Genomic DNA, 63,446 nt, shown 5'->3' with positions numbered 1-63,446 from the left:
ACCATTTTACGTTCTTCAAGGCTCTAACACCTTCGACGGGTTGCCCACAGCTGCAGGCCACAACTTCGAGCTAGTATTTTGCGTGTGTATCCTCTCTCTCTCTCTCTCTCTCTCTCTCTTTGAAACCTCTTTGATTTTCATTTTAATTGAGGGGTGAGATTGTGAGAGTGAGAGGTTTTTTAGATTATTGTTACTGGATTCTCGCTTGTTCCTTGCTAAGCAAATCTGATGCCGTTATTATGTTCTAATTTTCATTGTGTTGAGCTTTAAATTTTCCTTGGTGTGGATGAGTTTGTTGAAGACTACTTGTGACTTATTGTGGGCCAGTTGGAAATTTAGTGCATGTGAATTTGCTATCTGCTCCCTTAGGTTACTACAACTAGAACTTCACTTTACTTTCTTCCTACTTCTCATGTGGATGATTGCATCATTGGAAGTTTATTATCTTGAAGTGCTAGTTTTATTGAATGATACTCAAGTCACTCAATCAGTCAATCCCCAAACAATTTTATTGTTTTAGTTGAATTATAGTGATGTAGCCACTGAACCATATCCTTCTTCTTCTTCTTCACTGCTGAACCAGCACCAACCGAACCCCCTCCCTTTTTCCCTCTTTTTTATTTCTTTTCTTCCTTTTAATCTAAATTCAACTTAAAAAAAAAAAAAAAAAACCTTAAGCTTAGTAGCTTAGGTATTTTATTTTACTTTCAACATGGTCTAATCATATTTCTTACTATTTGTTGGAATATTTTTAATCCATATCATACTCTAATTGGCTTCCATCATATCTGGTTTAATAATTTTGCTTTAATTTATTATAGCTAAACTAAACAATTTAGGTTAACCAATTCTTTTTTTATTTATTTACCAGTTTAATTAGGTAAATCATAACCTTAGAGCAATTTAGATTTATTTCATATAATGTAGTGTATACTTAGATTTAGCATATCCGTTTTTTTTTACCTAATCTAGGATAGTTTTAGGCATCTTTCGCTTAGTTGTTCTAAAATCCATTAAACAATAAGATCAAAGTAGGACTCATATTGCATTCAACCAATCTTTTAGATTCAATCTTAAACCCTAGATAAGTGTAACTAGACTAACTAGCTTTAATTACATCCCTCTTTTGATCATCTAATATAGTTAATAAACATAGTTTTAATCTAGTTAAAAGTCATTTGCAAACTAGCATAAATAGGATTCCATACCATACTTTACTTTACCAACCATTTAGGTACTGCTTGCAAATAATCTATTATAGGACCTCATAATGTGTTAAATCTTTAATCATACCAATTAGTTCAATTTAGGATTTTATAATTTCATTAACCATCCATCTAGGCTAGGCTCAATTAAACCCATTAGTTCAATTTAGGATTTCATAAGTTCATTAATCATCCATCTAGGTTAGGCTCCATTAATTGAGTTAGTTCAATTTAGGGTTTCACAAATTGCGTAACTAATCCTAGGTCTAGGCTTATTTCATTAGCTTAATCTAAGACTCATAATACATCAATGAAATCATTTAGGGTTTTTAATTTTAATTAGCGTAATCATTTCATTATTTGCATCATAACCTAGCTAGCATAATTTAGACACTTGGTTTAGGGTTTTCACATGTCATGCTTAGATACCTAGTTTAGGATTTTCAGTGACCTAGATTTAGGACTAGTTAGTAGGGTACAAACAAACTTTGATCAAACAAAAAGAGATCGGCCTTAGGGCTGGGCAGACTGGGTGCCTAACACCTTCCCAGTCTGTCACTTGACACTTGTCTAGAATCTTGGTGCAAATCAGCCTTATCCATCAGAGTTATTAGTCTCTCTCCCTTGATTGGGGGAGATATTTATGGGTCCTAGACCCTTTCTAGGTGGCGACTCCCTTTTACCCATAACGTGTATCCCCCCTTGGCGTTTGATGACCAGGGGATACTATCTCATCTCATTAGGGTCGAACCCTAGCATGTGTACACGCGTCGTATCGCGATCTTGGCGGAGGTCCGTGATACCAACAGATGGACTAAGAAAATTTATACATTTTACAAAATATAGCAAAATGAAGTAGTGGCCAAGCACCCTTGGTTGGATAAGGTATGAGGTTGATTAGCTTCTTGTTGGAGAACCATACTTCCTGTCACGTCCCCCGTTCACATATAACTAGACCGGTGTCCCGGTTCCCTCTGGGTAATCCAAAACCACCAGGATCATCAGACACAATAACCATAGCATAACAAGCCATGAGTAATCCTGAAATTTAATATTTTAGTTTAGCGGAAGTCTTGTCATAAATAGTTACCTATAATTTCCCATATACTCTTGATACCCAAATTGTTATACATAAAGTATTTACATGTAGGTCCATAAGCATGATATTTATACAAGAAATAACAATTTAACTATCAAGAGCACAAAAGGGAAATATACTAAAGAATAAAAAAGAGTGTACAGTAAATGGAATCTATCACTGTTGCCCTGCAACACAACCCTCACACGGGCAACCGTCCCCGTGTACGAATCCTTTAGGACCCACCAATCCCCCACTGGGGTTTCGTCAGTGGGACCCAGCATGGGTTCCTCTACAGATTATCCTGTAAAATTATCTAAAAATGTGTGTACACGAGGGGTGAGCTCACTAGCTCAGTAAATGGAAAGAAAGACGCACACAAGTAAATGCAAAACAATCATGTTTTGTGGATTTTTTTATATTATATTTAAAGTTATTTTTCTTGTTTTGCATAAATGAGAGAACGAGTTGAACTATGGGTTCAATGAGAACATTGATCACGTTTTGATTATAGTGCATATTTGAACTATCATATGATGTTTTATTTTCTACTTCTCATCGTATGTTTTTAGCCTCTCTTAACAACATTCATATTATGAACCTATGTCTTATCAAGAGGCCGCCAGTCAACCTTGTTGGTAGGCAAGAAAAGTTTGTTCTTCGGCGCTTTGGGTTGTGGAGCTTACTTCCTAGCCCCAGGGGGAGTAGTGACTAACGTTATAGGTCATTGGGCGGCTAGAAGGTTGCCATGAGTAAGTAAGTTTGGGGAACCGAAGGCTTTTTTCCGTGCACCGGACACGTAGCTTACGTAACCTGAACTACATCTTTTTAGTCTTCTATATCTTAAGCAGATTAATTGGTTGATATTACAAACACATATAATAATTTATAAAAATAATATCCGAATTTTTTGCCCAACTTTTATTTTGGTAAACGAAAAATTCTTGAATTTGAATCCGAATCTGAATTTGATTTTGATTGCTTTTTTGACAGTACTTGTAAATTAAAAAAATGAATTATTCTGAATAATTATTTTTCCAAATAATTCCCATTTATGAATTAGCTAAAAAAGGATGACCCGTACAATTTAGTTGAAAAAGTCAATCAAGCCAAATGTGCTACTTTGAACATCAACAAGATTGTTAAAAACCATAAAACCAAACCTGATTTTTGGACAAGGTAGTCTCCTATAGTAGATTGATACAAATGTGGGGTCTGATACTGTACAAGTGAACTAGGGGGCCGAAACCCGAAACACCATTGTAGGGTGCTTTCACTAAAAAAAGAAGAAGAAGAAAGTGAACTGAAATTGGTTGAATGATTTAGGATTTACTTGGGAAAAAGCTTTGTTGAATGATTTAAGAATTAGTCTAGGTTTCAAAACATTTTTTGTTGATAGGTGAATTGTCGTTATATTTTCTTCGATATGAACATGATACGTGATGCCCAGGTTTCTACAGTGAATAATTAATTTTTTTATAACTTCAAAATGGTGAAAAAATATTTAATTTAGTGATTATTTCATGAAAGGTGCTTTTTTTAATCTTATGCGGATCTATTATCCGGGTGTTTTGTCTAAGAGAGGTCATAAATTTCAAAATCTTATTTATTAATTGGGACTAGATCTAACCCGGCTCAGTTTTGAACCCCTACCGACCTTGCTGGTCCAGCATGTTGTTTAGCGTCAACGTTTGGGGTTTGGAAGGAACGATGAAGGATGTCCCTGCGGTTTTTGAAAAGACCAAGTGGCTTCCTATTTGATACATGACCAAGTTTTCCAACGGCTAAAAAATGAGGACAAATTGGTAAATGTAACATTACAACGCTTTTCGCTGGCTAAAAGACCCTTGAAACCCTGCGCATTGGCTTCATTCCCACCACGACTCGTCATTTCTGAAATCGACCTAGAAATCACTGAGGAAAGAAGGTATTCTCTGTCGCTCTCTTCTCTTCCCTTCTCCCTCACGCCATGCCGCTCTGGTATCTTCCCTTCTCTATTTCACTCATCTCTCACTCTCTGTATTTCTCCCGCCCAGCGCAAGGTCTGCATAATGGAAGGGGCAAGTCGTCTTCCATAGAGCTCCTCCATCGCTGTGTCTTGAATATCCTTCTCGAACAGCACCAAACCAACGCCTGAAGCCTCTCAATTTTCAAACTTATCAAGGATCGCCTGAAGCTTCTCATCTCTTCCCTTTGACAGTGGTTTCTTCTAATCTTCAAACGCAAGGTCCTTCTACAAGATTCGCCTGCTACAAGATTCCAATCGTTGCTGTCACGGTATGAGTTATCCTTCTCTGAACTCAAATATCTAAAGTAAAGCTCTAAAATATGGGGATTTAGGGCTAGGCTTATGATTTAGGTCTTGTCCAGGGTTTTTATCCGAAGCTCTATCTCCTTTCTCTAATCTACGTTTGATTTAGGGCTTGTCTGATTTGTGGTCTTGATTTCTGTTCTCACCCTTGAACTGCCAGCTTTTCACCCTTGAATTCCATTTTTCTAAATGCATCCAAGGACTGTTGAGGAGAAAATTATTTTCATGATTTTACCACCTTTACTGAATGAAGTTCTTGAAACAGAAGGGAGTGACTGGTTCCCTGCAGAAAAAAATTGGGTGGGGGCACATTTTACTAACTTTTGCATGGAATTTCTATATGTTGATCTTCAAAGTGTTACAGAGAACATCCAGATGATGTTGTGATTTATTTTATGGTGATAACTGAACATACCTATAGATTTGACAAAGGGAAGAGTAGTATGAATTAGAAACCCTATGGCCTCATGGCTTTCTCAGTTGTAGCATCCCCTACAGCCCTCTTCCCTGCAGGTATAGTTAAGCAGCACAAATAACCACCAGGTTTGACAGCCAATGTTATAGGAAGCATGGGCTTTAGGCATCATCACAACCTTATGGAAGCAATAGAACTTAGAGAGTGTCAATGTTCATGAGGATTTTCAGACCTCAGTTATCATCAAATTCTGCAAGTTAGTTGCAGAGGTACTTTTAAGAATCTTGAACCCAGGGTAAGGGATTTGCCTCTGGTTTTTTAGTTCACCCTCTTTAACATTTTTAGTAATTATGAATCTAGCAATTTGATGGAACTTTTTTTTGATAAATCTTGTCACTTTTTTATTGTTTCTATTCTACATTTGTTTTTCTGTTTGCATGTGCTTACTGCTTGCCCATGGTTTTCTTTTATGGATTTGGTGGCTTTTTAAAAAGGAAAAAGGTACTTCCTGTGGAAATAATTTCTGGTTATGTCATTGGTGATTTGGAAGGATTGGTCTTCATCTTGCATGATTTGCACATCTTTCCTATGGTCCTTGTTGAGGTGTAAAGGCCATGACTGCCCTCATGAAGGGAGGATGCAAAGGAGGTCAAACAAGTGGAAGTTTATGGAGGAGTTTGAGGGCCAGTGCTTGAGAGACACTCAGCACCATGGGTTGCATATGATAGTGATGAGGATACGCCTGCTGATGTGTAGACAGAAGTAGAGGCAAGAGAGATACAACATGCTAAGGCGGCCAACAGAGTTGCACATTGGCAGGAGCAGGATAAAGACGGGGAGTTCAAGGAGCTGGTTCTTCAAGCATACTATGACATGGCCATCTTTGTGATGCAATCAGAGGAATGGTTCAATTGGCGGCAACAATCTTCTATTGGTTTTGAGCCTCCTTGAAAATCTATGTGGTATGGACTTTGATGTACTGTTAAATGGTTCTTCTTCTTCATTCTTAATACATATTTCAATTTCTTTTATTGAATGCATGCTGTGGTGCTAATTTATGGGTAGAAAAAGTAATATAATGGAACAGACATGGTAGGCTACGACATACACTAGCAACCTCTAAGGGTATGAATATGTGTAATCGTACTTAAATAGTCTTGCCCTGAAGTTTCAGGTAAATTTCAAATGTTTGACCGCTTAAATGGCCATTTCAATTTTTTGACTAAGGGTATGAATATGTGTAATCGTACTTAAATAGTCTTGCCCTGAAGTTTCAGGTAAAATTCAAATGTTTGACCGCTTAAATGGCCATTTCAATTTTTTGACTGAAATATACCATATCTCAACCGGAATTTTGGTAATTTTACGGTACATTTCGGTTCCGACCAAGGTAATCTCTAACCTTGATGTCACTATACATGGTCAGTAGAATCTAACTAGATATGAACCTTGCCTAATCATTGTTATAAGGATGAAAACTATTTCATATGGACTTAAAAAGATTTATTGTTTGACAATGGTTGTTAATTTTGAACTTTTAATTTTCTTAAATTTAATATGTTCATGGAATGTACATTAGTTTCCTTTTTTCTGTTATGATCTTGTTGGTCTGCAAGATTTAAGAAATTAGGTTCCATTGTGGACGTAATTTATAGCTTGTGGTTCTTCTGTAGCCTAATGCACATGTCCACAGTTCCAAAGTTTCCATGCACCATATGCTTGTAGTATCAAAGGATCACATCTAGGTGCATCTTCAGGACATGCAATTTTCTCACAATTTTTATTAGATCTCCTTGCAATGATCATTATGGTTGAATTGGTAGGGACCAAGGGAATTTTATGATGGGCCTCTTATCAAATGCATTAATTCACATGTCTTAGTTGAAAAGTTGATGCCTTGGAGAACAATTATAGGTGGCTTCATATTTAAACAAATTGTTGCTTTGTTTCTGTTAAAGAATATACCTTATATACTGTGGGGGTACAGTTTCATGTTTACCACGATATGGGGGACTGTAAGAGTATTGATTCTGCTACTTTCTTAACAGTCTCTCTCTCTTCTTTCTCTCTACTCTCCTCTCTCTTCTACTGCAGTTACTGGTTACAGATCCTGGTTTGTCACAGTTGCTCTAGCAACCATGGCTGATGGGTATGAATCTCAGTTTTGAATTTTAACATCAGGTTACACTGATGCTGTTCTATTAGGGGCTAGGATAGTAACTTCAGCTCCATCAAGTCCTAATATGGTGTCTTTTCATTTTTATCCTTATTAATCCCAGTTTAAGACGGTCTAAGTGGGTAAAGACTAAAAGCCTCAGACTGACCCGTAGAAACTAGGCAGTTCCGTTGGGTTTTGAGTTGTGTCATTGAGCTTTTGTTTGGTGGCTGCAACTTTGAAAAGCCATTCATTCAACCTTATGTCTATCCAATGCTGAAATCTGTCTTGTGGTAAAACATCACCATTCACACCCATTAAAGAGAAACAAGCAAGTTAGAAATGTTGGGGCACATTTGCCACCTTAGGCATATATATAGCTAAAATAGTGGTTTAATGGTTGTCACTAGTACTATTGGGGATTTGAAGGATATGTTCCATTATTTACAAACTAAGACATTTTCTTGGTTTCTTGGATTCCATTGTGTTTGGTTCTGATTGCCTTTTCTTATTTTCCTTCTTTTAGTTAATCTTATTTTTGGTGGCGATACGATTGTTGGTTAGTTCTTCGCAGGTAAATATAGGTTTTGAACCTAGTTCCATGTTTGAGCACCCAGAAACTTTGTTGACTTATTCTTCCCTTCAGTTCAGCCTTTGACAAGCCCAATAAGATAGTTTATTGATCTTTTATCTTCTGGGGTGTTCTTAAGTTCCGCTAGATGGGTGAATATTTTTCATGTTCTTGTTTATAGATGAACATGCACTCTTGGCTCATTATTTCTTTTTGTATTTTCTTGTATATTGTTGACTATAACATATATGTAAGTATTTCTTAGGGTTTTCCCTTTTTTTTGAACGGCCTGGCAGTGAGATTATGAGGAGTTCCCTTGTAATGTAGGAATTCATGTAAACCATTAGAGTTTTTATTAAGTTATTCTGTCCATTTATTTGGGATTATGTGCTAACTGAACTCAATTGAGCTTATCCATGGTTTAAGATCTCGCTCTCACCCCCTAGCCCGCTAATCCAAAAAAGAGAGATCTTGCTAGATCTCGCCGAGATCATGTATTTTTTCGCGGTCGACTCGGTGGTTGGTCTCAGTCGTCATATAGTCTTTGTAGTCCCTGAAACTAGGTATTTACCCTATTTTAGGACTTCTAAACAAAATGGAAACATCGGTTTTTAGAAATCAAACTTAAAATGGTATTTTGACTTCGTACCCTATGTAAGTAGTCTCCGGCTCTTTAGACCCTAGGCTAGTATGCTCTATTCCACAATCTACATTCCACAACCAACACATGACACACCATAATCTTAAGAATTTAAAAGACATCAAAATTGAAACATCAGTTTTTAGAAATCAAACTTAAAATGGTATTTTGACTTCGTACCCCTTGTACCGGCTCTTTGGACCCTAGGCTACTAGCTCTATTCCACAACCAACACATGACACACCATAATCTTAAGAATTTAAAAGACATCATAGATAATTACTAAATTGATTAACAATTAACATTGATGATTGATGAGTCACATTAACATACATTTGAAAATTTGAAATGACATAAGATAGGAATGGAGGTCCTTAAGCAAAAGCACCAAAATTCTGGCCCCTTAGTGTTTTTTCTTCAAAAAAGTAGAGAGACGCGAGATCTTGGCGAGATTTGGCGAGATCTCGGTGAGATCTTGGGAAGATATTGTTGTTTTTACACCTCGCTTGTGATCTCGTCTCGCCAATCTAAAACGAGATATCAGCGAGATCTTGAACCATGAGTTTATCTCTTCTAGATGGGGGTTGGCTGCAAAAATTCACCGTTCACCCTTGATTAGGATAATATATTCTGGTTAAGCATTATCATTTGTCTTTATCACCACTTCAATCCAAGGCATTTTGGGTGCCTAGTAACTCTTCCAATTTGTACCATGCCACCTCTTGTTGTTACACTCATTGGTCTTATTTTTGCACATGGCTGAACCATCTCTCACTTTCCCTTTTTCATCACTTAGAATGATTAAATTTCCTTGACTGCATTTATTTCTGATTCTATCACATCCTTGGACTCGGCACTAATCCATCTCAGTATTCTCATGTTAACAATGCATAATATTATATATTTACATGCTGAATTTTGTTGAATTTGGATATATTATGTGTTCATTTTCTTACTACTAATTCTGTGTTGTGTGTGCATGTGTGTATTCTTTCTTGCCACCTCTTCAAATCAGGTTGGGATGGCTACGAACTTGAGGGACTTTGTCTTAACTAGTCATAGTGGTGAAGAGGTAAAGCATAGTATTACATTAGATATTCCCTGTGTCCTTTTATGATCGCTCATACTTGGTCCCTCATAAAATAAAATTTGTATAATGATGCAGTTAAATCTTCTTTTACATGAATGAAAAGAGTGAATATAATTTTTTGGTTGATCTCAACAGATGTGACTTAATTTCATTAATGATCATTGCTTGATGCAAACTCATGGAAATGAAAACCTTTGTAATAGTGACAATGTTGATCTTGAAGTTTCATGTATTTCTTTAATGATGTTTATTTTCCTTCTGTCCTGTTGAAATTTATCAGCAATAGCGGGAGCCTCGTGCACTGGGTTGCTCTTTTTTTACTCTTTTTTTACATGTAGTCTTATAAGAAAACTGAATATAAGTTTTTCATTTGCTAAAGAAAGGCAGTTCCAGCCTTTCCTTTTCCTTAAGGTTACTCAACTGGTGAAGAAAATAAAGAGGATGTTTGAGAAATTTCTATTTTAATTTGTTTTGTGAACCAGTCATTTTTTGTTTTGGATGTAGATTTCATGGTTTCATTATGATTATTACATGCTTCCGATTCCCATGAAGCCGATTTTCCATATTTATTCTTTCTCAAGTGAAAGGATTTGAAGTTTTAATGCATGATGGTATACCTGTTGGATATGCTTCATGCCCCACAGAAACAGTGTCATTAGACTTTTAGAGTGTTGGTTCTGTTTTAGCTAACTCAAAGTTAATTCATTAAATGCTTATCCACTTTATTAGGACATTTGACTGTTCACTTAACTAAACATGCCTTCTTGAGCACGCTTGCATTTCACCTTTCTTTTCGGATTTCATCAGTTTGTTTTTTTATGTCCATTTCTCATATCCATCTTTGTGTTTATTGTTCATTTCAGATACTATGGAAACACCAACGGCCTATAATTCTACCAATATGAAGTTAGATCATTGATTTTTCCAGCCTATTACAAGTAGGACATCAGTCCTTGTAGGACTAGAAACATCAGAAGATAATAGAAAACTGACTAACTAATCAGTCCTCTCATAGTTAGACTAGGAAAACACCTAGGGAGGAGTCTGCACAATCCACAAGACTCCTCCTTCCTTCTATTCTCACGACAGCCTTCTAACACCTTTGACAACATATCTGGCTATTCTTATATCTTTGTCTTGTATGAAGTTCTAACAAACCTTATTGATTTATGCAGACGCCCATGGAGATTTATATGGACGATAGATGGCTGGATAAATCATTTGGCAACCAATATTGTAACATTTCACAGGTTTCATTTTCCTTGCATTAAGAAGTGGTGGAGTCCTACATTTATTATATATTATCAGTATACTTTAACATGACAATCTCACCATTTTTTTTTTTTGGTGAATTGTCCGATGAGCAGTACTAGGAGCAAGGTTCTAAAACTCGGATCAGTCTTGGGATCGATCAATGCCGATACCAATAAGGCTTGGCTTGGAGTATTGGACAGATTTACCCATAATTTTAAATAAATTTATTACATTTTTACTCTTGGGCAGTACCTGTGTATCAGGATCCAATTGGTCTGGACTCATGATCAGGGATCGGTCAAGGCCAAAACTGATCCGATCCAGCCAATATTGACCTATCCAATCCGAGTTTTAGAACCATACCTAGGAGTAGCTTTAAGGTCTTGTTAACCTCACTGAAACGACCTTGTAGGTCACTTACTGTGCTGTCTGAATACATTACATGGACTTGTGGCCATCAGGAAACTCATAAAATAGGGGAAATTGAAAGGAAATTTTTTTTTTTTTGTTCAGCTTGACACATAAGTTGATGCGGCATGTGGGTTGTGAAACATATTTTGGTTGTCAATTTGTTCCTGAATGTGATTCTCTGATGCTGGTTCAGGGTAATGTTTGGTCAAACTTTCAGGCTTGGGGGATTTCTCAATGGTTTGCTCATCTCTGTCAGTTGAGTGACAAGGTTCGTCTGGAGGTCTGTCATGCTTTCCAGTAATCCAATCAAGTGTCTGATGTGTTAACATATTTATGTTGTGAGTATGGTAGGGATATTGTCATTGATTCTTTTGACTCTATGCTGTGATTGTTATGCACTTGTTTTCGAAGATAGGTTAGGTTTTAAAATTCTAAGATTCAAGGGATTAGAAAGGTTTTGAGGATGGATGGTGCGTTTAATTTGTCTTGAGTTTGGGGTAAGGAGGGATGTACTCCCCCTTGCATCTCTTTGCAAATAAATTTCCTAAGGGCTGCCTATGGGCAGTGGCCATGGAGTTCCGTTGTGGAAAAAAAAAATTCTCTCTTCCTCTATTATGTTTCACATGATGGGCATAGTTGATATGTGAATGTTTAGATGGATAAGTTGTAGTCTAGAAAGGATAAATTTAAAAATAAATACACTAACAGAAACTTGGGGTTAGCACTAGTAGGTGACAGGATGAGGCAAAGTCCATTGAGATGTCTTGGTCATGTGATGCAAAGACCAATGACTTTAACGATGAGGAATGATATGGTGTAAGTTGAAGGCTCTAAAGTCAAAAGGAGTAGCGAAAGATTACTAGGATTAAGCAGTCATAATGGACAGGAGTGCTTATCATTTAAATAATGGACATGACCTAGATGGAGTAGGATCTGAGGTACAAAAGATAAATGGTTTTAAGACTGTCATTGCAAAAGAACTGACATGCTGATTATTTGAGAAACTATTCAAGCAGTACGTCCTTCTGAAGGAATATCTTCATTTGGAATTTCGAAGCAGAAATCAAGTTGCGGTTCTATATGGAAGAATGCCTCTAGATAAGATTCTCATAGTAGACCATCTTGTTCTTTTACTGATGAATTAGTTATAATTCTTGAGTAATGGTCATCCTTCCTTGCCTTATGTGGTGATTCTTGGAATTTCCAAGAAAGCTGATAGATCTTATTAGTGGTGGGACATCTCCTACTTTTAGCTCTTGTGGATGACTTTGTAAGTCTATTACTCTTGGCTATCCACATGAGACTTTGGAGAGAAGAGGGCACACATCTTCATGAATGAGTTGTTAAGTATGAATTATGGTTTTTTCAAATTGTTCTTGCTTTATTTAATTTTGGCTGCTTTCATGGAGTTTTAGGGGGGTGGGGGGCATTTCTTGTAGTTCTATTTCAATTGGAATTTCATGTAGTGGAAGCCTCTACCTGTTTGTTCAGGCTGTGGGTGCTTTTGTAGTAGTCTCCAATTTTGGTGATTGTAATTGCTAATTGTTGTTGGTCTTTGTTTTATTTTTGTTCCTTTAAAATGTTACAAATTCGTTATGTTGGGCTTCCAGCTTCTGGATTTCTACCATTACCTTATATCTTGGTTCTTTGCTGATTGTGTTGGACTAGGAATCAAAGTTTTGTAGTGTGGTTTAATTATTGAGGGAGGGGAGTGGAAGAGGATGTGTAGTGTGTTTCATTTGGATTTGTGCAAGTGTATGTAAAATCTTTTTTTTTTGTGCTTCTTGCTGGCAGGTATAAAAGCTGATATTATTGTAGACTAGGATAGGGAGTTTAACCAAGTCTCAACTGCAGGATTCTTTTTATCAAAGAACAACCAATAACCAATATAGAACAACAATACTAACAGATCAGAAATAATGAAAAAATCAGTTATGGAAATCTGGGCTGTCGATTCTAGAAGTGAAGGATTCTGTGGTCAAAATATAATCAGATATGAAGAGACATAATAGGTCCCGATATAGAGTAAGAACATGTCATAAATCATGAATAAACACCATAGGAAACCAAGAAAATCAGATTCAGTCTATCGATTTCAAATCTGGGCAGAATAGGTCACTAGAAGACAAAATTTTGGAGATTTCTAATATCTCTTGAACCCTTGGACAGAAAAGGTTCCCCTTTGGATCGAGTTCCCCCCTAGGTAAATACTACCTTCGATCCAAAATGCAGCCAAAAGTGAGAAGAAAACTGAATTTAATACCTGTAAGACCTTGAGCAGATCAGTAACACTTTGTGTAATTGAGAGAAGAAGAAGATAAGATAAGATAAGGAAGAGGACCTCTCGGGCTTCACACCGCAGAGAGTCAATTGGATCAAACCCCAAGTCCATCAGCCTTGATTACAGTATCAAACACAAAACAACTCTTTATGGAGAAGACAATTGCAGCAGTCATTAATTTTTTTTATCAAAATCATTCCGGGCTTTAGGAGCCTCCTCTTCTTTATTTATAATGTTTGACGGGGAGGGAATTACAAAATAGAAGGTTCTTCAAAAAGGAAACCAAATATTCTCCTAATACAATAGTTACTAAAAACTGAAATTAGAAACTAGTTGAAAAAGGAAACTAACTACTAATCACTTGACTCAACTAATAACTTGACTTCTAAGGAAACAAATATAACTCAAATAAAATCCAACTTAAAAAGGAAACTAATGAAAAATGAAACAAACTAGTAATCCCGTATGCAACCTTAGAGACCCTCTTTTAGGCCCATAAAAGTGTTACACTCAAAACACATGGGAACAAAGGCCCAACATGTATGGAACCAAACCCTAGGCTTATTCCTAATAAAATAAGCCTATTTTGGTGATTAATCTGCATCAGATATGGTATCATGTAATGGGATAATTAGATAGCAACAAGTTATTGGTTCTATTTTGTAGAGGAACTAATATGCTTTGATATGATATGTTTTAGTGCATAATAATGACCATTAATACAACTTCTATCTTATTTGTGTCAAGGTCCTTTAGGTGATCTTTTCAACCATGGTTGAAATAGACGTAAAGGAATACGTGAACATATAGTAGTATTTTTATTTTATTTATCTATTTTTTGCTAACGACAGGTATTAGGCCTTCAACCTAACTAGTCCAACGAGCCCATACTGACCCCAAAACTGCATGGACTGGGCCATACCGGGGTTCCCTACAGGTCTGTTTTCTTTTAATGCCTTTGTTAGATGCTCTTAATTCCACCCCTTTTTGTACTCATGTGGTATATGTTCTAAAGTTTGTTTGATGAATGCAATCTTAACAGAATGATATGGATTCTGGTGTGACCTCATGGGTCAAATAATAAAATTGCCATGGTATGTAGTTCTGTTTGACTGATCTATTTAGGCCTAAGAAGGTTTGCCTCAAAAGTTACAGTTTGAAAAATGCACTTTCCTTCTACCATTTTATCCCTTGCAGTTCCGTAAGAACCCACAAATTCAATTGGTGATTCTAGCTGCCAGAACTTATAGTGCTGATACTTTTCTTGTTTGCACTGTTAATCCTTTCTTATGCTTAGATGTTATCTTGAAAATTTAAAAATCCTCTTTCACGTTTAATTCATATAGGATGGATATATTATCATACTAGTCCTCACTCTTTCATTTCAGAATGTTATTGAAACAAATCAGGATCTGAAACTAGTACCTACAAATAGAAAAGAGAAGAGAGGAAGAGAGACAGAGGGAGCAATTTTTGAGCCATGATAGATTCACCTTGTGTTCTATCATGGACTACTACCTTTATTTATAATGTTTAGTTAGTAGGTAATGTACTCTTAAGTAAGAATCCTTTTAAGAGTAGATGTCTTAGTACAATGAATGAAATAAAATCAAAACCACTCTACGAGACTCAATTCATTGCACGATAACAAAGAAAATACAGGTGCCAGATTGAAACAAATCTAAACAAATATTCTCCAATAATAGCAGTAACAACAATCACTCTATGCAAGTACCAATCTTAAAAAATTGCAACCTCAAATTGATGTGATCTAGGGTCTAAAACTCTAAATTGGGTGCTATAGGCTGAAAATTGACCATAGGGTTGTGTCATCCGTGTCCGCAGAGTGTTTCAGATCGTTTGAAAGAATGTTGTCAGCAATCTGGGAGTAGATTTCTTCCATTTCAGGAAAATGAACGGATAGCCGCCTATGCTACGGTCACCTTTCACACCGATCACGAACTTGCTGTAGATTGAAAGTGTGAATAGAATTTCATTACCTCACGCTTATGTAGTTTGGCTTCGGGATCTGCGTGGGGAACTTACACCGGTTCTGGTGAAACTCAATTATAATGAAGGAATGGCAAAACTGCAATTAACCGCAATATTCAAGGTGGTACATGGTAAATCAAAGGAGAAATGACACAGGTAGGATTTATTGATTGGGACAGACTTGAAGGGGTTTTGAAATTGAGGACGAAGGAGTATAAAAGAAGATGGGAGGGGGCACAAATGGGAATTCAATTAATAAAATAAAGGATAAAAGGAATAAAACAAGGAAAGAAGTAGTTAAAAGAGGGTAACTTGACTGTTTACATTTTTTTTTGGATGAATAAAATATATATTAACCTAACAAGAAGAAATAACTAATACAAAGGAGAAAGGGGGGAGGCATAAGGCCGAACAAAGGGATAAGCCCAACAAAAGATTAAACTAGAGGATACATCCCTCAAGGGGAGGGGGGAGAAGAGATAGAGGGAGGTTCCATGAGTGGATGATGTGTTTGTTCCGGGGGGAGTAGGGGACCAAGCGGGGCAGGATGGAGGCATCTTTGGTGGAGACATTAAACTGTCTACTCCTTATCAGTTATGAAACCAACAAACCTAGCGGGAGGGACAGAACAGATGGTGGTAACAGACCAACAAATCATGGGTTTGTCAGAGATCACGTACTAAGAGTACTTTTGGGTATTAGGTTTTTTTTTGGATGAATAAATAATTCATTACCAAGGGAGGAAGAAAATACACAGGGGAAAAGAGAGAAGAGAAGGGGGGGAGAAAGCTTAAGCCAATAAGGAAAAGCCAACCCCACAACAAAATAGCACAAACAAAACCAAAATAAGTCAAAACCCGAAAAGGGGGGAACAACAACAGAAATCAGCCAACGACTAGGGGGGAGCCAACTCCATCAGTTGGAATGGGTGAGATCAACCTGAATATTCCAATAGGTAATGATGTGAGATTTTAGGGGAGTTAGGGACAGGGCGGGAGAGAAGGCCATGAGGGATTGGGCTTTGGAAGTAACATCAAAGTAGATAGCTTTTCAAATCTTGTCCGGAAAGCGGGATTTGGTAGTCCATCTACGAATGTTACGTTCCATCCAGAGGTGGTTTATGGTAGCACAGAAAGCCAAAATTTGCCAATGGAGTCACAAATGGAAGGGCCCGAGAAGGTCATGTCCACCCAGATCCATTCTCTGTTGAAGGGGAGATAGTTCTTTTAGTCGGCCAGCAGAAGGAGAGAACAGTCTTCCAGATTAAGGAGGAGAAGGGGCAGGAGAAGAATATGTGATTGATGTCCTCAATCTCGAAGGGTCAGAGGTAGCAGGAAGGGTTGGCGGGAATGTGGCGGTGGATGAGGAAGGATTGGGTTGGAAGGCAGTTGGATAGGCATCGCCATAAGGTGAAGGGTGGGATTGGGTATTAGCTTATTATGCTGTATGTGCCTTTACTTTTATGCCTTTTAACCACCCTTGGCTAGATCTATATGTAAGGATGGATTCAGTAGTTCTTCTCATTTCCTCCTTAGTTCAATGGAGATTTCCACCATTTGATCCGACATGAGTTTGTGTTGATTACTCATCTGCCATTTATCTTCCACCCTTTTTGTTGGATGAAAACTATATTATTTTTTTAAATTGATAAAATTCTTTTTGTTTTAGATGGTAAAGGGTGGGATTTTGGTAAAGTTGCAAAATTGGGCGTGGGGTAAGTTCATCACAATTCAATCTTCATGGGACTGGAATTGGGATGTACCGGTTTTCTGAATGTTCCTGACATCTTTTACTTATTGGCATATAATAGGAAGCCAGTCTTTAAAAGTTTGGACTCGCATCTTGAATATATTTATTTGCACTCAAACTCAACCATATTTATTTGAAGCTAATAAAAAGGAAACATATTAGAAACCTATTGCCTTACTCTTGATTATGTGAAAACATACAGATTTTCTCTTTCCAAAATAAGAATATTTCCAGAACATTGCCTATAAAGAATTGAGAGGTTGTTCTTCCCCCCCAAACAAAACATCTTCCCCCCCGCCCCCCGCCCCCCGCCCCCCGAAAAAATGTACATTGCCACTTTTGGTGCTGATTTTCCATAAAAATTTGGTTGAATTTTTTGTGTAACTTAATGTCAGCAATAGAACTAGATTGACCACTTGGTTGGCACTTCCAACCTGCTCAATGAGTTTGCTAGGGTTCAAAAAGGGGTCTCTACCAGAGCTCATGAGGTAATCTCTGAAAATCCCTCTGATAAGCCCAAACCTCCTATTGAACAACCGTCAAAGCCGAGCTTCATAACAAGCTTGGGGGGGGGGATGATATCGTTACTCTATGGATTTGGGGTAATGACGGAATGATCATAGTCCATTCTCCCACAATAGTATCATCCTCCATACTCTTTGACTGCATCATGCACCATTTTGACCTTGATTGGATCACGCGAATAGATAGAAAACCTGTCAAGACCTCTTTAAAGATTCTCCGTGCCTGGGTTCCTCGATTACTTATGTGACTGCTGATTTATTTTCATCTTTGAACCACACTGATTTTCCTTAAAAATTGGATTTCCATTCTTTTTTGATCATTCTGATTTATCAATGTTTAATCTATATTAGACTTAGTGGAATTTATCTCATTTTTCATTTTTCTTGCAAGTGGCCGGTGGTAAGATGTATTGTTGTTGTTTATGTGAAAAATTTATATACCCCTCGAAGTGATGTAGTTAGCTTCAACTTTAGTTAATTTTTTCATTATTGGCCGGTGGTAAGATGTATTGTTGTTGTTTATGTGATAAATTTATATACCCCTTGAAGTGATGTAGTTAGCTTCAACTTTAGTTAATTTTTTCATTATTTGCTTATGTATACATGTAAACCCAAAAAACAGACGAGACCGAATCTGATTATGGTCTTAATAATAATAAAAAAAAGAAAATGAAAAAAAGAAACGCAATTGAAACCAGTCGAAATCAAAAGTTCATTTTCTATTTTGTTTAAAATTAATCTAGTAATTGACCGAAACCGATTCATCAAACCGACCGATTGGCATTTGGGACTCTTAACCACATTAGGTGACATAGATTGCTGATTGGAGCTATAAAGTTCACTTGGGTAGAGCTTCCGTGTTTCAAATTTTTGTCCGTTAACTGGGAACCTCGATATTTGAGTACTGAGTGCTTTTTAGAAGGAAAAAGGATAGTAACTTCTACCAAACAGACAAAAGGGAAAAATGGAAACTTTAAAACGTGAAGCTCATACCAAATCAGATTGAATCAAATCTTCTAAAAGCAGAGACCGAAAGAAAGCGAGTACAGAGTAAGGGTGTGCTTATAGCTGTTGGCAGGATCCGTTAGGGCCTCCTTGCTATTTAATTTAACTCTGGGGTGGATATGAGCATGTCTCTGTATTCAACTTTTTCTGTTCTCCCCCTCGACTCCAACTCCACTAACCTCCAACATTGCCTTTCTCATCTTCCATCTTCCAATTCTCTCATTATGGCCTCCAATTACTCGACTGCAAGGCCTTCGATTACTACTCTGCACATAGCTCCCAAAAAACTGCAAAGTACACATCACTTGCTGCTGCTCCATGCCCTCCGAGCAGGTTTCATCGCTGCAGGTTTCTCCTATTTGTTTCTTATTCTTCTTCTTCCATTTCTGTTTTTCGGACGCCAATCGTCGTATCCTTTGGTTTCATTCCTTTCATAGTTTATCAATTGTACTTCTACAGAAGCATTTATTTTACTTTGCAATCCTTGCAGTTGCAGGGCCTTTTATCATACTTTAGAGCATACTGGGTTTCAAGATCTTTAATCGTTTGGAATGTGGACGTTGGAAACGGTTTTTGCTTCAGTTCAATTTTTTAGATGTTCTCTCCCCCCGATGCAGAAAAAAGGAGAGAGAGAGAGAGAGAGGGAGTAGAAGTATCTTGGACAATGATACAGTCCTCAACATGTGGTTCAATTCCCCTCACCACCCCCACCGAAAAAAAAAAAAAAAAAAAAACTTTGCCATGGTATTATACTTCCTGTCGTGTACTCTGAAAAGAGAAAATATCAGAGAAGTTGTAAACAATAGCTGATGTTTAACTGTGTTTCCATGCCATATTCTGCATTTCTTCGGGTACTTGAGAAGTTACCCCACATCTGTAACTATAGAGCTTTTATGGGCCCATTAACTATGGATGTGAAAAGCCTCCTCAAATGCCAGTTAGCAATTGCCTCTTTTGATGCTAGGAAGTGATGACATTTTCTTTTAGTTTTCTCTGACCATTTTTTATGAAGAAAAAGGGGACAATTATTCCCTGATTAGGAGAGGTTATGGGAAATTGTCTATCTCATATCTAATTCTCCTAGACAGACCATAATTTGATGCATGTTCACACAATCTACTTGAGAGAGAGGTTGGGTGCCTATCATGGTACATTTTTGGCCTCTCAATGCATCTGTTTAGCTGCCAAGAATATATATTTGCCTTTATGTTAACTTTCTCATTATACCTACTGATAGCTCTTAATGTTATATCTACGTGTATAAGGTATGATTTTCTTTGATTTTTTGATTTGACATCCATTTGGCTTACAATTTCAAGTTCTTGCCTCTTATAAGGTAGTTTTACAGTGACCTGGTGTTTTATCACCTGGTGCTGTTTTCACAGAAGAAGCAGTGTCACTTTACCTTTGGCCTCCCCTACTGCTCACATTTACATCTTCTAAAATTCATGTAGTCCAGTTAGCTTTTCTATTAGCTCTCCCTTGCAACCTCCCAATCCCCAACAAAGAAAAGTCACATATCTTTTATCCCTTGTTCATGAGAGGAGGTAGTACATGCTTGAAGTGTGAATGGACCAAGAGCTTGGGAAGCCTGTTACTATATCTATGAAGTCTTCGTCTATCATCCTAACACCTTGTAAATTGAAATGTGCACAACTAGAACCTCATTGAGGAAACCAATCAATTCCTTGTCAAGTTTCATGCTGATAGTGATCCTACAGACCCTTTTGAACCTGCGGAGCCTGAATTCGACCTAAATGTTATCTACACTTTTGGCCCCAAGATTTCCGATTGGGACAAGTAGTGCAAGATTTGGCTCCAAAGGAATCCCCAATTCCCCATTTACCTAATTATTTCAATGGCAAAGCTTGAATCTTGTTCGTTATTACGTCTCCTACCAACCCTTGTGACAACTCAATTGGTGATCATTACCTTCTTAAGTCAAACAAAGACAAGATCGATTACCGTAGAGATCATTTACAATCTGGCCCATCTTGATAAGGAGCTTGCTGGTTGTCGGGGTAAGCGGCCCTTTATTCGACGACTCATGTCGTGATAACCAGAAGTGGAGTGGATTTAGTGGATAGATAGCCATACCTTGTTCATGGAAATGGATTCCAGAAGGTCACGTTGCCGATTACTGAGTTCTTTAGGCACCATTTGATAACGGTTATGCCATTTCTGGTTCAAGAAACGACACTGTTTCAAAAAACGGCAGAAACAAAAATTCCCGTTTCTGGGAACAGAAGCGGATTTGAAGGTGTTTGACAAATCTTGTTTCCGGAAACGTTTTTTGTAGGAAATGGTGTTTGATAAAAGTTGTTTCTGGAACCGTTTTCCGCTTTTTATTTATTTTTTATTTATTTGATTTTTTCTCCCCATTAATCATGCTTAACCCAAGAAAGTTAATTTTAAAAGATACACCTAACCCAACTAGATATTATACAGTGCAATTAGTCGAAATATATCAAATGTCTAACTTCAAGTTTAGCAGCTTGTCATGATCATCTAATTAGCATCTTTTTTTATGTCTAAATTCTCAACTGCATCCAGGATATCAGTATATATCCTACTCTTTTCCTCAAAAACATCCATCTCATTTTTCAATACTTTATATCTCTCTTCAACTTTAATTGCTCTTTCCAAGTACCCCCGCATAAACTCAGAGGATGATGATGATGGAGAAGAGTGGCTTTCAATCGTTGAATTGCTTATTCCACATCCAGATGATCTTGCAGTTGATGAATTGTAGTCACTATAAATCCATCGAAAAAACGTGCATCCTCGATATTGGGCCTCCTGTAATTATCTTCAATTGAATTACAACAATAATTTACAGAACATATATAATAGGTTGTTTAAAATATGAAAAATAGTTATACCCTAGTAGACTTAGGACAACACCAGAATCGACGATTAAAGTTCGCCGAGGTCTTCGCGACACGTACCTTACACTGTCTTTTGCGACATTCACATAATCGAAATTCATCTACCCATATAAAAAATTCATTATGCCTTGGACATTTGAAATATGCTCTACGTCTATTAGGCCCTTGTTTTGTTGTGAATTTATTGCACAAACCATTACACTATTCACATCTAGCCAGTACAGTGTCACTTGAAGACATCTGTAGAGCACAAATTATACTTATCAAATCAAAGTATCATGTATGAGAAAGGTGGTATGAGTAAAGGCATCTCACAGTCACATTCAACAACACATATGACAGCACACTACCCATTCAATGTAAATAATACTGTGGAAAACAACATTATTAAGTATGTAACCACAATAACCTGCATATTACATTAATCGACAACTTTTACAAATGTATACTATGTCACATCCCGACTATCATCGACAAAATTTACGATCCACCTAACGGAATTGTAGCCATTCTCCTCGATCTAGCCAATTGATTAGCTATATTGAGGCGTACTAATGACATTTCTCTCGCTGAGCATCTGTGGGTCGTATCAGAAGTTGAAGCATGGTACACCACAGGATTGGGATTCATAGGGTCATCAATAGCTTGTTCACTTCCAAGTTCATTAAATAACTGATCTTGAATTGCTTGTTCCTTGATGTAATTGTGGAGCCCACAACAGGCAACTATGATCTTTGTCTGATCTTCTATATTGTAGGCCTTCATACTCCTTAAAATGTGGAATCTATTTTTCAAGACACCGAATGTTTTTTTAATAACATTTCGCAGTGACGAGTGTCTATGATTGAACAATTCCTTTGCTGTTCTAGGCCCAGGTCTACCCTCACCGTAATCCTATAAGTGATACATTTTTCCTCGAAATGGCACCAAATACCCCAGTTGATTTGTGTAACCCGAGTCAACCGCATAATACTTGCCTTGTATTAGTATAAAAACATGTACGGGATTAGATATGTACTCCATATCGTACATCTACAAAATGACAAGCATAAATTCATAATATATTTGTACCTAGTGGCGGATGAGGGAACCCTAAAGTAACATTCGTTCTTGCTTCTTCAAAAATCCGGGCGTCATGTGCACTACCTTCCCAACCCACATACACAAACGTGAATCGCATGTCGAATGAATATGCATGCATAACGTTTTGTGTGATCAGACCCTTCCGATTTCGATATCGTGTTTCCTCCGACCTAGCTACGATGGCACTGATATGGGTGCCATTAATAGCTCCAATGCAATCCTAGTTTTCAGTCCATATATGTTAATCCAATAAATCCACCTAAAGTGCATCGAAATTTCAGGAAAAACACAAGCATAAATTTGTTAAATCCAGATAGTAAGTTACTTTGAAATATGGATAGAACTTTGGATTGTGGGCAATCTCTAGAGGCACTACTTGGAAATTCGGTGGCCTAATTGTCTCATGCGACATATGAAGTATCGCTTCTAATACCATGTGAAAGACAACACTAATCGTTTGTCCCGACCTCTGAAATCTCCGTTGTGTTTATCTGTTACTCAATCCTTGGCCTACTACCATGAGAAACATTGCAAGCTGCTCATCTACTCGAATGTAACGGGCGTCTTCTAACCAACCTCTATGTACCATTCTATCTCGTAGATTGAGAAAGACATGTCTTTCAACTCTTAACTCGTAGTAGCACACATCTGTATGTCCTGTGAGAACCTCAGCTACCATTACAGCACGAGTGTGACTATTATCATTCAGAGGTTCTCTTATCCTATATGTTTTGGAATTGATATAATATAACCATGTCGTCATCATCACTAGATGACCACGTGTCGTTGGTTTCGGGGTCATTTGACTTCCCTGTAATTATGACCAAATTCAGTATGCCACAATCTTAACTAGGCTATATGTACTATGAATAGTATTACTTGAAAAAAAAAACAAATAACATCCTACAATACTAAAAGCCTAATAAGTCACATTAATGTCTATATGCATACATGCCATCATGTACTAATGAGTTAAAAGACACCATCTTCCAATACTAAAAGCCTAATAAGTCACACACATTACATTTCCCCTATATATGCAAAAATATAAATATTAACATGCGATAAGTAGTTACATGATATCATCCAACAAAGATGGAAAATGATCATAAATATGAACCATAATCATTACCTGTCCATATTCTATTATATGTCACATCCTATATTAAAAAATTAACAAAAAACATGTACCAATCCAACATAAAACCATAAAACACAAGCAACATCCACCTAAAGTATCAACATCCCGGTCAAAATTACAAACGTATGTTAGAAAGAGGAATATAAAAGTCCTAGAAATAAAACCAACTCAACCAGCTCAAATCAGTTCTGAAAAGTCCATACAATCTCCAACCCAACCAGCTCAATTTCTGAAAAGACCATGAAATAAAACCAACTGAAGCAGCTCACGGGATATCCTTCAAGTGCTGGATCATCCACAACCTCCTGTCAGGCCTAACTTCCACGAATGACAAGCGCCAACCAGCATGACTATGTATCTTATGTTGAGCCAACACATACAAATCTGATGGAAGCTCTTCTAAAGTGTCAAGGAGCTTCTGACAACTCATAATACAATGTGGCCCGTCATACATTGGATCTGGAGGCCGGACAACGGCTGAAGTGGCAGAGGAGTTTCCCTTCTCCATCCTCCATCTCACAAACTCCCTGAAGTCCTGTGCAGAGTTCGTAAGTGTGCGTGTCTGACTCTTCCTTCTACGATTTGTAGGAGTCCTGTCAATGTGCCGCCGAGGAGGAGTTGAATTGTCAGGTTTGCCACTGCAACCTTCATTTACATCCGGTTCAGTGTCCTGAAATTCATCATCATCAACAACAACATTAGTGGACATAGGAGTAATTGCTGTAGTCTGTGATAACCCTCTATCCCTACGGGCACTGGAGTCGGAGAATAGCTTTAAAAACTCCGGCCACCATGGTAGACCATCTCTCCTGTATTTCGCCCACTCTTTGTTTTCCTGTAAAAGAGGTTTGTATAAGTAATTAACACGACGAATATCAGTAGTACATTTTCATACATCTATAAACCAAATAAAATATTCATACATTAATTACAGATTCCCACAGTCTTCCGCTGTCGCAGTCCTTGCATTTGCATCCCATCCGAATCCCGTAATTTCTAGCAAACGCTTGAAGCTGTTGTACTGCCTTCGTAACTTGTTCATTTTGTTACGCAGCTGCTCCCGTGCAAACGGGATACTGAATTCCTGTTCTAACCCTTTCGTAATATTATCCCACCCCACCTTTGTGAATGTGGAATTGGTCTTTTGACCTTTCCGGACATTCTCAACCATATGGTTGATGAATGCTCTAACCTCAGCCTCATTCCATATAATAGTACTGCTTTTGGGGTTGGGGGTTCTTGGAGATCTCAGATCTCATATCGCTGAAGATGCATAAGTAATTTAGCAAACATTCCAAATATGTAAATTAGTTGCATTCACATAAATTGTGCTTATACAATAACAAACTTGATGAACATACAGGATCATACTTGCGTCAATATAACTTCTATCAATGATATAAATAAAAGTTGTGTTTGAAAAAAGAAAAAGAAAAAAGAAGGATGTGCAGATATATCCAATGCATTATGTTCACATCTAAACATGCAATCCTTAAATAATGTAGGAGGTTAAAAATTAACTTACTTTTTTTTTTTATGCAAAGGAATGATGTTAAAGATTACTTTGAGGTACAGACAGACAGAGAGCTGGAGAATGAAACCAATGCATATATATAGTACCTTACACTTCATTAACCTTTTATTTACTAGAGAATAATAGATATTGGAATTAAAACACAGCAATCACAAAAATAAGGAATAAATGGAAATTAAGAATGAAACCATGGATGTAATAGTGGCAAACAGTTTGAAGTAAGCATAAAAAAAGAACCATAATGAAGTGGGTGGATGGAAGATAAAAAACATAAATAAGAAAACAGTTTTCAATGAGCCGATGATCCATATACATGTCCACCATAAGGTAAAGATTGGGAAAAAAACAATCTCACAGCAAGCTAGCAACCCTCTTCCATCAGATAGTTATACATATCAAGATGGTATCCAAATAGGTATGAAATCTAATGAGCAATTGAGCAACCCTCTTCCATCAAATAGAAAATTTTCTGGTGGGTACTTGTGACACTTTTTTCTTGCATATAATAGGTAAAACCCAGAGGGTTAATGGTGTTAGGACATCCAAGTGGTGTCTGTTACTCTGGTAGAGTTTTTACTCTACCTGTTTCAATGAAATGGGTTTTATATAATCTTTAAAAATGTAATATGAAGAAAAAAAAGAACAAACTTGATGGACAGCAGATGGGTTACTGAATATCACAATCTAAAATCTTTATTGGTTGTACAAAAACTACTGGTCAACCAAATTCCTCCACCTTTGTTAGAGAAATAATCAGAACTTCCAAAAGAATAAAATTCTGGAATGAGAAAACCAGAATAAAGAGAGGCTTATTATGTACATTGTAATGCTACCTCAGCTACCATCTATGTGTACTGTTTTGATTTGATCTAATATACTTTGGCTGTGCACCTTTGGTTTTTGATCGTAGCTGCTACTGGTAAAGAGTGTAGGGGATTGTGGTAATGGGATTGTTATGTTTGGGGTTGATACGGGCCCTAAAAAGCCAACTTTAAAGTAAGGAATTCTTTACCGAGAATTGTTTAGCAGGGTTAAGTAAGACATTTTATAGTACTATTGGGTTTAGGGATTCACCATAGTAAGCCTTTGAATAAAGAGATTGTACAGGTAATAGAAGGGTCGATCCAACAACAACAAAGGTGGAGGAATTTGCAGTGCCAGTAATAATATCACCACGTTTACCTTCCTCCATTAATGTTCCACTTTCTTCTCACAATACTGGTATTGCATTCATAATGAAAGTCTCTAGGTGAAAACTTCCCCCACTTTCTTCCTAAGAAAAAAGATTCAGAGTAAAAGCTTCAATAGGAACATAGTCTCTTCTCACAATACTGGTATTGCATTCACAATGAAAGTGAACTGATAAAGAAATCTGTTCAAATTTCTTCATACATAGCAACTGAATATTATCCATATACTCTCTAATTTTACTGCATTTTCAGTTGAGCTTAAGCCCAATTTCTTCATTTAGGGCTCGGCCATGTCAATGGAACTAAGGCAGAAACAAATTCCTTATTGAGAGATTTGGCTTTAGTATATTACAACAGAAGGCAGAAATAGAGCATTTTAAGTGGTGAAACATACATGAATCTTTAAATCAAAGAATGGCCAAAAATCGCATAACTAGTGGTGGCTCTTTTACTCAATAAGAACCAAGTTACTTTCATATACCTTCAGAAACGTAAAGGGTATCCAACGATCTTTCCACTAATTCCAGTTGCACAACTGAGTTACCTTGAACAATCGAAGGTATAAGAGACCAACGGAATGGAATCCTCAAACTATAAATGGGTAAAGAAGTGTATTAGAGAGAGAGACTCTGATGAACTACCATCTACATCTACTGGAAGGGTAGATCATAGAAAACCTTAAATCAGGGAGGGACTTTAGAACCCCAGAAGAGAGGCCTGCTAAATAGCAATCGACGATTATCAGGGTAGGGAATCAATAGTTAAAAAAACCCAGCTATATACTTAGGGCACCAACGGCTGAAATGCTTCCCAAGAAAATCCAGTCGCACAATGCACAGATTTTGAACAATCGGAGGTAAAATAGGTCTCCCGAAGTCCTATTTTAAAGCTGCATCTCTGCCTTACCTCTTGCAGCGGTACACCTTCAGGGGAGCGTGAACGTACAACACTGTTCTGCAACTTGAGAAGATGGATTGTCCTATGCCTTCACGAGAGGGGAATCGCATGAAGATTCTCTGCAAATATGGATGGCAGCGTCGGTTTGTGGATATAGTCAGAGGTGAGAGGAGTAGAGGCCGAGTGGTCTCTTCTGTCGAAGGCAATGTCTTTCGAAAGAGAGCAATCAATTTTTAATCAGGGGTGGGTGGGTTTTTTGAGTGGAAAATGGTTCGTGAAACGACGAAACATGTTTGGGTTGTTTCGTCAAAACTGGTTTTGAACCATAAATAAAAAAAAATTTCTATTTCTATTACTAGAAATAGGTGAAACGAAACGGGTTTATCAAACGCTTTTCTTCCCGTTTCTCCTTTTTTGAAACAGAAAACCACAGAAACAGCTGAAACGAACTGTTATCAAATGGGCCCTTATTCTTTCCCTTCAAACCCTTTCAATTTCAACATCTTATCAAACAAAACACCTGTAATCGATCGTTGGGCATCCCCAATGGAGGATCTAGGGTTCCAGATTAAAGCAGAAGATGAGTTGCAGAGAGAGGAATCCCCCTTCATTTTTATTTTTATTAAAAATGTTATAATTATTATTACACATGTGTGAGGGCAGTTTTGGTATTAGGAAATATAAATTCATGACTTAACAACCATTTCTCACGGAAGGGGACGGTTGATAGAATCTTTCATATTAGGGGGGAGGGGAGGGGAGGGGAGTGATATTTTTGAAAATCTCTAGGGGAGCATGAAATTTTGTTAATGTACAGGGGAGCGAGTGATATTTCCTCATCAAACAAAGTGAATGTTGTCCTTCACTTTGTATCCCCCTTAGAACCCTCCCACCTTTTTTCTTTGGTACTTCTGTCTCCACAATAGGACTTCTAATCTAAAAACTAGTACCAAAGGAAAAAGGTGGGGGGTTGTACTAAGGGGGATACAAAGTGAAGGACAACATTCACTTTGTTTGATGAGGAAATATCACTCCCCTCCCTTGTAATTTGAAAGGATTGGTCTTCATCTTGCATGGTTTGCACATCTTTCCTATGGTCCTTGTTGAGGTGTAAAGGCCATAACTTCCCTCATGATGGGAGGATGCAGAGGAGGTCATACAAATGGAAGTTTGGGGAGGAGTTTGAGGGCGCAGTGCTTGAGAGACACTCAGCACCAGGGGTTGCATATGATAGTGATGAGGATACGTATGCTGATGTGGAGACAGAGGCAGAGGCAAGAGAGATACAACATGCTAAGGCAGCCAACAGAGTTGCACATTGGCAGGGGCAGGATAAAGGCAGGGAGTTCAAGGAGGTGGTTCTTCAAGCATACTATGACATGGCCACCTTTGTGATACAAAGAAAGGAATGGTTCCGTTGGCGGCAACAATCTTGTATAGGTTTTGAGCCTTCTCGGAAAACTATGTGGTATTGACATTGATGTATTGTTAAATGGTTCTTTTTCTTCATTTTTAATACATATTGCAATTTATTTTATTGAATGCATGCTTTAGTGCTAAATTATGGGTAGAAAAAGTAATATAAGGGAAAGGACATGGTAGGCTACGAGATACACTAGCAACCTCTAAGGGTATGAATATGTGTAATTATGCTTAAATAGTCTTGCCTTGAAGTTTTATATAAAATTCAAATGTTTGATTGCTTAAAAGGCCATTTCTATCAGGAAAAGCTCCCCCAACCTTGATTCTATCAGGAAAAAGCTCCAGCTTTAGAAATGCAAGCTTCTCTCTTACACTGGTCTCCTGGTCCTCATCAAATCAATCCTTCAATCCCTGTATCTCTTCTAGTTTGGAATATTCTCCATCCTCGCCTCCACCTCCAAAGCTATTGACTCCCTTCTGTGCTCCTTCCTTTGGAAAGGAACAAAATCTTCCAAATTCTTGCATCCCATTAGCTGGTTCAAAGTCTGCTCCCCCATATTTGAAGGGGGTCTTGGTCTTAGATCCATAAAGGATACCAACTCTGTTGGCATCCTCAAGCTCATTTGGAAAATTGCCTCCAAGCATCGTAGGATCTGGGTCTCATGGATTTATGCCTCTCCCCTTAAAAACTTTGGTCTGTGGCCCCCTCCTCGGATGCTTCCTCTATATGGAGATCCATTCTCAACTCCAGGCCTACTGCTCTCAGAGGTCTCTCCCTCTCTATCGGAAATGGCTTGTTCACCTCCCTTTGGCTTGACCCATGCCACCTGTCGACATTCTTGTCAATCTCATCTCCTTTAGATCCATCTATTCCTCCGGACTCCCCAGATTTTCTCTGGTCTCTTCCATTCTCACCCCATTTGGATGGTCCCCTCCCAGTTCTCCCCCCTCTCTAGGACATTTGGTCGGCCCTCCCTCCCATCCCCTCTGGTCATCGTGGCAGGGAGGATATGATCCTTTGGAAGCCTTCCTCTATGGGCTCCTTCACTTCGGCCTCTGCTTGGGATTCATTTGTACCGAATCTTCGATTGCTCCTTGGCATAAAACCGCATGGGTTTAAAGGCCACATCCCCGGTCATAACTTTACTATTTGGTGTGCCCTCACCAGTTGTCTCCCCACCCAATCTTTCTATATCCACAGGCTCATTCAGGTCTCCCCATCTTACTGCCTTTGCTGGAATAGCACTGAAGATGTCAACCACCTCTTCTTCTCCTGCCCCTTTTCTTCAGTGTGGAAGATGGCCCTCAGATCCATTTGGCCATCCTATAGACCCACTCTTCCTCTGTCTAGAGAGTGGATCTGGATTGATATGACTTTCGGTGGCTCTACCATTTGCGATGCTATAAGGAAACTCACTTTTGCGGCAACTATCAACCACATTTGGATGGAGCGAAACCTTTGGAGATGGACTTCTGACTCCCGTTCCTTTGAAATGATTTGGGATGCCATCTACTTTGAGGTCAGTTCTAAAATTGGCACTATCAGGCACAACCCAGTCAGGAATACCCTAAAGAACATGCTCATTGTTGTCTCCTGGGGTCTACCTTCTTCCATCATTTCCCCCTTGTTGTCCCTCTGGATATGCACCCCGTTTAGTTGGGTCTTCTGGCCTTAGGTCCACTTTTTGGGCCCCTTTGGGTTTTGTATTCTCCATTTCCCCTGCTTTTCCCCTTGTATATTCTTTCTTGTGGTAATAAATTATTTATTCATAAAAAAAAAAAAATGGCCATTTCAAAATTTTGACTGAAATGTACCATATCTCAACCGGAATTTTGGTAATTTTACTGTACATTTCGGTTTTGACCAGGGTAATCTCTAACCTTGTTGTCACTAAACATGGTCAGTAGAATCTGACTGGATAGGAACCTCGCCTAATCATTGTTATAAGGATGAAAATTTCAGATGGACTTAAAAGGATTTATTGTTTGAAAGTGGTTGTTAGTTTTAAACTCTTAATTTTCTTAAGTTTAATATGTTCCTGGAAATGTACATTGGTTTCCTTTTTTCTATTATGATCTTGTTGGTCTGCAAAATTTAAGAAATTAGGTTCCATTGTGGACGTAATTTATAGCTTATGCTTCTTGTATAGCCTAATTCACATGTCCACAGTTCCAAAAGCTGCCATGGACCATATCTTGCAGTATCGAAGGATCACATCCAGGTGCATCTTCTTATTTATAATGTTGAGCTGATATACATGCCTATTGCAGGACATGCAATTTTCTCACAATTTTTATTAGATCTCCTTGCAATGATCATTATGGTTGAATTGGTAGGGACCAAGGGAATTTTATGATGGGCCTCTTATCAAATGCATTAATTCACATGTCTCAGTTGAAAAGTTGATGCCTTGGAGAACAATTATAGGTGGCTTCATATTTAAACAAATTGTTGCTTTGTTTCTGTTAAAGAATATACCCTATATACTGTGGGGGTACAGTTTCATGTCTACCACGATATGGGGGACTGTAAGAGTATTGATTCTGCTACTCTCCCAACAGTGTCTCCCTCTACTTTTTCTCTCTCTACTCTCCTCTCTCTTCTACTGCAGTTACTGGTTACAGATCCTGGTTTGTCGCAGTTGCTCTAGCAACCATGGCTGATGGGTATGAATCTCAGTTTTGAATTTTAACATAGTAACATCAGGGTACACTGAGGCTGTTCTATTAGGGGCTAGGATTAGTAACTTCAGCTCCATCAAGTCCTAATATGGTGTCTTTTCATTTTTATCCTTATTAATCCCAGTTTAAGACGGTCTAAATGGGTAAAGACTAAAAGCCTCAGACTGACCCGTAGAAACTAGGCAGTTCCGTTGGGTTTTAAGTTGTGTCATTGAGCTTTTGTTTGGTGGCTGCAACTTTGGAAAGCCATTCATTCAACCTTATGTCAATCCAATGTTGAAATCTGTCCTGTGGTAAAACATCACCATTCACACCCATTAAAGAGAAACAGGCAAGTTAGAAATGTTGGGGCACATTTGTCACCTTAGGCATATATATAGCTAAAATAATGGTTTAAAGGTTGTCACTGATACTATTGGGATTTGAAAGATATGTTCCATTATTTACAAACTAAGATATTTTCTACGTTTCTTGGATTCCATTGTGTTTGGTTCTGATTGCATTTTCTTATTTTCCTTCTTTCTGTTGTTTCTTCTTTTTGGTGGCTCATAAAGTAAAATTTGTATAATGATGCAGTTAAATCTTCTTTTACGTGAATGAAAAGAGTGAATATAATTTTTTGGTTGATCTCAACAGATGTTCCCTAATTTCATTAATCATCATTGCCTGATGCAAACTCATGGAAATGAAAACCTTTGTAATAGTGACAATGTTGATCTTGAATTTTCATGTATTTCTTTAATGATGTTATTTTTCCTTCTTGTTCTTCTTATTATTTTCTTGTTTGTTATCATTTTTTGTCCTGTTGAACTTTATCAGCAATAGCAGGAGCCTCGTGCATTGGGTTGCTGTTTTTTTAATATATATATATATATATATATTTTTTACATGCAGTCTTATAAGAAAACTGAATATAAGTTTTTCCTTTGCTAAAGAAAGGTAGTTCTAGCCTTTCCTTTTCCTTAAAGTTACTCACCCGGTGAAGAAAATAAAGAGGATATTTGAGAAATTTCTATATTAATTTGTTTTATGAACCAGTCTTTTTTTTTTGTTTTGGATGTCGATTTCATGGTTTCATTATGATTGGATGGAGACTCAATCTATGAGGTTAGCATATTCGTCTAGGTAAATGTTATTGTTTTGTTCAGCTTGACACATAAGTTGGTGTGGCATTTGGGTTGTGAAACATATTTTGGTTGAATTCACAGAAGGTTGGTTAAATTGACAAAATTTTAGATATTGAAAAGTGGTTACCCATTTTATGTTCTTGTATTAGTAGTGAAGATCTAGATTGTGTTGTGTGGGTTTTTGTTTGTGAAATTGCAATTTTATCCCTATGTGAGATGCCAAATCTGAAGCATGTATCCCTCGTGGTTTTCTTTTAGTAAATGAGGGAAGTTAAACCCTAGAATATAGAGTTACTTATTTCTGCCCGAGCATTTAACCATTGCACCAAGTGAAAACCCATATGCAACAATATTTATCTCCCTTTATCTTGATAATTTTCACTGTTGTCATGAAGAATGAAGAGAAATAACAATCAAATTCTCTACTCAAAGTTCTAGCTTTGAATTTGGCCATTGCAAGAGTTCGATTTTCGTTTTGCTTCATTTTGAGGCTGAAGCCTCCTTTGAGGGGTATCTTAAAAATAAATATGTATGGTGCTAGCCATGGGAATCCTAGTCCATAGTGGTGGAATCATTTCTTGGAATTTTTTGGGCTGTGTTATTTTGGCTTTTGCTAAATATTACGGTGAAATAATGTTTTGACAGAGATTAAGGTGGCTTTTTTTTTGTAGAGAAAGGGATAGCCCCTAGGATGAAGCCCCCATACGGCAAGCAATGCTTCCGTAGGACCAACGAGCAATAGTGGGGCATGCCTATGCGAACCCACAACCAGCCGACTCAAGCGGTGATGAGGCAAGGGCGCTTCCTTACACTAGGCTACCAACCGCGTTGGCGGTTAGGGTCGCCTATGATACGGGATTAATGGCTGTTCACCTAGGTTATGATCAAATTGTTTCTGACTGTGATTCTCTGATGCTGGTTTAGGGTAATGTTTGGTCAAACTTTCAGGGTTGGGGGATTTGTCAATAGTTTGCTCATCTCTATTAGTTGAGTGACAAGGTTCGTCTGGAGGTCTGTAATGCTTTTCGGGAATCTAATCAAGGGTCTGATGTGTCAGCGTATTTCTGTTGTGGGAATGGTAGGGATGTTGTCATTGATTCTTATGACTCTATGTTGTGATTGTTATGCACTTGTTTTTGAAGATAGGTTAGGTTTTGGAATTTTAAATTCAAGGGATTAGAAGGGTTTTGAGGATGGGTGGTGTGTGTAATTTGTCTTGAGTTTGAGGTAAGGAGGGATGTACCCCCTTGCATCTCTCTACTAATAAATTTCCTAAGGGCTGCCTGTGGCCAGTGGCCCTGGAGTTCCGCTGATATGTGAATGTATAGATGGATAAGATGCTAGTCTAGAAAGGATAGATTTAAAAATAAATACACTAACAGAAACTTGGGTTTAGCACTAGTAGGTGACATGATGAGGCAAAGTCCATTGAGATGTCTTGGTCGTGATTCAAAGACCAATGACTGTATCAGAGCAAATTTCCTGTCAATTCGTTTACCCTGATAGTTGCTTACACCACCCCCTCATCTGAAAAGTGGACTCAGTTGCTTCAACAGAATGAAGAAATCTTAAGAACCCTCCAAGCTAACCAGGCTGTGCAGGAAGCATAAGTTATTACCTTCCAAGACATTACCACAAGACTTGATGCCATAGAGACACTCATTCTGAACCCAGACAGACATCAAAACCACGTTATTCATGATAATGCGCTGCCGCCTCGTGAGCCATGCTCTCTTCAACGGAATGAAGAAAGCCTTGAAAGCTCTCCAAGCTAATCTAGAGATGCTTAAAGTTGTCCATCTGTTGATGTTAAAGATGAACTGGATAATCCGATGAAGGTTGCTTCTAAAGAACTGATCGATGTCCTGATCTCATTTTTAAAGCCCCACCATCCGATTCCAATCAAAATCATATCATTGGTTGACGATCATTAGGAGATTGTGACAGTTGATCGTGAGTGTGCTGGATCTTTACCCCATCAAAGCCGTTGATCGAGGATGTTGATCGAGTGGTCCTGATTCTCTCCTTCTATAGAACTCGTCCACGTGTTTTTCTAAACATCAGGGGAATTGATGTAGTAGTGCTACGATGGGTCGACCCAAACCCGCTCTAGAACTTGGTCCAAGAACCAGATCCAATTTGGGATCAAAGTTACTGATTTGGGTTCAAGGATATTGGAATATTCTAGGATCTTATTTATTTGTAATCTTTTATTTGAGGTAGTTTCTAGAATAGGTAACAAGTTTCCAATTTGAGTCCTTATTTGTTTCTAATTCTGTTAGTCTAAATTTAGGAGATTTTATTTTTGTTTGTCTTTGACTTTAATTAGGAAGTTTTGATTATGATTTATTATAAATTAGGCATGTACCCAAGTCATGGAAAATTAATGAAGAAGAATTGAGTTTGAGTAATGCCTGCGTGGCTGCCTCCCTTCCCCCCTTTCCGTCTTCTTCGAGATCTCTTCTTTTCCCCTTCTCTCTCTTGTCTCTTCCTTGTCCAGCAAGACAACCCCCCTCCCTCTTCTTCTTCTTCCCTGCTATCTCCCTATCTACCCTCCTCTTCTGTCTTCCTTTCTCCTTGTTCTCTCTTCTTTCCTGGTTCTCTGTTACTGCGTTCTTAGCAGTCCAGTAAGGAAGGTACTGAACCCTCTTCCCTTCCTTCTTTCCTTTTCTGTTTCGTTTCCTGCAACTTGTGATGCAAGTAGACTGAAAAGAAATTGTTTGAACTCTCATCTCCAATCTGCTGGACTTGAAGTTTGGGCTGAAGGTTACTACCTTGTAGGCGACCCTAAGCCCTAGGTTTTCAACACCTGGATCCCCTTCTTTAGTACAATGCTTCCCTGCAACCGAAACAGAGTACAACCCCTTCCGCCAGGTCTTGTTTCAGAATTTTCCAAGCTAATCTGAGTCTGTTGGTTTGAGGTGTCGTGGGTTACTATCGGTAGGGCTGAGACTTAAGAATTAATCCCTGAAATTTCACTTCGAGTGGAGCCCACAAAGGTGAGATCAATCACCCGAAAACCAGACTGGTTCTACCGCCCTTGCTTTTGTCTAGAGGTTGAAGACAACCTAAATTGTGGGAGTTATTTCAAGTTCCTTTATTCTGGTTTTCCCATTATACCCCTATAAAGACCCTTTATGCCACTTTGTCCTTTAATCTCTCTTTATTTCCAAATTCAGCCTTGAACAATATTTTAAATCCCACTTGTGTCCTCTCTCCTTAACCGACCCATTCAAACATTAGAGATTTCTGGTTAATTACAATAGTGCCACTAATCTTTGCTATTTTAATTTAATTACAAGTTTGTCACTACCCCTTATAAACATCAACCCATTTATTGTGTTACTGTTTTGCCACCTAATCGTAGTCTGAAGTGCTTAAGATCTTAAGTGGGCCCACAACCATCCTAGTTGGTTCTCCTGGGGCCCACCAGCCCCGCATTAGATATGGTGTAAGTTGAATGCTCTAAGTGAAAAAGGAGTAGCGAAAGATTATTAAGAATAAAGTGGTCATAATATATGGAGTGTTTTATCATTTAAATAATGGACATGGCCTAGATGGAGGAGTAGGATCTGAGGTCAAAAGGATAAATGGTTTTAAGACTGTCATTGTAAGAGAACCGACGTGCTAATTATTTGAGCAACTATTCAAGCAGTATGTTCTTCTGAAGGAAAACTTTCATTTGGAAATTCGAAGCACAAATCAAATTGCGCTTCTATGTGGAAGAACCCTCTAGTTAAGATCCTCATAAGTGACCATCTTGTTCTTTTACTGATGAATTAGTTATAATCCTTGGGTTATGGTCATCCTTCCTTGCCTTATTCTTGGTGATTCCTGGGTGGAACATTTGCTACATTCAGCTATTGTGGATGACCTTGTGAGTAGGGTTGTCAATTGGTCGGTTCGGTTTGGTTTCACTCCGGTTGAATCGGTTTCGGTGTAGGAATGAGGGAGACCAAAACCAATCCGTTAAGGAACTTTGGTTTTCGGTTGGTTTCAGTCCGATTTGGTTTCGGTTTTTCAATAGCAGGTTAATATCGGTTTATTATTGGGCTTGAACCGTAATGAAATCTTATATTTATAACTTATAGTGATAAGAGTTGATGAAAAAAACATTTGAAATTTATAGTTGTATGGAAAAGATAACTAATATTGAAACCAATGGAGAACAAAATTACTAAGAAAACTAATATTGAAATCACAAAATGAACCCTATTATCCAATCATTCATTTCATTATCCAACTAGTTTTGTATAGTGAACAAGGAAATGAATGAAAGCATTATTACAATTTACAAATCGATTTTTCTATTTATGACCTAATATTCAATGATTTGTAACAATTCCTCTTACAAAAAAAAAAAAAAAAAAAATTCTCACTAATATTGTAGAAAATGGATAGTCAATTCACAAATTTATAATCTCATAATCATTTTTTTTTAATCAGTTTCATTCGGTTTGGTTATTGGTCGGTTCGGTTTGGATAAGTTTTCAGCTGGTCCCAACATAGCTCAGTCCAAAACCAATCCAATAAGGATTGGGTTCGGGTTTTATTGGTCAGTTTTATCGGCTTGGGCTAGGTTTTGACACCCCTACTTGTGAGTTTATTACTCTTGGCTATCTACAAGAGACTTTGGAAAGAAAAGAGGGCACAGATCTTCAAGAATAAGTTGTCAAGTATGAATTATGGTTTTTCAAATTGTTCTTGCTTTATTTAATTTTGACTGCTTTCATTGGGTTTTAAGGGGGACGTTTCTTGTATTTCTATTTCAATTGGAATTTCATGTAGTGGGAGCCGCTACGTATTTGTTCAGGATGTGGGTGCTTTTGTAGTAGCCTCCAATTTTGGTGGTTGTAATTGCTAATTGTTGTTGGCCTTTGTTTTATTTTTGTTCCTTAAAATGTTGCAAATTCGTTATGTTGGGCTTCCAGCTTTTGGATTTCTACCATTACCTTATATCTTGGTTCTTTGCTGATTGTGTTGGACTAGGAGTCAGAGTTCTGTAATGTGATTTAATTATTGAGGGAGGGGAGCGGAAGAGCTTGTGTAGTGTGTTTCATTTGGATTTGTGCAAGTGTATACAATATCTATTTTTTTTTCTCCTTGCTGGTAGGTATAAAAGCTGATATGGTATCATGTAATGGGATAATTAGATAGCAATGACTTATTGGTTCTATTTTGCAGAGGAACTAATATGCTTTGATATGATATGTTTCAGTGCATAATAATGCCCATCAATACAACTTCTATCTTATTTGTGTCACGGTCCTTCAAGTGATCCTTTCAACCATGGCCGAAGTACATGCAACAATATAGGGGGAGAGAAATCTATTCTCTCTCACAACACATTACCATCAATATAGGGGGAGAGAAATCTATTCTCTCGCATAACACATTACCATTAATATAGGGGGGGAGAGAAATCTACCTCCTACTTTCATCTTCTCTCTTCTTATCTTGTTCTCTTGCAACCTTTAGATTCCAACTTGGTGTTAGGGCCCACGGTTTTGGTTTGAGAATCGTGGTACAAATTCTCTATAGTTGGTATTAGTATTGTTGGATGGCTGTTAGTTACAGTAAAAGAAAATTAGCATGTCAAAGAATCAGATTGTGAATTGGATGTGTGAGTTGTCAACCACACATAGCTGTGTGGATGGTTAATTGCTTGACTTGTTACTAATATATATATATATATATATATATATATTTTTTTTTTTTCTTATATAAGGGAAAGCAGAAATTCTGTCCAAAGTCATCTAAGAAAAATAATGGTACAGATGGTTTTAAGATCTACATGCAAGGATGGATTCAGTAGTTTTTCTCATTTCCTCCTTAGTTCAGTGGAGATTTCCACTATTGATTCTACATGAGTTTGTGTTAATTATTCATCTGCCATTTATCTTCCTCCTTTTTTGTTAGATGAAAACTACTTCATTTTTTTCGAATTGATAAAATTCTTTTTATTTTAGATGGTAAAGGGTGGGATTTTGGTGAAGTTGCAAAAATGGGCGTGGGGTAAATGCATCACAATTCAATCTTTATGGGACTGGAATTGTGATGTACCAGTTTTCTGTATGCTCCTGACATCTTTTACTTATTGGCATATAATAGGAAGCCAGTCTTTAAAAGTTTGGATTCACATCCTGAATATATTTATTTGCACTCAACTCACGATATTTATTTGAAGCTAATGAAAAGGAAACAGAATAGAAACCTATTTCCTTACTCTTGATTATGTGAAAAAAATGCAGATTTCCTCTTTCCAAAATAAGAATATTTCTAGAACATTGCCCGTAGAGAATTGAGAGGTTGTTCTTCCCCCCAACAAAACATACATTGCCACTTTTGGTGCTGATTTTCCATAAAAAATTGGTAATTTTTTTTTATGATACTTAATGTCGACAATAGAGCTAGATTGATCACCTGGTTGGCACTTCCAAACTGCTCAATGAGTTTGCTAGGGTTCAGAAAGGGTCTATCCAGAGCTCATGAGGCAATCTTTGAAAATCCCACTGATAAGCCCAAACCTCCTATTGAACAACCATCAAACCTGAGCTTCATTACAAGTTGGGGGGATGATATCATTACTCTATGTCTATGGATTTAGGGTGGTGATTGTCCTTTCTCTCACAATAGTACCCTCCTTCATGCTCTTTGAATGCATCATGCACCATTTTGACCTTGATTGGATCACTCGAATAGATAATAAGAAAATCTGTCAAGACCTCTTTGTAGATTCTTTGCCTGGGTTCCTTGATTGCTTGTGTGAGTGCTGATATATTTTCATCTTTGAACCACACTGATTTTCCTTAAAAATTGGATTTCCATTCTATTTTAGTCATTCTGATTTATCAATGTTTAATCTATATTAGACTTGGTAGAATTTATCTCATTTTTTATTTTTTTTGCAAGTGGCTGGTGGTTAGATATATTTTTGTTGTTTATGTGAAACATTTATATATCCCTCAAAGTGATGAAGTTAGCTTCAACTTTAGTTAATTTTCTCATTATTTGCTTTTGTATAGATGTGAACCCAAAAAGCAGACGAGACCGAATCTGATTATGGTCTTAATGGGGGAAAAAAAAAAAAAAAATCAATAAGAAACGAAATTAAAACCGGTTGAAATCAAAAGTTCCTTATCTATTTCGTTTTAAATTAATCTAGTAATTGACCGAAACCGATTCAGCAAACCGACCGATTGACATTTGGCACCAATAACCACCTTAGGTGAGATAGATTGCTGATTGGAGCTATAAAGTTCACGTGGGTACAGCTTTCGTGTTTCAAATTTTGGCCCGTTAAATGGGAACCACGATACCTTAGCACTGAGTACTTTTTAGAAGAAAAAAGGAGAGTAACTTCTACCAAACAGGCGAGAGGAAAAAAAGAAAACTTTAAAACGTGAAGTTCATATTAAATCAGATCAAATCAAATGTTCTAAAAGTAAAGTCGAGAAAGAAAGCTGGTACAGAGTAAGGGTATGCTTCCAGCTGTTCGCAGGGATTTGTTAGGCCTCCTTGCTATTTCATTTAGCTCCGGAGCGGATATGAGCATGTTTCTCTATTCATCTCTTTCTGGTCTCCCCCTCTACTCCAACTCCACTAACCTCCAACACCGCCTTTCTCATCTTCCACCTTCCAATTCTCTCATTATAGCCTCCAATTACTCCACTGCAAGGTCTTTGATTACTACTCTGCACTTAGCTCCCAGAAACCGCAAAGTAGACATCACTTGCTGCTGCTCCATGACTGTCGAGCAGGTTTCATCGCTGCAGGTTTCTCCTATTTGTTTCTTCTTCCATTTCTGTTTTTTAGATGCCAATCGTCGTATCCTTTGGTTTTGTTCCTTCCATAGTTTATCAATTGTACTTCTACAGAAGCATTTATCTTACTTCACAATCCTTGCAGTTGCAGGGCCTTTTATCATACTCCAGAGCATATTGGGTTTCAAGATCTTTATTCATTTGGAATGTGGACCTCGGCAACTGTTTTTGCTTCAGTTAATTTTTTTTGGATGTTCTGCCCCCTCAATGCAGGAAAAAAGAAAGAGAGAGCGGGAGTTGAAGTATCTTGGACAGTGATACAATCCTCAACAAGTGGTTCAATTCCCCCTCACCATGCCCACAAAGAAAAAAAAAAAAAATTAATAAAACTGTGCCATGACATAGGCCCATGGATGTGAAAAAAGCCTCCTCAAATGCCAGTTAGCAGTTGCCTCTTTTGATGCTAGGAAGTGATGACATTTTCTTTTAGTTTTCTTTGACCATTTTTTATGAAGAAAGAGAGGGGACATAATTCGATGCATGTTCACATAATATACTTGAGAGAGAGGTTGGGTGCCTATCATGGGACATTTTTGGCCTCTCAATGCATCTGTGTTTAGCAACTAAGAATATATTTGCCTTTATGTTTGACTTTCTCATTATACCTACTGATGGCTCTTAATGTTATATCTACATGTATAAGGTATGATTTTCTTTGATTTATTGATATGACATCCATTTGGCTTACAATTTCAAGTTCTTGCTTCTTATACAGCTGATGGGCATTGCCCCAATGCTAATGTTTTATAGTGACCTGGTGCTTTAGATGATTTATTTGCTTACAACGGTCCACCTAGAAGCAGTGTCACTTTACCTTTGGGCTCCTACTGCTCAAGTTTACATCTTCTAAAATTCATGTAGTCCAGTTAGCTTTTCTGTTAGCTCCTCCCTTGCAAGCTCCCAATCCCCAACAAAGAAAATCACGTATCTTTTATGCCTTGTTCCTGAGAGGAGGTAGTATGTGCTTGGAGTGTGAATGGACCAAGAACTGGAAGGCTGTTACTATATCTATGAAGACTCCGTCTATCATCCTAGCACCTTGCAAAGTGAAATGTGCACAGCAAATGATCCATATGCAAGAGGGTATGGTGGTAATCTTTTTCAACCAAAACTTCTGAGAAAATAGTTTTGGTGTTGCTGAAGTTTAAGGCATATTATCTATCTTCACATGCCTCTATGTAATTGCATGCGTGCATATCTCTGCGTTTGTAATATGTTTGTACTGTCATTGAACTGGAGTTGCCTGTACTTTGCATATGAATATCTCATATTATGTTGATCTTTTCATCCTTTTGGACGAGGATCTCATCGGATGGGATGAGTACATTGTCGGTCAATCTTGATTGTGATAACTTAAAACCAGAGGGGTCGGATGGATTGGCTGATGAGAAACCTGTACTTTCTTCTTTTTCTGTTATCAGTATTTACTCAACATAAGGGATTTCAGGTTAATCTTTTACCCCTTGTTGTCTATTGTTTAATTTTTTCTTTATCTTTTGTATGTAGTATGTCTGATATACTGCACTGTTTAACGTACTAACAAACTTCTGCAAATTGCTCAATACTCATAATCTATTTTACCTACATTTTAGATGTTGAAGATAGTGTTGAGTAAAGGTAGAAACATGACCACCATGGTTTACCTTTCCAATTAAGTTCTGGGCTAGGGAGTGGCGAACATTGCTTTTGCTCGCTATGACTTTTCCTACTTTTTCCTCGTACGTGGTTTACAACTTAAATATATGTACAAGATGGATCTTCCACACAAGCAAACAAGGGTTGAGCATCATTTGAGAAATCTTTGCTGTCACTCTCTTCCAAACACTGCTTAGGATACTTTTGTTGATTCAATGTTCTCAAAGCCTAAAACCTGGTTTTAATGGCGATCCTTTTGATTGCACTCACTTGAAGATTACTTTTAGCTATCTATTCCTTTTTATATGCACTGTTGCAACTGCAGTGCTAGCGATCAGACTGTGAGTCTGTGACATGATTTCCGAGGTGGTTATCTTGCTTTCAGTTCTCAGGTAGTGTTTGAACCTAAGTTCCTGAGTTAACCATAAAGTTCCTTATAGTACTTCTAAATTTTTGCTTAAAGACATTGTCAGTGTAATATTAAGGCTTGTATTTTCCCTTCGAGTGGACCCGTTTTGCTTGACTAAGATGTGGATTGTCAGAAGTTTGTTGCATACTTCTTATTATTAATCCTTATTTGCGTTGATAGGCTGGGATGCAACTCAGGCTAGGGTGGGTTGGGAAACTAGTGAATTTTGAAAAGGGCCAAGCCCAAGGCCCATTCTATTGTAGTCCAAATTTATGTCCAATTTTTTTTCTTCCTTGGGGTCCAATATATTGGTTGATCAGCTTTGACTTTATATGTACTGAAGGAGGCATGATTATATATATATATATTTTAAGCACTTTCTCGATTGCAGTATGCTATGAAAATACTGCACAAATATATATATATATATATATATTTATATATTTCAAGCACTTTCTCAATTGCAGTATGCTATGAAAATACTGCAAGAGCACTTTTTGAGGGATAGGATGATCTATGTTGATCTAATAAACTATTGCCTCCTGATGAATAGATAGTCTGGCGGCTGGTAGAGAGGAAATTATTGAGGGTATTAGGTGCCTATTGCTAGAAGGGAACAATCTAATCTTAGGAAAACTTGCACGTTAGTGCATGGACATTAGAAGAAACAAGAGTTTTGTAATGTGGTTTAATTATTGAGGGAGGGGGAGCGAAAGAGCCTGTGGTATGTTCCATTTGGATTCATGCAAATGTATACAAAATCCATCTTTTTGGAAGCTGATATTATGGTATCATGTAATGGGATAATAATTAGATAGCAATACATTATTGGTTCTATTTTGCAGAGGAAGTGAGATGCTTTTGATATGATATGCTTCAGTGCATAATAATGCCCATCAATACAACTTCTATTTTATTTGAGTCAAAATCCTTTAAGTGATCCTTTCAACCATGGCCGAAGTAGATGCAAAGGAATACGAGAACATATGGTAGTAGTAGCAACTATGACAATGGAAATGTTGTAACAGTTGTTAGAAGAACATTGAGAGGTGCAAAGATAGATAATTTGAGGCATTAATATATATATGACTTGTAGTTCACAATGGGAATATTCTATGGTAGCATTAGGTTTTCTAGTACTATGTACTTGGTCCCGATCCCAATTGCGGATTATCTGACTTAGCGGCTGACATATAGTTTGGCTTTGTTTGTTTGCAGCCAAAAGCATTACTACATTAACTTGGATGTAGATGAGCTTGCTTACAACAAAGATTGTTGAATTGCAGATAAGTTTTGCTTATATCTTCTATTTGTTTCCAAGTATCATTCACGTTGATGACTTTAGAATAAATCCTTATTTGATGATTTATATGCTGCACATTTTCAGAACTGGTCTATCTCCTTCATTCCTTATTATTTACACCTTGTTTTGTGGTATTACTCTATGAGGGAACCATTAGGTGGGGGAAAGCGTCAGGGGACTCCTCACTGCCTAATCTTGACAATAAGACTTCTAATCTTAAAAAAAAAAAAGAAAAAAAAAAAGAAAAAAAAAAGAAAAAAAAAAGAAAAAAGAAAAAGACAAAGTGAAGGACAACATTCAATCTTGTTCGATGAGGAAATATCACTCCCCTACCCTGCACTTGGCAAAATATCATGTTTCCCCTAGACATTTTGAAAAATATCACTACCTTCCCCCTAATTTAAAAGATTCTATCAACCATCCATTTCTGTGAGAAATGACTGTTAAGTCATGAATTCACATTTCCTAATACCCAAACTACCCTCACACACGTGTAATACCAATTATAACATTTTTAAAAATAAAAATTGAAGAACGGATTCCTTTCTCTGCAACTCATTTTCTTTTTCAATTTGGAACCTGAGATCCTCTATTGGTGATGCCCAGTGATCGATTGCAGGTGCTTTGTTTGATCAGTAGTTGAAATTGAAAAGGTTTGAAGGGGAAGACTAAAGAACTTAGGAATCAGCAACGTGACCTTCTATAATCCATTTCCGTGAACAAGGCATGGCTATCCATCCCTTAGATCCACTGCACTTTCACAACATGAGCCGTCGAATCAAGGGTTGCTTAGCCCAATAACCGGCGAGCTCCTTATCAAAATGGGCCAAATTGTGAATGATCCCAATTCCATGAATTCTACGGTAATCAATCTTGTTTTTTGTTTGACTTGAGAAAGTAATGATCACCAATTGAGTTGTCACAAGGGTTGGGAGGAGACCCAGTAACAAGCAAGATTCAAGCTTTGCCATTGATGTAATTAGGGAATTGAGGATTTCTTTGGAGCCAAATCTTGTGCTGATGGTCCCAATCAGAAATCTTGGGGCCAAAAGTGTAGGTAATAATTGGGTTGAACTTAGGCTCCGCAAGTTCAGAAGGGTCTGTAGGATCACTATCATCACGAATCTTAGCAAGGATTTGATTGGTTTCCTCAATGAGGTTTTAGTTTTTGGCCTCAGCCTCGGTGTAGCCAACGAGGTTCCCTACGTCGATGGTGGCATGAAGGACAAAAACAGTAACGAAGCCATAAAGGATTATAATCTTGTGGTTGTTGAAAGTCTTTTGGATCTGATGGCCACGAGATAAGCCATAAGAAGATGTACGGCCGCTGAGTTTGGTAGTCGTGGTGGGAAGCGAACCACCATCTACTCCACTTTTCTGGCACTGTGTGGTTCTCTTGACCCATCTCTCTCTATCAATGTATATCCCCCTCTCTTTCTCCCTCTCTCTCTCTCTCTCTCTCTCTCTTTTTCTCTCTCTCTCTATATATATATCAAATCTGCAAAGGCAGAGAGAGAAACCATAACAGTGACAAGTTGATGATTCCATCATTGAGGAGTGTTAAAATAATAGAGAGTGAAGAGTGAGTGGTTGAGCCTGAAAGATGAGGAAAAAGACACCGGTCTAGGGGAACAACGAACACCGAGGATGTCTAGATTTTCTTCAAACCCTTTCGATTTCAACTGTTGATCAAACAACGTACCAACAATCCATAACTGGGCATCACTAATAGATGATGTAAGGGTTTAGATTGTAGAGAAAGATGAGTTACAGTGAGAGGAATCCTCTTCTTCAATGAGAAACACAAGTGTTAAGCAATGTTCGTCTAAGTGAGGGAAAACTTGGAAATTACAAATAAAATCAGGAATAGTTATAGAATAAAAGGGAAAAAGGAAAAGTGGAAGGGAAGAATAGAGAAAAAAAAAAAGACTCAAAAGAGGAGTCGTAGGAGGGGAATAAGGTTACCGACAAAAGGGAGTCTGCCCTCTTAGAGATGAAAGGCCAGCGAAGCTGTCGGCTTAGGGAACCAACAATAGAGACGCTGGCTGCAACAATGAAAGGGGTCGACGATCTCTTTTACTGACGATGGCAAGCAACGGTGGTTCCAGGGACTGCAGCGATTGGTGATGGAGGAGGGTCTTCAACCAGCAGGTCTGAGATCAAGTATGTTATTTTCTTCTTTTCCTTCTCTGAACTTCTATTTCTATCTTCTCTCTTCTCGTCTTCTTTTTTTCTTTTGGTTATATTCTCTCTCTCTGCTGTTTTGTTCCTCTTTTTTTGCTGCTGTTGGAACACTAGAGAGGGGTTTCGACTTAGAAGAGGTTGGTGGAGGTTTTGGTGGATTCTCTCATTTCTCTGCCTGCTCTCTCTTCTTCTTTTCTTCTCTTCTTCTTCTTTTCCTTTTCTATTGCTTTGGCAGAACCCTAAAGAGGTGTGGGGGATCGACTAAGATTTTGGGAGAGAAAAAAGGGTTGGTGGGTTGATGCGGTCGAAGGTTTAATCCTTTTTTTTTTTTTTTTTTTTTGGCAGTTCTCAGTCTTGGCAGAAACCAGAACTGAGAATGGGAAGAAGATAGGGAATGAAAAGAGAATGAAGGAAAGGATCCTTCGGCTCTGATACCAAGTTGATGGAGGGCCTTAGGGAAGAAAGGAAAGATTAGAGTAAAGGAAGGGAATCACACACTCACACATTGCACAAATATGACCAATTCTCATTCAAATTAATTAAGTCTAACTTGCCCATCGGTTACAACCTATATATAGGGAAAATAGAGACATAAAATTAGAAATTGAACTTAAATAATATCTGACCTAAACTAGGAAATAACCGTAAAAGGAAACTAATGCAAAGGAAAGAAATCCTAACTCCTATATTCAAATCTGGAAAATAAAAGGCATGAAATAAAAGAGGAGTAACTACTAATTTTATTTCCAACCCTTGTTGGACCAAAACCCTGGGTTGGATAGGTTCTTTTTGGCTCTTGGCTTCCAAATTCGGTCATACTGGTCCAACCAGGTAAGGGTAGCCATATGTGCATCATTGTAGAACTGCAGATAAGTTTTGCCTCTGTATTCTATTTGTTTACTATTGTTATTCACAACGACTGCATTGATGATCTCAATCTCATTGCTCTTAGATGGTTGGGAGCCAAGCTTACTTGGCACAACAGAAGATCAGGCAATCTTCGGGTGGCTTGTAAGCTAGATAGGGCCCTTGTCAATGAAGCTTGGCTTAACTTTTACCCCTCTTTGCATGCCTGCTTTGGCCTTCCTGGGATTTCAGACCATAGTCCCATCTCCATCCATGTCCTTCCCTTCCGCTCCTTTGGTCCTAAGCCTTTCAAGTTCTTCGACATGTAGATCTCCTTCCCAGATTTCCATCCTTTAGTCCGTAGTGATTGGAATATTCCCACCCCTCGCTCTCTCTCCCCTCTCCTGGCATTGCCAAAAAGCTCAAGAATGTGAAAGCAACACCCAAAAGCTTTGGAATTCTTCCACCTTTGGGAACATCTCCTCTCGGGTTGCCTCCTGTCGACACAAGCTCCACTCCATTCAGTCTAGATTCCAACATGATCTCCTCAACCCTGTCCGGTTGAGGAAGAGAAAGCTGCTGCTTCTGATTTATCATTGGCTTCTGGATCAAGAAGAAAACTTCCTCCATTAGAAAGCCCACATCAAATGGCTTGATTTAGGTGACTCTAATTCTTCCTATTTCCTTCTCTCCCTCAAAGCTATGAATAATGCCAATACCATTCCTTAGTTTATCTCCCCCTTTGGTATTGATCTATATTCCCCTGAGCTCATCAAGTCGGAAGCCGTCTCTCACTTTCAGGGGCTTTCTGGCCTCCCCTATCCTTGCCCCCATCCCCTCAACCTCCTTAATAAGTTTGTCCCTAATGAGTTCCTCTTTTTCCCTCAATCCATTCCTAGTGAGGAGGAAATCCTTTTGGCCATCCTATCCCATAAGGCCAATAAAGCCTTGGGTCTTGATGGCTTCAGTATGGGTTTCTTATCCGCTTGCTAGAACATTATCCACAACGACCTCATTCTTGCGGTGCGTAGTTTCTTCTATAACCCCTAATCAAATCAATGGGATCAACCACACTTTCCTTTGCCTTATTCCCAAAAAGGAAGGTGCGGTTTCCATGAATGACTTTAGACCCCATTCTCTTTGTAATCTCCTTTACTGTTCATTGCCAAAATCCTTGTCAATAGGATCCAAAAAGTCATTGACTCCCTTTTTAGTCTCAACCAATCCGCCTTTATTGTGGGAAGTATCATTTCAGATAACATTATTCTCTGTCATGAGATTGTTCATGGTTTTGACCGCAAGTCCCACTCTCCGGCTGCCCTCCTTAAGATTGACATCCATAAAGTGTTTCGAAACGATTAGCTAGGACTTCATATCCAATGTTCTAGTTCAAATGTCCTTTCCGACCTCTTTTGTTCACTGGACCACACTTGCATCTCCTCCCCATGATTCTTTGTCTTAGTGAATGGTAGCCTTACCGAATACTTCCCTTCTGGCTGTGGTATCCGCCAAGGTTGTTCCCTTCTCCTCTTCTTTTCTCCCTCTCCTTGGAAGTCCTTTCCCACTCCATCCAATCTGTCACTGACCTCCATTTCATTTCTCCCATCCCCAAATGCAAACCTCTCCTCCTCTCCCATTTAGCTTTTGCCGATGACATCATAATCTTTTCCAAGGCTAACCCTCTCTCCATCACCACTATTATGGCCATTCTCCACTCCTTTAAATCTCTCAGGCCTCAGCATCAACCTCCTCAAATCCAATATTTTCCTCTCGGGTGTCTCCTATGATGTCCAAGTCACCCTTTTGGAAATCTCTGGAATTCCATTGGGTTCCTTGCCTATTAAATATCTGGGCCTCCCTCTCATTTCCTCCAGGCACTCCTCTCACCATAGTTCTGCTTTACCTGACCAACTTAAGAAAAAGCTCCAACTTTGGAAAGACAAATTTTACCCTCGTCAGGTCGGTCCTCCAGTCTATGTACCTTTACTGGTCTGGTAGCTTTGTCTTTCCTGCCTCTGTGATTAAGTCTATTGAAGGTCTCCTCTGATCCTTCCTTTGGAAGGGCTCTGATTCCTCCAAATTCCTTTGGCATCTCAGCTCAAAGGTTTGTCTTTCTAAATCTGAGGGAGGATTAGGGATAAGAAGAATCAAGGATGCCAATTCAGTGGGTGTCCTCAAGCTCATTTGGAAAATTGTATCTAAGCATAAGAGCATTTGGGTCAACTGGATCCTCTTTGGGTTACTCAAGCATAACTCCCTTTGGATGGCCCCTGCCATCCATGATGCCTCTTGGATTTGGAGGAAGATCCTTGATCACAGGCCCATTGCCTTCTTTGCCATTTCCTTCTCCATTGGAAATGGTCAGACCACATATCTCTGGAAGGACCCTTGGCACCCTTTGAGCATCCTGTCTCATCTGATATCTCCCGGAGTTATCTACTCCTCTGGTCTCCACGCCAATGCTTTTGTTTCCTTTATCATTTTTCCCACGGGTTGGTCCTCCCCACCTCTCCTCCTCCTCTCCTTGATCTCTGGGCCTCTCTCCCTCCTCTTCCCCCTAGTCATAGAGGAAGAGAAGATAAATGCAGCTGGATCCCCTTTAATGGGATCTTCTCCTCTGCCTTTGCTTAGTCCTTTATGTAAACCTCTTCCCCGGTTGTCCTGTGGCATAAGTTGGTTTGGTTTAAAGGCCATATTCCCCGCCATAGATTCACTCTATGGTGATACCTGTCCAACTATCTACCTACCCAGTCCTTCCTCATCCATCGTCATATCCCCGTCAACCCTTTATGCTGCTTCTGTCCTCAGGGAATGGAGAACATCCCCCATCTCTTCTCCTGCCCTTTATCCTCTTTTGTCTGGAAATCTGTCATTTCCAAGTGTTGGCCGGCTAGGAGACCAACTCTCCCCTTTGATAGGGAATGGAACTGGATAGACATGACCTTCTCTGGTTTTTCTATTTGTGACACTGTTCGTAAACTAGCTTTCTGTGTAACCATTAACCATCTCTGGATGGAGCATAACGTTCATTGATGGACCTCCAAATCTCACTCTCCGGAAAGATTTGGAAAGCTATCTACTTAGATGTTACCTCCAAAATCCAAGCCCTCCATGCCCGTCCTGTTACCAACTCTCTTAGAAATACCCACATCATTGCTTCTTGGATCCTGCAGGTTGATCTCATCCTCTCCACTTGACGGAATTATGGTTATCATCCCCCTCCCCCTTTGTTGTTGTCCCCTTGATCATGATGTTATGCTTTTGTTCTGTTGTTAATCCCCCCTGGGTTGGCTTTTCCTTGTTGGCTTAAGGCTCCCTCCCCCCCTTTTCCCCCTTGTATATTCTTCTCCCCTTGGTAATGAAATATTTATTCAAAAAAAAAAAAAAAAAAAAAAAAAAAAATGCTTGCCTGAGAGCACTTGCATTTCACCTTTCCCCTCATAGTTCATTAGTTTGTTTTTTATGTCCATTTCTCATTTGGATATCTTTGTGTTTATTGTTCATTTCAGATACTATGGAAACACCAACTACCTATAATTCTTCCAATATGAAGTTAGATCTTTGATTTTTCCAGCCTAGTACAAGTACGACTAGAAACATCAGAACATAATAGAAAACTGACTAACTAATCAGTCCTCTCATAGTTAGAATAGGAAAACACCAAGGGAGGAGTCTGCACAATCTGCAAGACTCCTTCCTACTATTCTCACGACAGCCTTCTAACACCTTTAATAGCATATCTGGCTATACTTATATCTTTGTCTTGTATAAAGTTCTAACCAACCTTATTGATTTATGCAGATGCCAATGGAGATTTATGCGGATGAGATGCCAAATAAATCATTTGGCAACCAATATTGTAGCATTTTCACAGGTTTCATTTTCCCTGCATTAAGAAGTGGTGGAGTCTTACATTTATTATATAATATCATTATACTTTAACATGACAATCTCACCTTTTTTTTTTTGGGTGAATCGTCTGATGAGCAGTCCTATGAGCAAGGTTCTAAAACTTGGATTAGCCTCGGGATCGATCAATGCCAATACCAATCCGGCTTGGCTTGGAGTATTCGACAAATTTACCCATGATTTTAAATAAATTTATTTCATTTTTACTCTTGGGCAGTACCTGTGTATCAGGATCCATTTGGTCTGGACTCAGGATTAGGGATCGGTCAAGGCCAAAACCTATCCGATCCTGCCAATATTGACCTATCCAATCCGAGTTTTAGAACCATACCTAGGAGTAGCTTTAAGGTTTTGTTAACCTCACTAAAACGACCTTGCAGGTCACTGACTGTTCTGTTTGAATACATTACATGGAATTGTGGCCATCAGGGAACTAAAAAAATTGGGAATATTAAGAGGAAAAAAAAAAAACAGTATTTTTTTAGAAGTGATTGGACTGATACTCTCAGAATCTGAGGTTAGCATATTTGTCTTCGAGAGAAAAGAGGGCACACATCTTCATAATGAGTTGTTAAGTATGAATTATGGTTTTTTTAAATTGTGCTTGCTTTATTTAATTTTGACTGCTTTCATGGAGTTTTAAGGGGGGGGGCGTGTATTGTATTGCTGTTCAATCGGAATTTCATGTAGTGGAAGCGGTTACGCATTTGTTCAGGCTGTGGGTGCTTTAGTAGTAGCCTCCAATTTTGGTGGTTGTAATTGCTAATTGCTAATTGTTGTTGGTCTTTGTTTTATTTTTGTTCCCCTAAAATGTTACAAATTCATTATGTTGGGGTTCCAGCTTCTGGATTTCTACCATTACCATTACCTTATATCTTGGTTCTTTGCTGATTGTCTTGGACTAGGAATCGGAGTTTTGTAATGTGGTTTAATTATTGAGGGATGGGAGTGGAAGAGGATGTGTAATGTGTTCATAGTTTTTAAGGCGCTGCTAAGGCATCGCCTTACTAGCGCCTTGGCGCTGATGCGGTCTAGAGATGGTAAGGCAGTGCTCCGCCTTATGTGAAGTGGCACCTTATGGTTTTTTTTTTTTTAAACACATTTTAAAATTACTTGATGAAGATTCCAAATATAGATTTTTTATTGGTAGGTGTATGGTTTTGTTAACACTTGAGATGTATGGGATCAGCTTTACTCCATCAAAAATAACCAAAACAAACAAAACAAAAACACGATTCACAAACAGGGTTTGGATTTTGTCAAGGGTTTTAAGAAAGGGCTTTGAGAAGGAATCAAGGAACAAGGAAGAACCACTGATCCAGACGACCATTTTGCTTCGGCAACGGTGAGCTTCATTCTTCTTTGACAGGAGTAGAAATATAGTGGATGACCTTAGGGCTTAGGCACTCATTTTGGCATCATAGAGGTAAGTATAATAAATACTTGTATTTTTTATGTCTTCTTTTCTTTATATTTATAATATTGTTTCATAATTATGTATTTATATTATATGTTAATATGTTACGATGATTGATGATTGATGAAGATGAACTTAGTTTATTCACTTTATTGATTTTTTTTCTTGATGAATATCTTACATTGGTATGAATATGAACCTTTAATATTTATTTAACATATGAGTAATAGGATTCAACTAGGATTTGAGCCAAATAGATTGGTTTTATAAAAAAAATTACACAGGAACGCTTTAGTCAATAAGGCGACGCTTTATGCCCGCCTTATCGCTAAGGCGCTCCGAAAGACCCTCAAACGCCTCCGTCGCCTTATCGCCTTAAAAACTATGAGTGTGTTTCAATTGGATTTGTGCAAGTGTATACAAAATCTTTTTTTTTTTTGGTCCTTGCTGGAAGGTATAAAAGCTGATATGGTATCATGTAATGTGATAATTAGATAACGAGTTATTGGTTCTATTTTGTAGAGGAACTAGTATGCTTTGATATGATATGTTTCAGTGCATAATAATGCCCATCCATGCAACTTCTATCTTATTTGTGTCAAGGTCCTTTAGGAGATCCTTTCAACCATGACCAAAATAGATGTAAAGGAATACGTGAATACAGGGTAGTATTTGTATTTTTTTTTAATTATTTTTTTGCTAACGATGAGTATCCAGACCTTTAGCTTGACTAGTCTCGTGGGCCCATATTGACCTCACAAGCACATGGATCGGGTCATACAGGGGTTGAATGAGAGCCATTCAACTTTCACTGAAAGTAGTTAAGAGCAGTAAACACCCCCGTGTGAGTGGCCCCAAGGAGGTAAGTAGAGTCAAACTCAGAACCACACACTTCCTGAGGTGAAGGTCCCTTGCCAACTCGGCAACCCCTTGGGGTTGAGAACATATGGTAGTAGTAGCAACTATGACAATGGAAACGTTCGAATGGTTGGAACAACATTTAGAGGTGCAAAGACAATTCGAGGCATGAATATATTGCTTGCAATTCACATTGGGAGTATTATATGGTAGCATTGGGTTTTGTAGCACTGTGTATTTGGTCCTAATCCCAAATGAGAATTATCTAACTTAGCAGCTGACATAAAGCTTTATACCTTCTCTTATTATATTTTCTATTTATTGAATCATTTCTCATCTTGTAAATATCTTTTGCAAAACCTTGAGCAATTGGGTGGAGGGACTCACAAGTATATGAGGGGACAAAAGGCCTCAAGGGTAACCATTGTGGGACCATTCTCCCAAGGAGATTCCACTCGGTCAGAGATTCATACAGACACAAAGGGGTTCGACAGGAAAGTCGTTTCGATCCAATCCATTATTGGGGTACGAAAAAGACAAAAAAGGAGATGTCAGTGACCTAGCACGACAAAGCACTCTCCGAGGGCATGGAATGTCTAATTTTTCGGACAGAATCTCGACAGAAATGTCTCTATTAGATTCTCCGGTCGAAATACGGGAGAACTCCATTCATCTTGTGATGTTAGCAAACATCTTGCATGGAAACCTAGGTAATTCTTTCTTCTCCTCCTTGATGCTTCTCTAGTATTTTTCTTTCCTCTGTTCTCTTCATATTTTCTCTACTTATATTAAGATTCTGTTTCATCTTTAGTATATTTATTCCTATATTTCTTGACTTGTTTGCCTATTCTCTATTTATAGCCTGAACTAGTAGAATGTAAGAATGGTTGAACCTACACTCTCCTTTGATCTTATTAATCCTAGACCTATTCTTCATATATTTTCCTATACTTAGCCTGTTTCCTACGTGATTTTTCCCATGTCCAGGCATATTGCCACTTCTAAAAATTTCATGAAAATTTCTTGTGTTAGTGTGTCCAATCAAACCACATTTTTCCATTAAGAATTCAAGTCATACTTGTGGGGTGAACCAAAGTTTGGTAATGTACATTAAGTCGTCGAGTGAAACTATACTACATTAAGTACATAGTCTACATTATATGTAGTCTATAATCTACATAAGTACATAATATATAATGCAAAGGATCCAAAATAAATAATAATTTTACATAATTGTGAGTTATCTTTTAACATTCAACACTCAAACGTCAATTCCAAGTAGAATGTCTAGGCGGTTCCAGTCCACAAGTTGCATACCACTGCAGATGTCGTAGCTGTTCCACTGAATGCACCACATATGAGTCCCATGACATGTTTTGGTAGTTTGTCACTGCCATCTATAAGATGCATCATCGACATCAGCTAGGTATCAGCCTAGGGAATGGCTCAGTCACAGTGATAGGATGTGGATGTGGCATACAAGGTTGTGATGGATACCAAAAGATACTATCAACATAATATTTTGCAATATCCACTCTTAGAGTGAAGTATCTTGGGCACGAGGGGGAAATCTGTAGTGTTTCCCTAAGTTCCCCACTTCACAGAGAAGAAAATATGGTGAGGGTCGAAATTTTGAGAAGAGAACACTTGATTTCCCTTAAAAGCATGTTTTGTAAGGGCTGGTTCAACCTAAAGGGTCGAACCCATTGGTCCACTCATAATTTCTCAGATTTCAGTCGAAATATGGGAATTTTGGCCGAAACTTGTCGAAACTATTGACTTTAAACTTTCTAAAGTCACAGGCTACATGGTATCATAGTCATGTGATTCCATCATATGGGAAATTTCGATGATATAGCTCGAGTTCTTGAACCATGCCTACCCCGTTAAAGGTGAGTTCCACTCTCTATATCTTATGAGTACTTACCCCCTCTCTCTCTCCTACCCCATTCTTAACTTAGACTCATTGAGCAACCTTAACCGAAATCCCTCTACCCACCTACCTAATTTACTAATTGAGTGGGGATTTTGGTGTAGGGGACCTATATTGGCTATTCAACCACTAACATTGTGTGTGGAAAAGCTCCCATATGAAAGCTCTATGACCTACCACCCTAACATAACTATATGTTGGGGAAATGGTGCAATACACCTAGAATAAGGGATTGAGATGATCCTAGGTAAAATAAGAGACCATTACATGAACCCCAACCGAAAATCCCAATTTTTGGGTAACCTAGACCTCAATTTGGGGAACATGATCCTAAGCTAATTAACGCATGTTATACTACATACATAAAAACTAACGTATAACTCTTAACTTGTACACTAACCTAAAGTAGGCAAAATGGGAAGTAGGAGTAGAACCATCAGTCCAATGAAAAATTGGGACATACATAGTCACTTAAAAGGACCTCAATGACTTTGGGGGCAAATATGGGCAGAGAAGTCCCCGATTTGGCTCCAGTGGCTAATGCCCACCGGTGGATCACCATCATCGAGTGAGCATTCACCGATGAACATCTTATGGGTTTTATAAACTCCTCGGATCCATCCCTAGTGAGGTCACCGATGGATCACCATCACCAGGTGAGCATCCACCAATGAAACCCTGTAGACATTTTGATCCCTTTTTTGACCGCTCAGGTTCATCAGCGGTGAACTCGTTGGTGGGTCACCACCAGTTGGTGAGCATCCACCGGTGAACCATCTGAAACCTTATTTTGACTTTCCTTTTTGAATGGTTAATTTACTTATAGAGAGACCTCTATGCTTGACCATTGACTTAAAAACCTTATGTTTTTAAAGGATAGTGCCATCAAGCGGTGAGGCTATGTCGGCACGGAGTCATCGACTATACATGACCAGTAGTGACATAAGGTGAGTGGGTGTTGTGATTTATTTTGAGGAATTCTTATAACATGTTATGTATGTGTGTGATTATAAATTTGCAATATGAACTTATTATTTGAGAATTGAAATGTGCATTTTGGTGTTGGTGTTGTTGAATGGGATACAGAGTGGCCGAAGGTTGGTTTTGGAACTGCATGCCTATAGAGTGAGAGAGTGTGTTAGCGTTGGTATTGGTGTTGGTGTCGGTGTTGGTGTTGGTGTTGGTGTGTTGATGTTGATGGATGGGATGCAAGGTGGCCGAAGGTTGGTTCTAACACTACATGCTCATAGAGTGAGAGAGAGTGTCGGGGTACAGGGTGGCCGAAGGTTGGTTTTGACACTGCATACCCATAGAGTGAGGGCATGTGTTGGTGTTTTTGTCTGGGACGTAGGGTAGCCAAAGGTTAGTTTCTGCATTGCATGCCCATAGACTGAGAGTGTGTTGGTGTTACTGAATGGGATGCAAGGTGGCCAAAGGTTGGTTTCGGCACTGCATGGCCATAGAGAGAGTGTGTTGGTGTTGTTAGATGAGATGTAGGGTGGCCAAAGGTTGGTTTAGGCATTGCATGCCTATAGGGTGAGTGTATGATTATGTTTATGATGTGATATGCATTCATGTTAGATTGCATCGGGCTAGGAGAATAACCCAGGTAGAGTGTGTTGGTGTTATTAGATGGGATGTAGGGTGGCCGAAGGTTGGTTTAGGCATTGCATGCCTATAGGGTGAGTGTATGATTATGTTTGTGATGTGATATGCATTCATGTTAGATTGCATCGGGCTAGGAGAATAACCCAGGTGCTACAACCCTTACCAGTAGGGGGAAAGGTATTGGTTAATCCCGTTGTCCGATGGACTAAGATTGGGGGAGTTTCCGTTGACCGAGGTGGGGGGGTACCGGTGTCGTGACAAATCCTTCATGCAATGTTGAATTCGTTGTTATGGTATACCCTCACATGATGTTGGATTCGATGTTGTGGTATATATGGAGGATTATTAATATGGGCTTATCGGGTATTGAAGTAACCATATAGGGACCGATATGCTCCTGACTCGCAACTAGCTTGCATCGTCCGGAGACCAATAACGGACCTTTGTAACCGGGATACCACCTATGTTGTAGTAACACTAAAACCCAATATAGACTTGGAATCTGTTGACTAGGCTTATGTGATAATAATCCGGATCATGGCATTGCATTCACTAAATATTGTTGAGCACTATTTTTGTTATTACATTCATATATAGTTGTGTTTGGTTGCATGTCAATACCTAATTGGGCTTCATGGAAGCTTACCCCATTTGTTGCAATGTTTTTTTAGATGGTGATATAGGCAACCCTCTAGAGGCTATCATAAAGGTGCCAGCTCTATACATAGATGAGCTATGGGTTGAGGAACTAGTTGCATACGAGATAGGTCATGTGTGATGATTGTGTCTACAGAGCACCCTAAATATGATAGTAGTCGTCTTTTTGTTTTGGTTGAGGAACTGGTTGCACACAAGACAGGTTGTGTGTGTGTGATGACTGTGTCTATGGAGCACCCTGAAGATGATAGTAGTCGTCTTCCTATTTTCATTCTTTTTGTGTACATACTTGATGTATCTTAGGGGCAATATTGTAATTATGTTTTGACAGGAGTAAACATTCTTTTGTGTAAATATTATACATATCAATCTAATTCATCAGTTATGTTTATTTTACTAATTCTTATTATATATTGTGGATTTTGGATTTATTTCATAACTTTGTGACCTTAAAGTACAGCATCAGAGATCCTGGATGGATTGTGGATACAGTTGTGTGTCCTGGTCACCAGTCTTCATGTAAGTGAAGGTGGAGTGTGACAACAATAACCCTTGCCTACTTGTTAATGTTATTGGTAAAGATGGAAATAGATGTTAGAGGCATATATGAGACAACGATTTGAAGGACAAATTGTTGATATAGAAATTATGAAGATCGTTGTTCCTTCCTCAACCTTATGTGAAACGTTTCTCCTTTGGAGTTCCGCTTAGGCTACGTTTGGTAGCCATTCAGGTCCAAAAACAACGTTTGGTGTCAAAAAACAGAATTTTCAGTTTTGTATCAAAATGTTGTTTTAAAATAAAAAAATGGTGTTTGATGAACCTGTTTCAAGAACGATTACCCTAGTTCATTTTTTTGTATTTAAAACGAAACCGTAATGACGGAACAAGGTTTCGTCGTTCCATCATTTTGCATTTCTAGCATTTTTTTTTTCCTGTTTTCGTTTAGAAAAAACTGAAAACACCAAGTTGACACCAAACTCTTTATTCTGTTTTTTTGTTCCCACATAACGAAAAAACGTCAGAAACGTTTTTCTGGATGACTACCAAACACAACCTTAATATTTTGCTTCATTGAAGTAGTGGTTTACTAATAATCCAAATTTTCATTTTTATTTTATATTTATTCCATGGTTATTCGGGATAAGATAATCGCTATTGAATATTTTCTCTTGAGGAATAAGTGGTGGTTCTCCCTTACAGTTGCTATCTTTGAAGAATGATATGTAATCTGTTTATTATATTTTATTACGGGGCATGGATGGAGTGTTTTTCTAGTCAGTGAGTTTTCCTTGAAAAAATACATTTCCTTAAAATATGTTAGAGACTTGATTTCATGCAGTTGCTTTTGTACGTGTTTTGGAACCTATGTGGGGAGCGAATGAATTTTTTATATGGCGTGTTTCATCATAGTCAATCCATCAGCCTTCAAATTTCCCATCACTAAGATTGCCTCAACGGTGCCAGTAAAATCTTTACCTCATTAGTTTATAAGTGGTGTAGGGATTCTATTGGTGTTCTTCATAGGATTGGGATAGACAAATAGCTAGCCTTAAAATGTACGAACGCCCAACAACCATATCATTTTCCAGGGTTTCTATTTGTGTTGTTCTCAAAGGTGTTTTCTTTGATGTTCTCTGATCTTCTAGAGCTGTGTGTAGTTGCAAATCTTTTTTTTCCTATTGTTCTTATGAATGCTATTGATTGAAAAAATGTTAATTTTTGACTCCATTAAGTTGGGTTAAGGCAAAGTTTATTGTTAATATCGTTATATTAGTCATTTGATAGGAAATCCATGGTAAGAAAATTCTTTTTCTTTTTCATTTTTAATATGTGTAGGTTATGAATATATATCATTGTTTGACCTGTTTATTTTTCATTGTCTATGGTTTGCGTTCTCTTCTGATTGGTAGGGGATGATCTTCCCTGGAAAAAAATAGAATGTCCCATTTTATTTCTTCCTTCTATGCAATAACCTCTATTAAGTTTTTCCCATATTCTCCTAACATAACATTAGGTTATGCCCTTGTCTAATATCTACTAGTAAATATGACTCAGTGATAATTGTCTGGGTCAAATTTTTGATGATATTGGGGAACGTCGGGGTTGTTGGGATTGAAACTAAATGAGATGTGCCATAGTATTTATCAAACTGGTAGATTGAAATATTCATTCAATTAGTTTTGTAATTATATATTGTGATTAATACTTGAATTGTTTGACCTTTAATGAACTATTAAAAAATGCCACATTTGTTTTACTATGTTGGGGAGGGGCGGGGGACATTGAAAATCAAAAGTATACACTAAAACCAAGTTACGAAAAGTTCTTCAAAGTTTAAAACGTGAAAAAACGAGGTAACGGGATTTTTCATTTATCAGTTGTTTGATATTTGTTCAGATTGTCATTGTACATTTTTTTCTCTTTATATTTTACACTTTTATATTTCTATGAGCTTGTAGGAAGATCTACGTAGATAATTATTTATTCATGTGCTAGCGGTGAAACCTGGTATTTATGTCACATACAGTTGTGATTTCTTTGACTGGTTGTTCTTAGAAACTAGAGTAGCTTATCATGGAATTATAATTAAAGACGTATGTTGATGTTATCATTTTTTATTTACCTTAAAATAAATCTTATATGCCTGACAGTATTTTCTTTTTCAACCGAGGGAACTATTCGAATAGGACGGAGGAGAGGAAGTAGATGGCAGGGGAGAAAGGTCACAAAGAGAGAGAAGGAGTGGGGTGCAGACAAACAGAGAGGGAGATAGTGCGATGTGGAAAGCGAGAGAAATCAACAGCTTTTGAAAGTCCGTTTCCATTATTGGTGACTTCTTGGAGACAGTGCCAGTGGTGGAATATCTGTCAGCAGTAGCAGGAATATGAGCAAGAGCCACGGCAAAGGCGTAAACTCTGTCTCTATTTCCCTTCTCTGATTCCTCCCCTGGCTGGATACATACATTGCGTCACGTCTATGAGATGATAACTATAACTTCTGTTTATCTACTGACCTTTTTTTTTTTGTTTAAATATTATAATGCAAAGATCTATACTGAAGGGTATTAACGGGTCTCGAAAGAAGCATAGATTCTATCCAAAGAAGTTTTACGATCTAACATGAAGCAACAATGAACGGAGAAGGTAGATATTGAGAGTTTAGATATTATAGAAAGAAACAAAAGCTTATCTGCAACACTAAGGATTGATTTATTTTCTGAAGGCAAAAAGAGGCTCAGATGGTTGTTCACTCTTGCATTTGTGAGTGATTTCATGCGATAATTGTTTTTTTATTCCCTCCTTATCCTCTTTCGATTCATTTTATTTGGATTTTATATACTTCTATTGATCTGTCCTTTGTTTCGCAGGTGAAAGGTCTTATTCATATTAAGTTTGCTGATAATATTGATGACACGGTTCTTTCTTATTAGCTAGTTACATCAGGTCTACCCAGTTTCCCCCCCTTATTTTTATGCCACTAGGAAGGTGTATTTCAAAATTATAAGAACAAAACCATAAAAGTGATGTTGAAGGACGAAAATGAAAAGCAAGAAGTCAGTCTTATGTACAATGAACTATTAGTTGATATCATTTTTTTCTTCCCGTTTGTTAGTTAAATACATTTTCCAATATTTGTTAATATTTTAAAGAAAAAAATGAAAATAGATGTTGATGCATATCTTAGGTTACGATTTGAAGGACATATGGATGCTATTGAAATTATAGAGAAAGAGGATCTTTATTTTCCTTCCTTATCCTCATCGTAAAAATTTCTCCTTTGGAGTTCCCAATTAATATTTTGCTTTTCATTGAAGTAGTGGTTTTCTAAGCATCTAATTTTTATTCTTATTCCTAGTAAGGTATATTTTCTATTTTTATTTATGTTTGATGCACAGTGATCTAGGATAAGATATTCGCTATAGAATATTCATTGCTTGAGGAATAAGTGGTGGCAATCCCTTACATCTGCTGTCTTTGTAAGAATAATGTGAAATCTATTAATTATATTATATTATAGGGTAGATGGATGGAGTTTTTTGCTGATCCGTGAGTATGCGCAGAAAACATATATTCACTTGTAATAAGTTAGAGACTTAATTTCCTACAGTTGCTTTTGTACATGTTACAACCTTAGTGAGGTGCGACCTTTATGAGGTGGCAATGAATTCTTTATGTTAGTAGTTTACAGGTGGTGTTAGGTTTTTTTTGGTGTTCTTCTGAGGATTGGGACAGATGGATACTTAGCCCTGAAATGACCAAACTTCCCACACCCATAGAATGTTCCAGGGTTTCTATGGGTGTTTCTTCTTATTGTTGTTTTCTTTGACGTTCTCTCATCTTCAACAGATGTGTGTTAGTCATACGAGGAGGAAATCTGTGGTAAGAAAATTCCTTTTCTTCTTTTCATTTTCAATGTGTGTAGGTTTGAATATGTCACTGTTTGACCTGCTTATTTTGCATAGTTTGTAGGTGTGGGCCGTGGGGGTTCGCTGCCGATTGGAAAAGGATACTTTTTCCTGGAAATTAGCATGAACCATTTTATTTCTTCTTTCTTGGAAGCTACCTTTATTAAGTAGTTTCCATATTTATGTTTTCTAACACAACATTATGATATACTCTTTATAATATGTAACGATAATTGTGACTAAGTGACATTTGTTTTAGCCAATTTTTTTATGATATTGGGGATAATTGGGGTTGCTGGCACTTAAAACAGATGAGTAATGTGTTGTACTATTTATCAAAGTGGTAGATAGAAATATTTATACAGTTAGTTTTGTAATTCTATATTATGATTATGATGGAGGGTCTTAGAGAAGAAGGGAAGAATAACATAAAGGGGAGGGGAGGAAGAAGCTCACACGACCAGGCAAACCTTGTTCACACGACCAAGCAAACCACAAGGTTCAACCAAAATTAATTTATCATTCAACATACTAATACCCATCGGTTACTTGCCTTTATATAACAAACTGAAAGTTCAAACTTGCCTAATTAAAATCTAAATTAAATTTGCAACTCCTAATTACTTCCTAAGTTTTAATTAGAAACAGAATAAAACTCAAATTGGTAACTCCCTGATTGACTATTAACCACCAAAATTAAAAGATTGCAAATAATCCCCAAATAAAATAAAATCCTAAAGATCCTAATGAATCCAAAAATCCAATTGGGCTTGGTTCATCTCCAGTTCAATCTGGCTTGGTTCATCTCCAGTTCAATCTCGATTCTGCATCAGATTATTACTTGAATTGTTTTACCCTCAATAAACTATTCAAAAATACTACATTTGTTTAAGTTTGTGGGTGAGGACATAGAAAATCTGAAGTATTCACTGAAACCAAATTATGAAGTGCTTTAAAATGAAAAATGTGAAAAATAGGTAATGTGATTTTATTAATTGGTTGCTTGATATGTGTTCAAATTACTGCCGCAACCTCACTCGGAGATACGTGGGGGCTTATTTCGTAAGGCATCTCTTCCCTTATGGGTTTCTATAAGGAATATTAATAAAAGTCCAATGTCGGAGATTGGGAAACATAGAATTTGGAGTTACTACCTAGGGTTAGGGCCTAGGGCCAGATGGGTGGGTCCAATCCATAAGGAAAAAGACCCAAAATTGGTCTGGTCTAGAGATAAAGGTAAGTGTCAGGTTGTGGAGTGGGAAACGTATTAGGTACCCACTCCACCCGGTTGGCCAGATGGGTGGGTCCAATCCATAAGGAAAAAGACCCAAAATTGGTCTGGTCTAGAGATAAAGGTAAGTGTCAGGTTGTGGAGTGGGAAACGTATTAGGTACCCACTCCACCCGGTTGGCCAGATGGGTGGGTCCAATCCATAAGGAAAAAGACCCAAAATTGGTCTGGTCTAGAGATAAAGGTAAGTGTCAGGTTGTGGAGTGGGAAACGTATTAGGCACCCACTCCACCCGGTTGAACCAGTCTTCCTACTAAATTCTTAAGAATGAATGTTCTCCCTTAATTAATCCTATACTACACGTATGGCTAAGGGCCCGTTTTTTACACTACATATATAAATTAAAATTATACATTTTTTCTACTGAGTTGAGAGGTTATATATATATATGATTGACCCCCATTTCGAGTTCAGAGGGGTGGGCACCTATTATTGTGAACACGAGCTTTGGTGAGTGTCCTTCGGCTAAGGCAAAGGTGGACTTGACCATCTACTTTCCTTCGGAGAATTTGGCTTTCTTA

At 38.0% G+C, this 63,446-nt stretch overlaps 2 long non-coding RNA genes across 8 annotated transcripts in view; both read left to right on the top strand.

The window, feature by feature from the left end:
- The first annotated feature begins 4,182 nt into the window (after nucleotides 1-4,182).
- Nucleotides 4,183-46,299, top strand: LOC122089126. Of its 3 annotated transcripts, XR_006143240.1 has the most exons (9): nucleotides 4,183-4,560; nucleotides 5,621-5,971; nucleotides 9,391-9,447; nucleotides 10,641-10,715; nucleotides 11,324-11,398; nucleotides 14,263-14,348; nucleotides 14,454-14,505; nucleotides 41,184-41,551; nucleotides 43,731-46,299. It is a non-coding gene; the product is annotated as an uncharacterized LOC122089126 (long non-coding RNA). The 3 variants fall into 3 exon arrangements; XR_006143238.1 differs by having other exon boundaries at nucleotides 41,184-46,299; XR_006143239.1 differs by having other exon boundaries at nucleotides 5,560-5,971; nucleotides 41,184-46,299.
- Nucleotides 46,300-58,179: 11,880 nt separating this feature from the next.
- LOC122089121 overlaps nucleotides 58,180-63,446 on the top strand; it is a 27,790-nt gene continuing 22,523 nt past the window's right edge. For 3 of the 5 annotated variants that reach the window (XR_006143237.1, XR_006143234.1, XR_006143235.1), the window contains exons 1-3: nucleotides 58,180-60,373; nucleotides 60,453-60,490; nucleotides 60,598-60,673. This is a non-coding gene — a long non-coding RNA (uncharacterized LOC122089121). Of the gene's footprint in view, nucleotides 60,674-63,446 lie in introns of all 5 variants that reach the window. The other 2 variants (XR_006143236.1, XR_006143233.1) reach the window with 1 other exon arrangement.

This window comes from Macadamia integrifolia, chromosome 9 (genome assembly GCF_013358625.1).
Source record: "Macadamia integrifolia cultivar HAES 741 chromosome 9, SCU_Mint_v3, whole genome shotgun sequence".
In the NCBI taxonomy this organism is placed as follows: Eukaryota; Viridiplantae; Streptophyta; class Magnoliopsida; order Proteales; family Proteaceae; genus Macadamia; species Macadamia integrifolia.
This window is presented reverse-complemented; position numbering and strand designations above follow the sequence as displayed.